The 60948-nt window shown below is 46.2% G+C and overlaps 7 protein-coding genes across 15 annotated transcripts in view; 4 read left to right on the plus strand and 3 right to left on the minus strand.

Annotated features, from left to right (window-relative positions):
- The window catches only part of LOC105353778 (zinc finger protein 436), a 101214-nt gene extending 80443 nt beyond the window's left edge, over window positions 1-20771 (minus strand). For 2 of the 3 annotated variants that reach the window (XM_023966223.1, XM_023966224.1), the window contains exons 1-3: window positions 20489-20771; window positions 20334-20414; window positions 18296-18509 (exon numbers count right to left, since the gene is read on the minus strand). In XM_023966223.1, the coding sequence (XP_023821991.1) occupies window positions 18296-18509; window positions 20334-20414; window positions 20489-20708 (515 nt within the window). In that variant the 5' untranslated portion in view covers window positions 20709-20771. Of the gene's footprint in view, window positions 1-17154; window positions 17370-17475; window positions 17721-18089; window positions 18191-18295; window positions 18510-20333; window positions 20415-20488 lie in introns of all 3 variants that reach the window. The other variant, XM_023966225.1, reaches the window with a different exon arrangement.
- Window positions 20772-24477: 3706 nt separating this feature from the next.
- Window positions 24478-28736, plus strand: LOC101158559 (zinc finger BED domain-containing protein 4). 2 transcript variants are annotated; one of them, XM_023966229.1, is made up of 5 exons: window positions 24478-24948; window positions 26156-26214; window positions 26306-26411; window positions 26866-28044; window positions 28197-28736. In XM_023966229.1, the coding sequence occupies exons 1-5, from the start codon at window positions 24729-24731 to the stop codon at window positions 28520-28522; spliced, it is 1890 nt and encodes a 629-aa protein (XP_023821997.1). In that variant the 5' UTR covers window positions 24478-24728; the 3' UTR covers window positions 28523-28736. The 2 variants fall into 2 exon arrangements, with proteins under 2 accessions (XP_023821997.1, XP_023821998.1); XM_023966230.1 differs by having other exon boundaries at window positions 24492-25073.
- Window positions 28737-29710: 974 nt separating this feature from the next.
- On the plus strand, window positions 29711-35253 carry LOC101158801 (zinc finger protein 37). Its single transcript, XM_004079577.4, has 10 exons — window positions 29711-30150; window positions 30287-30373; window positions 30436-30586; window positions 30676-30806; window positions 31087-31322; window positions 31391-31461; window positions 31531-31655; window positions 31878-32122; window positions 32384-32478; window positions 33231-35253. The coding sequence occupies exons 1-10, from the start codon at window positions 29790-29792 to the stop codon at window positions 34414-34416; spliced, it is 2688 nt and encodes an 895-aa protein (XP_004079625.2). The 5' UTR covers window positions 29711-29789; the 3' UTR covers window positions 34417-35253.
- A 3082-nt stretch (window positions 35254-38335) lies between these two features.
- LOC110017114 (transcription factor 7-like) lies at window positions 38336-39140 on the plus strand. The gene is made up of 2 exons (XM_023966240.1): window positions 38336-38636; window positions 38713-39140. Exons 1-2 carry the CDS (start codon window positions 38547-38549, stop codon window positions 38848-38850), a joined length of 228 nt encoding a protein of 75 aa, XP_023822008.1. The 5' UTR covers window positions 38336-38546; the 3' UTR covers window positions 38851-39140.
- A 1532-nt stretch (window positions 39141-40672) lies between these two features.
- Window positions 40673-47718, minus strand: LOC101170793 (phosphatidylcholine:ceramide cholinephosphotransferase 2). 4 transcript variants are annotated; one of them, XM_011487160.3, is made up of 7 exons: window positions 47574-47718; window positions 43447-44137; window positions 42750-42867; window positions 42617-42674; window positions 42377-42472; window positions 41727-41893; window positions 40673-41430 (listed from the first exon to the last, which is right to left on the minus strand). In XM_011487160.3, the coding sequence occupies exons 2-7, from the start codon at window positions 43971-43973 to the stop codon at window positions 41257-41259; spliced, it is 1140 nt and encodes a 379-aa protein (XP_011485462.1). In that variant the 5' UTR covers window positions 43974-44137; window positions 47574-47718; the 3' UTR covers window positions 40673-41256. The 4 variants fall into 4 exon arrangements, with proteins under 4 accessions (XP_011485462.1, XP_011485463.1, XP_004079591.1 ...); XM_011487161.3 differs by having other exon boundaries at window positions 43447-44140; XM_004079543.4 differs by having other exon boundaries at window positions 47472-47718.
- A 2417-nt stretch (window positions 47719-50135) lies between these two features.
- LOC101171033 (aminoacyl tRNA synthase complex-interacting multifunctional protein 1) lies at window positions 50136-53459 on the plus strand. 2 transcript variants are annotated; one of them, XR_002875316.1, is made up of 8 exons: window positions 50136-50303; window positions 51271-51365; window positions 51533-51652; window positions 51737-51922; window positions 51991-52190; window positions 52553-52718; window positions 52825-53129; window positions 53325-53459. XR_002875316.1 is itself a non-coding variant. In XM_011487163.3 (7 exons), exons 1-7 carry the CDS (start codon window positions 50269-50271, stop codon window positions 52989-52991), a joined length of 969 nt encoding a protein of 322 aa, XP_011485465.2. In that variant the 5' UTR covers window positions 50136-50268; the 3' UTR covers window positions 52992-53459. The 2 variants fall into 2 exon arrangements, 1 of the variants encoding a protein (XP_011485465.2); XM_011487163.3 differs by having other exon boundaries at window positions 52825-53459.
- A 1327-nt stretch (window positions 53460-54786) lies between these two features.
- gimd1 (GIMAP family P-loop NTPase domain containing 1) lies at window positions 54787-56752 on the minus strand. 2 transcript variants are annotated; one of them, XM_004079545.4, is made up of 4 exons: window positions 56309-56752; window positions 55896-56118; window positions 55559-55818; window positions 54787-55481 (listed from the first exon to the last, which is right to left on the minus strand). In XM_004079545.4, the coding sequence occupies exons 2-4, from the start codon at window positions 56059-56061 to the stop codon at window positions 55200-55202; spliced, it is 708 nt and encodes a 235-aa protein (XP_004079593.1). In that variant the 5' UTR covers window positions 56062-56118; window positions 56309-56752; the 3' UTR covers window positions 54787-55199. The 2 variants fall into 2 exon arrangements, with proteins under 2 accessions (XP_004079593.1, XP_023822007.1); XM_023966239.1 differs by lacking the exon at window positions 56309-56752 and adding an exon at window positions 56129-56282 and having other exon boundaries at window positions 55896-56061.
- Between the last annotated feature and the right edge of the window lie 4196 nt (window positions 56753-60948).

Below are 60948 nucleotides of genomic sequence, written 5' to 3' on the forward strand. Positions count from 1 at the left end.
TGTTCCCTTCTCTACTTCTGTGCCGGTCCCAAGCCCGGTTGCTTTGAGAGGGTTGCGTCAGGAAGGGCATCCGGCGTAAAACATTGCCGAACTTACCATGCGACTTGTTCGCTGTGGCGACCCCTGATGGGAGAAGCCAAAAGTGGAAGAAGAAGAGACCAGATAAATTTTAGAATCTGTTTTTATAATATGTCTTAGTAGGAACTTTACCAGACTGTTTTCTTTTGGGTTTATAATGTTTTGCTAATATTATAAGTAGAGTTATTATGTTCTAACTGAACCACAGATTGGGTCATTACAGACAAACAATATCCACTGTGTGGATGAAGCAACATTTATGTCTGCAGGTCACTGAACTACAATCCAATGCTTTCTCCATCTGCCTGGCAAAAAAAGACCATTCTTACCATCCTGTGGGGAAAAACGACAAAAATATTATTTTATCAGGTTACATCTATGTACAATTTTGAATATGCACTATTTTATTCTATTGTTAATGCATTTATAGGGTAATAAAAAGATTGTGTTCCACTGACTTTTTCTCCTCTATGTGGACATAAAGGGACTAAATACTTCACCAACTGTTTGTGACCTTCTATTCAATCAGACTAATTGAAATCATATTTTGAGTTAAATTTAGATCTTCACATTTTATGTTTTGTGTGAATGAATGTAAACTATGTATACTTCTGGCAAAACAAAGCAATTTGTCAGAGAAAATGTTAAGCACAATTACGTAAATAAAATCAATTATAAATGGATAAGTTCTTCTGTTTGGAAAGACAGAGACGCTCGTCGGCCCTGGGTTCCGTCAATCAACCTGTTTTTTTTTCTTTTAGGGAAATAAAGGGGGGGGGGTGGGTGAGACAGAATTAAGGCGTTTAAGGAATGTAGATCCACTAATACATAAAGAATAGAATAAAAAGACAACTTTAGATTTTCTATTCCCCCTTAGTGGGGTTGAACATACTGTCTTTTACCTCTTTAGACCCGGGCTAACATTTGAGTTCAATCAATCAATCAATTTATTATTTGTATATTGTAGAGTTAGACCTCTACACACAGTGATGGGGCATCAGAATGACCCACTTGGTAATAGAAGCCAAGGGGTGATGTTCATGTATGTGGACACCAGGGGCCTCCAGCCGTCCTGTTGGACCTCTGCGGGCTTTTGGGCACGGCGTTACAGAGGAGCACTCGGAGGAACCACGCGTGTCACCCGGTGCATCTGGCGCTCCGGTCCCCCCCGATGCACTACAGCATTACGGCGTCTGCCACCGTTTGCCGCTCACGTGCCTTTTAGGCATTAGTAATGCCAACACTGTGCCCTCCAAACAACACTTTTCTCCTCTTTTCCACCTCGCCAACGATAACTTCTACTTCACATTGAGTGAAGTTACGTTTTTTTGATTTCCTCTCGGTGTTTGCCATGGTTTCCCAATCAATGAATATTAATTTGTGGGCGTTTCGCGGACTATTTATGGGCAACTATGGGCGTGTCATGAAGCCGCAAAAAGCTGCGCTGCATTTAGAATTGGTTGTGATTTATTAAGGGAAAGATGCGTAGGATGTGCGTGCGCACGGTTTTATAAATCCGAATATTTTTGTGCGTACGCACGTCCTATGTTTCATCCATGCGCCACTTCTGACGCAAATCCTACGCAAAGTTTTATAAATGAGGCCCCAGGTCTGAAGAGGTTAAACATGACTGATGCTGATCTGCTGCTGACAATCCAAAAGTAAAAACAGAAATGTTCTGTCCAACACTAACTCATTTTCTATGGAAGTATTTCTGTTGCACAATTCAAATTAAAAGTCAGTACCAGAAATGCTTTTTTATTTTCTACCTAATCACAGCTCATTCTGTGACATACAGTAATTAAAGCGAAATTGCAATCCCCTCTTTGCATTTCGCTTTAATCATGTCACAGAATGAGCAACTGTGTATGGAAGCATTTCTATTGCATTATTAAAAATAAAAGTCAATACGTCACAATATTTCACTATGTCACAGAATGAGCGATGTTAACGTAGAGAATGAAAGAGCTTTGTGAAGGATTCATTTATTTATTTTATTTTTGAGTCATTTGATGCAGTTACATTGTAAAAATGAAAAAGTATTTCTGTTAATCCATTTTAATTGACAAATTAGATATTTCTAATTGAATTTTGCTACACATTTTCTGGAGAACTTTTCGAAAATGGAATGTCAAATACCATTTATCATTATAATGAAGTGACAGTAGCCGCGGTTACATGGGCAAAATATCTTGATGGTATTAATGGTCGGATTAAAATCCAACCGTGTTCATGGGCCCAGGAAACCTTTTTCTGATTATAACAAACGTCCACATGGTCACACTTTAGGTCGGAAAAAATCATTGGCACATGCGCCGTAGTGTTGAAATACAGGAAAAGGAAATGAGTCCCACAGTAAACAAACAGCTGCCACATACATTTATGCAACAGCTCTGTAATGTAATCTTCCAAATGTGCTTTTATTAATGTTATGAATATTATGAAGCGCCTGTTCGCTCATCGTTTTATTTAATCCGTGTGGTCAGTGCTTTTTTTGTGGAAGAATGGAGCTGGAAGAAGCCAGTGTTAGCAGTATGCTAACACGTGCTAACAACATTAGCATTGTTTGATGAACATGAAATCGATGCGGGAAACGCTGCAATCTGCATCTTGGCTGCACGTAAATATGTGGGAATAACATCAGCCTTTATTTTGTCGCGACGCGACTGGAAACACAAATCCACGTGATTGTTTGAACAGTTTCTAAGGACTGAGCCACATTTCTGCTTTGAAAAGCTCACACACTGCCCCAAAGCCGCTGTGTGAGCTGGAAGTCCATGAGAGCTGGAAGTCCATGAGACACATGGTTCTCCTGAGTCCGGCAGCCGCTAATCCTGTGCGGCAGGACGGATCGTAGTTTCCTGTAACGCCTACTTAAAATTTGACAAAATTCATTACATACATTCCACTGTGCAGATACTTACTTTTCTGAAGAGATTTTCACAGCTATTCATGCACAGCTGAGACCGACGTCACTGATGGCCTTCCAGAACAGAATTGCCCTGGACATGCTGCTGACTGAGAAAGGCGGAGTGTGCAGCACGTTTGGAGACATGTTTTGTAGTCACATCCTTGCTTTTCCAGCTCTGTTTGTGTAGTTGGAGCACAGCAGTGAGCCAGCATCTCAACCTATTCAATATGGCGCCCAAATTTGCATATACAACAAGCTAGCTCAGCGACTCTAGCCTATGTCACTTATTGGTTGCTGCATTCGTTCTTTGTGGAGTCCTAACGTGGATCATGGATGTGGTGGTCTGTACACTGGGACAGCCTGAAACAGCCCACCTGGACGCTGCCATGGAAGACAGTGAAGAAGATGAACACGACACACCAACTGGAACACCTGCTCACTGCCTAATCCTAACTAACTAACTAACTAACTAACCCTAACCACTCCAGAAATTAAGCTTAAATCAACATATACTTTTGAGTGTACATCTTAACAGGAATCTGAAAATGATTAATAGACAAAAAATTAGTAATGAAGATGTCTAGTTATGTGAGAATACAGATGTTAGAATGATAAACAGGAGGGAAATGTTGAAGAAATGTGAACACTTAAGCCTCATTTCCACTGAGCGGTACTCATTCTTTTCCACTTGGCTTTTGGTTGCTTTTTGAAGCCAATAATGTTGATTGAGAGAAGATTGTGGGTGGCGAAGAGAAATACAGACATTTTCTTGGAGCTTTCTATTGTCCGCCAACTAACAGGGTTCAACAGTAGCTTGGATGTAACTGGTCTGTTAAGTATTTCTATGGACCTACAACCAACGAGGGTCCAAAAATGTTTTGGTTTGGTCCAGCTTCATGGGTCCATTTTATAATGGAAACACTAAAAGTACTGAAGTGGTCTGAAGGGACCGTACTTGGAAACAAGGCTTTATAGCCAATACCATTACAAGTTCTATTTAAAATGGTGCTAAGATGAAATTACATTTAAAGGAGTTCTGCTTTGGTTTTGGTTTTATTTTAATGAAACTCTAAAGTTTAGAAATAAAAGAAAACAGGAAGCAAATGTTAACTTTTTATTTTTAACTCATTTAAAAAAAAGGTACAATAGAAAAATGTATTTGAAAGAAATGAGTAGAAAAAGCTCCAGTAGACGTTCTGATGGTGAGTGGAACCTCCATCAGCTTCAGTTTTCTGGACTCTTGAAGGTGAAGAGTTTCTGAACCAGTCCAGGATCGTTTGTAAGTAAACAGTGGAGCTGTTCAGGTGTTCAAATGAAAGACCTTACAAATGTGCATCATCTACAGCATCTCCCTGATCATAATCCTAAAAATGTAAAGGTACAACTTCTTCATTTGCTGTTCAGATGAGCTAGTGTTCTTTTTTTCATTTATCACTTATATAAAAAAAAGTCAATAAAAACAGAATATACAACAATGCTGCATGTGATGGATGGTTGCCAAAAACGCACAAGGGGCTTAACATGTGGCAACCCCCATAAAGAGTCTATAAGCTAACAAAATACAATTCAGTAAAAACAATCCATATAAAATCAATGCATATGGAAGTGGGATAACTTGATAGACACTCAGGACACTGGCCTGACAAAAAGGTTGAGATGAATGTTGATGTCCTACATTAGACATTATTCTCAGAGCTCTTTTTTGTAGACGCAGAATTGGTTCAAGTTTAGTTTGATGTGTACTAGCCCAAGCAATATTACAGTAACTAACATAATTGCAACCTTTGTATTCATCAAATGACGGGTTTTACCCAGGATACCCACAATTCTGGCAATTTATGTACTAATAAAACCAACATGGGATTTCCAGGACAAGGATTCATCCACTAGTGCACTAAGGAAACGAACACAACTAACATTCTTAATTGGAATATTATCAATTTGTATTTCAAAAGAGAAACCCATGGCCTTTGATTTTAGACCATACAATATAAAGTGTGGTTTTTTATAGTGAGTGACAATTTGTTAGCTTTAAACCAAGTAGATTTCTTGTCAAGTTCATCATTTACAACGTTTTTAAAAGTATCTAAATCCTTATGGGAATAAAATACACTGGTTTCATCTGCAAATAATGTTTTAGAAAGTTTAATTGATGTGTTGGGTAGATCATTGACATATTAAAAATATCAGAGGATCCTAGATGGAAGATTGAGGTAAACCACATTGTAGAGGAAGGAGTGAGGACTCTAGTCCAGTTAAATAACCTGTAAACCAAAGTAAAGAGTTGATTGTGATGCCAAGAAGTTCAAGTTTATCCAAAAGAATAGTATTGTTAACAGTGTCAAATGAGTATGACACATCAAAAAAGTACCAACTGTGTTCTCTTTTCTATTTTTTGCTTTATAGATTTCAGTAATTATGGGATGGATAGAAACAGAGCCATCTCTGCTTTCCATGCTGGACTCTTGTCTGCAGCTTCTGAATCTGCTGTTTCAATGTTCTGAAGTCTGTTTGGTTTGTCCTGATAAAGGTCCTTTAGGGTCCGGTTGGGTTCTGGCTCGGGTTCTCTCCAGGATGGAGCTTCATCATGTGTGTTTTCAGACAGTGGCTCTGGGTGAAGGCCTTGTCGCACAGTGAGCACTTGTAGGGTCTGTCTCCATTGTGGGTCCTCATGTGGATCTTCAGGTGTTCCAGCCTTGAAGCGGTCTTCCCGCACAGTGTGCAGGTAAAGCGTTTGATGCCCAAGTGGGTATTGATGTGGCTAGTGAGTGTTGACTTCAGCTTGAAGCAGCGTCCACAGTGGGAGCAGGAGAACGGTCTCTCTCCAGTGTGAACTCGTTGGTGGTACTTCAGTTTTGCTTTCCTCGCGAAGCTTTTACCACAGTCCTGGCAGGCGAAAGGCCTCTCGCTGCTGTGGGTCGCCATGTGAACTTTGAGCGTTTCGTTGCAGTGGAAGGTTTTGCAGCAAATATGGCAGAGGAACGACCGTTCTCTGTCCATGTGAATCTTCTTGTGACTCCTTAGACTTTTGGGAATTTTAAAGCGCTTCCCACAAACGTCACAGGCAAAGTTGCGTTTTTCAGAGTGACTCATCAGGTGCCAAGACAAAGCTCGGGTGCTGGAGAGGGTCTTACCGCAGATGTGGCACTGGTTCCCGTGGTTCCTTCTGTGAGCCTTCAGAAGACTTTTCAGACCAAAGGTCTTATCACAGATATCGCACTTGAACGGCCGTTCCTCTATGTGGCTCCAGCTGTGCACGATCAGTGCATTCTTAGTTCCAAACTTTTTCCCACAAATGTCACACCGGATTTCCAACTTTCTGGAGTGCTGGTCTAAATGTCTTTTGAAAATATGGATAGTAACAAAGGTTTTCCCACATTCCTCACACTTGAGGACTTTATTGTAGGTTCTCAGATGTTCCTTCAACTCGTCCGGAGATTCAAAAGTGTCTCCACAGACGCCACAAACTGTTTGAGGTTCGTCCATGTGAGTCCACGTGTGTTTGATCAAACTGCCCAGGGATTTGTACAAGAACCCACAAACTTTACAGGCCCTTTTTTCCCACCGTCCTCCAAGACTTTTACCTGTTTTATCTGCTGTTTTCTTCACCTCTTTTAGCTGCTTGGACTCCAGTTTCCATTCTGGATCCTCAGCAGAGGCATTATCTTGATCCACATCGTCCACCTCAGAGTCCCTTTGAGGTTTCGGTGAGTCTTTGGACCCAGCTTCCTCCCTGAAACCATGTGGACCCGAACTGCAGAGGAGCAAAAATCTCACATTACTTAGTGAACACAGTAAAGTCTGATGTCTGAACATTTCTGCTTTCATCAGGTAAATCAATACGTTTGTCACTTCAGATGACCTATCAGTGATGTCCAGTAAAACATGATAGGGGTGGGTTAGGGTAGATTGCTTTCTCCTATTTCCTCTCAAGCAAATATTGATTCATTCATTGTTGTCAAAAGACAAAATACAATATCCTTAACCCTTCTTTAAGATTTGAACTGTTGGAATAGTGGAAAAAAACATATTCTTATGCAAACCATTACATCAACATAAGCACAAAACAATTATAACATCATATCTTTTCAGGTGCACTCTCCCATCCCTCCTGAACCCATTTTAGTCTCTTGTTTAAATTTGCCCTGATGAATCTCCCTGGTTGCATTTGTCTAATATGCTGTTTTTAAATATTTTTCTTGAACGTAACTGTGTCAGTGATCTGTTTCAATGTTATTAAATAGTAAATTTAGTGGACTTCCGGAAACGACCGGTAACTAGAAAGTCACAAAAACACTGAACTATCCGTCAAAAGGACGATTTAAATCGCTCCAAACATCAAGATAGATCTGTGAAAATGTCCGCCACTGGCAATAGAGGTAAAGAAAGGCCGAAGCCATCCACACAATGTAAATTGACGGACTTCGGGCCGCAAACTACGGAAAAGCTAACCGCTAATGCTAGCACAACAGCTAACGCCGCGCGCGAGAAGGAATCTGCTGCGGTGACCAGAGGAATGGCGGCCGCTGCTGGAGGAAATCAACCGGGTGAGGATGTTCAAACAAGCATGAATGCTGAAGTAATGAAGCTGATGAAAAATAACAAGTATTTGGAGGAGAAAATAATGAATAATCTCCGACTTGTTAATCTACCCGAAGGTGCAGAAGGCTCCAACGCATGAGTGTTTTTGGAAAGCTGGCTGCCTGAAGTACTGGATATCGCTCCACTTTGGCAGCCCCTAACCATAGAACGAGCACATCGGGTTGGACCGAAAAGGAGTTCGGACGCGCCACCAAGAACGCTGACCATGAGATTTCCAAGTGTCCAAAGCAGCAAGATCCAAAAAAGTAAATTCTATATTAGAACCAGCGTGTGAGATTCTATAACGATGTGGCAGCAGAAGTACACAAACAGCGTAAGCAGTTAGACGCCGCAGGCCAGCATCTGTGCCAGCTTGGACTGAGACATGGCATCTCATCCCCAGCTACACTGGTGCTGACGTACAAAGACGTTGTGCAGAAATTCCCCAACGCAGAGGAGGCCCAGAGTTTTATATCCATGATCCAAGAAGGCAAAGGAGTAAATGAAAGAACTACATGGAAATCTTGCTTCACAAGGTAAAAACAGAGTAAGACTTTAACACACAGGATATGTTCATTTTTATGTTGTTTAATTTTATGACCCTCTCTTAACAAAAGTGTAAAGGAAACAGCAGGTTACAGTAATAATAAATACAGTTTGGTCTTAAATATTAGAAAGTGAATTTGGGTCTGAAGTTTATGTTGTTTGCAAGTACAGTGAAAAATATTACTACGCAGGCTGTTCCTTTATGTTAAACAATTTTTAACATTATTTTAATACATGTAAGAGATAAACCTACTTGCCTTTTGTTACTATGAACACTGAAAAGGTATACATTTACTTTATTTATATGTAACTTTTTACTTTATTTTATTTTTTGAAGACGTACGTCACACCAAACAGTAGACGGAGCATCTGATTGCATTTCTAAAGGATACAACTTCCCCCTAAAGCTAGCAGAGTAGAATAGCAGCGGTAGGCCGGTCGACCCCTGATCGTAAGATTGCAGGTTCACTTCCAGCCTTGCACCCCCATGTGTCGAAGTGTCCTTGGGCAAGACACTGAACCCCACCTTGCCTCTGGTGGGAGGTTGGCGCCAGTGTTTCGGCAGCGGAGCCACCACCAGTGTATGAATGTGTGTGTGAATGTGTGTGTGCATGGGTGAATGGGACTGTGACTGTAAAGGCCTGTTCACACCGGGACGAATTTCGCCGGCGATTTTCGCCGACGTTTAACGGCTCGTGACTAAACAAAGGGCACCAATGAGAGTGTGCACACCGACGCGAAAAAACGCCACGCGACAAAGCGTCAAAAAAAAAAAAACGCCTCGGGTTCGTTTTTTTTTTTTTTGACGCCTCGCGTCGAAATCTATTCGACCAATGAGAATGGCGCTTTTGCACACGTGTCTGGAGCTTCTGAAGTCACAGTAAAACACCACTTGGGGGCGCTCAAACACAAAACTGCCTTGCTGAGCACACATACCAGCGAAGAAGATAGACGCCAATTAGCGTCTACACACTGCCGCGAAGAAATAATGACGGACATTCTAAAATATCCCTGAACCAATCACCAGTTGGAGCTACTGGTGCTTGAAATATTCATGTTTTCTTTGTATTATTCTGACAAGCGTGTAAATACTTGCTCTCTTCTTCTGAGTGAAAAGCGACTTTAAGAAGCGTAAAGTTGCGCAGCGCCACCTTGTGTACAGGAGTATTTCTGTTTACATTAAGCGCCATCTAATGTCAGGGAAGGAAATTGCATGTTCACTCGGCTCATCGTCAGCGAAAATCGCCTGGGTGTGAACACAAAAAACGTGGCGAAAAACGCTGGCGAATATTCGTCCTGGTGTGTACGGGCCTTAAAGCTCTTTGGGCCTTCGTAAGAAGGTAGAAAGCGCTATATAAGTATACGCCATTTATCATTTACGTTTGTAATGGAATGCGGCCGGAAGCAGCATGCATCAGGGGGTCGCCCAGTTAGCTGGGAAAAATGGGGAAGGGGTTTAGTGTGTTAAGTTGTTCATCTCGTTGGAGATATTGTTTGTGTGTTTGTTTTACCTCTCAGACCCGTTTATACATGTAGGAAATGTTATCCAACATTGTTTAAGTGACACAAAACTTTGAAGTTAAATGCTCATCTTGGAACTGCAGGGGCTTGAACAAAACAAAAAAAAATGAAACAGGTTATGAATAAGATAAAAGATGTTGGGTCTAAAATTGTTTTCCTCCAGGAGACTCACACTCTGGAAGAGGATAATGTCAAAATAAGCAGAGGATGGCAGGGGTCTTTATATTCAGTGTCTCATATTGAATTTGTAGGGAATAAAATAGATGAATATTTTACTATGAACACTACTCAAACTTCAGCCAGAGTAAGATGGGAGGCATTTAAAGCTGTTTAAAGAGGGCATATAATTTCCTATACTTCATCAAAATCAAGAGAATTGTGCAAAAAAAAGAATATAATTAGAAGACAGAATAAGAACAACTGAGGAGAAAGTGTATCCAAATAAAGATTTTCAATTCAATTCAATTTTATTTGTATAGCCCAAATTCACAACAACAGTCGTCTCAAAGATCAGCAAGCTGAAAAAGAATTAGAAATTTTGAGAGCTGAGTATAATAAGGAGTCAACAGATCGTGCAGCCTCAGATATCTTGAGGTTAAATCAAACTTTCTATGAACAAGGAGACAAGCCTGGAAAGATCTTAGCCTGGCAAATTAAACAGTTTGAGGCCCAAAAAAACATAACTTCAATAATTAACAAAAATGGCACAACTGTAGAGGACCCAAAGGAAATAAGTACCGAATTAAAAAACTTCTTCTGCAATCTTTATGACAATGTAAATCATGAAGCTCAAAAAGCATTTCTTGACAGACTCATCTATACCTGTTATCCCAGAGGATTTCAAACTGCAGTTAGAAGAGAATATAATTGTAGAAGAAATGAAAAAAGCCGGAAAAAATACACGTTCTGGAAAGACCTGACGGGTTTCCAATAGACTTCTATAAAAAATTTCAACATAAAATCCTAAAGCCAATGTTAGACATGCTTCAAGAATCATTTCATTACGGAGCCCTTCCTAAACCTATGACCTGTGCCCTAATCATTCTACTACCCAAGCCAGGAAAGCCAAGTGATAAATGTGAAAACATGAGACCTACAAGTTTACTAAACTCTGACCTTGAAATACTATGTAACATGTTGGCTATGCGTCTGCAGAATACTCTCCCTCATGTTGTTCATAGGGATCAGAATGGTTTCGTTTTAGGTCGCCAGGGCTTGCACAATGTTCACAGAGTGTTAAATATCGTCAATGGGGTAAAAGACACTGTGGATCAGGCCCTGCTTTCTTTGGATGCAGAGTAAGGCCTTTGATAAGGTCGAATGGCCTTTTCTTCTCAGCGTTCTAGCAAAATTTGGCTTTGGTGAAACATTTCGCAAATGAGTTCAGTTACTTTACACAAATCCAACTGCTGAAATTTTAACAAGCAAAAATGTCTCTGCTCCTATTGATATTAAACGTGGGTGTGGGCTGGGATGCCCTTTGGCAGTATGTGCTCATCCAACCATCTCTGGTATCACGATTAATCACGTAGAACATAGATTGTCATTGAACGCAGATGATATTATTTTATATCTCTCCAACTTAGACTCATCTATACCTGCTCTTCTGCAATTATTTGAAGAGTTTGGTCACATGTCCGGCTACACCATAAATAAATCTAAATCATCCATTTTACTGCTGAATGAGAATAAAAAAGAAAAGCCACCAGCAGCAATTAATAATTTCAACTCAACCCAAACAAGGAAACAATTTAAGTTATGTTGAATCTCATTTAAATTAAACTGTTGCAGTGAAATGCAAATTATGTTTATATTTGTTTTGCTATTTCTTCACGTGTCGCAAGTTATATTGTCATTGCAATATTGATGACTAGTATCTCAAATCGCAAGTTTTCCTCATATTGAGCAGCCCTAGATGGAACCTGGACGGTTTCGCGAGGAGTTATGTGAACACTGGCTACTTAGGTCGGTAAAGATCCTCATTCATCCAGGTAAGACTTGTCTTTAAGTTGAGTCATGGCAACTGGACTTAAAATCTATCAAAGAACATTTTAAAGAAAGACGATTTTAAGTCCAGTTGCCATGACTTAACTTCAGGATCCGTATACCCATCAAGCAAGATTAGAAAACTTTTTAGGCCAACATGTCGTCTGAAGCAAAATCACAGGACTTTAGTCTTTAACATAGAAGTTGCATTAATTCAATCAGAATGAAGTGTTGGAACTTTGAAGACTTTCACCCCACAAAGATGGAAGAAAATGTACAGAATTCACAGATGACTTGAAACAATAACTGAGACTTCGGCTCATACAATCATCATTAACGGTTAATCAGACAGTGAAAGCTCAGTGATCGATGGAAAGCCCGCACACAAGCAGAAGTCTGTTTGGTTTGTCCTGATAAAGGTCCTTTAGGGTCCGGTTGGGTTCTGGCTCGGGTTCTCTCCAGGATGGAGCTTCATCATGTGTGTTTTCAGACAGTGGCTCTGGGTGAAGGCCTTGTCGCACAGTGAGCACTTGTAGGGTCTGTCTCCACTATGGGTCCTCATGTGGACCTTCAGGTGTTCCAGCCGTGAAACGGCCTTCCCGCACTGTGTGCAGGTAAAGCGTTTGATGCCTAAGTGACTTCTTATGTGGCTGTCTAGAGCCATCTTTTGTTTAAAGCGCCGTCCACAGAGGGAGCAGGCATATGGTCTCTCTCCGGTGTGAACTCGTTGGTGCTTCTTTAGCTCTGCTTTTGCCACAAAGCCTTTACCACAGTCCTGGCAGGCGTGGGGCCTCTCGCTGCTGTGGGTCGTCATGTGAACTTTGAGCGTTCCGTTGCAGTAGAAGGTTTTGCAGCAGATATGGCAGAGGAACGACCGTTCTCTGTCCATGTGAATCTTCTTGTGGCTGTTCAGAGTATTGGGGTTTTTAAAACGCTTCCCACAAATGTCACAGGCAAAGCGCCGCTTTTCAGAGTGACTCATCAGGTGCCAAGACAAAGCTCGGGTGCTAGAGAAGCTCTTCCTGCAGATGTGGCACTGGTTCTCATCGTGGCTCCTCCTGTGAGCCTTCAGAAGACTTTTCAGACCAAAGGCCTTATCACAAAGATCGCACTTGTATGGCCGTTCCTCTGTGTGGCTCCAGCGGTGCAAGCTCAGTCCATTCTTGGTTACAAACTTTTTCCCACAAACGTCACACTGGATGTCCACCTTTCTGGAGTGCAGGTCTAAATGTCTTTTGAAATTGCGGATGCTAACAAACGTTTTCCCACATTCCTCACACTTGTGGACTTTATCGTAGGTTCTCAGATGTTCCTTCAACTCGTCCGGAGATTCAAAAGTGTCTCCACAGACGCCACAAACTCTTTGAGGTTCGTCCATGTGAGTCCACGTGTGTTTGATCAAACTGCCCAGGGATTTGTAGCAGCACCCACAAACTTTACAGACCCTTTTTTTCCGCCGTTCTCCTGGACTTTTATCTGCTGTTTTCTTCACCTCTATTTGCTGCTTGGACTCCAGTTTCCATTCTGGATCCTCAGCAGAGGCATCATCTTGATCCACATCGTCTAGCTCAGAGTCCCTTTGAGGTTCCGGTGACTCTTTGGACCCGGCTTCCTCCCTGAAACCATGAGGACCCGAGCTGCAGAGGAGCAAAAATCTCACATTACTTGGTGAACATAGTAAAGGGGATTCTGATGTCTGAACATTTGTTCTTTCATCAGGTAAATCAATAAATGCTCACTTCCAGAGACTTGAAAGGACAGGAGGAAGCAAATGGTTTGATATCGGAAAGGTTTGTAATGGCCATTTGAGATCACGTGATGAATCCACTGTTAATGATCAGTGAGCTGACGAATGTTCGCATAACAGACGATTTCCCACCATCTTGCCAATCAAAGATCATACTTACCCAACAATTACCATCAAAAGTAAACTGAGATGTTGAGGGCCATTAAAACCTAAACCGTTTTCGTGGATACAAACTCCCACCACAGAGGTGAGAAAAGGATTTAGTTTTGGAACCAGACTATAAAAGTCTTCAGTCTGCTTTAAGGTTTGGCTAAATGTTTCTTTAGTCACAGTTCGCTCAGACCGTAACAGCTCATCTCACTAAACATGTTGGTGCTCACACAGTGACACTGACTCATGGCGCTTCCATAAGAATCTAATGAAACCAGTTCGGGTTATCTCACTTATGGTGCCACAATAAGGTCGGGAAGCGTTTCGTTGTTCCGCATGCCACAACCTGGACAAGCAGTATTACTGCCCAGAGTGCTCCAATTACCACAGGCACCACTGTCACCTTCACTTTTCAGGCTTTCTCCAGTTCTTCTCTGAGTCCCTGGTATTTCTCCAGTTTCTCATGTTCCTTCTTCCTGATGTTCCCATCGCTTGGCACTGCCACATCCACCACAACAGCTTTCCTCTGTTCTTTATCCACCACTACAATGTCTGGTTGGTTCTCCATTACCATCCTATCAGTCTGGATCTGGAAGTCCCACAGGATCTTTGCCCTCTCATTCTCTACCACCTTCGGAGGTGTTTCCCATTTTGACCTTGGGGTTTCCAGTTCATATTCTACACACATGTTCCTGTATATTATTCCAGCCACTTGATTGTGGCGCTCCATGTATGCTTTACCTGCCAGCATCTTACATCCAGCAGTTATGTGCTGGATTGTTTCAGGCGCCTCTTTGCACAGCCTACAGCTTGGGTCTTGTCTGGTGTGGTAGATCAACACCTTGGGTCTTGTCTGGTGTGGTAGATCAACACCTTGGTTCTTGTCTGGTGTGGTAGATCTACACCTTGGGTCTTGTCTGGTGTGGTAGATCTGAGCCTCTATGGCTCTGGTGCTCAGGGTTTGTTCCTGACCTGCCAGGATGAGTTCATCAGTGCTGTCCTGTAGGCCAGCCCTTTCTAGCCATTGGTAGGACTTCTTGATATCAGCCACTTCAATTATGGTCCGCTGGTACATCCCATGCAGGGGTTTGTCCTACCATGATCTTTCCTCCAGCACTGTATCCTCTGCTCTCCATTGCCTGAGACATTCACTGAACACACTGTCAGTTGGGGCCTTGAGCTTGATGTACTCATGCATCTTGAATGTTTCATCCTGGATAGTGGCTTCTACGCTCACTACTCCTCGGCCTCCTTCCTTGCGGCTAGCATACAGTCTCAAGGCCTGTTCACACCGGGACGAATTTCGCCCACGAATTTCACCCGCGATTTTCGCCGACGTTTAACGCCTCGTGACTAAACAAAGGGCACCAATGTGAGTGTGCACACCGACGCGAAAAAACGCCACGCGTCAAAGCGTCACTTTTTAAAAAACGCCTCGGGTTCGTTTTTTTTTTGACGCGTCGCGTCGAAATCTATTCAACCAATGAGAATAGATGTGCTTTTGCACACGTGTCTGGAGCTTCTGAAGTTACAGTAAAACGCAACTTGGGGGCACTCAAACACAAAACTGCCTTGCTGAGCACACATACCAGCGAAGAAGATAGACGCCGAGTAGCGTCTACACTGCCGCGAAGAAATAATGACGGACATTCTAAAATATCCCCGAACCAAGCATATGTTATATTATATTATAATATTCATGTTTTCTTTGTATGATTCTGACAAGCGCGTAAATACTTGCTCTCTTCTTCTGAGGGAAAAGCGAGTTTAAGAAGCGTAAAGTTGCGCAGCGCCACCTTGTGTACAGGAGTATTTCTGTTTACATTAAGCTCCATCTAATGTCAGGGAAGGAAATTGCATGTTCGCTCGGCTCATCGTCAGTGAAAATCGCCTGGGTGTAAACACAAAAAACGTGGCGAAAAACGCTGGCGAATATTCATCCCGGTGTGTACGGGCCTTCAGGGTGCTGGATTTGGGATGGAACCCTCCATCCATGGTGAGAATCTTTCGTGTTTTAACATCCATGATCTGTATCTCTTCCTTTGGCCATCTTATTATTCCTGCAGGGTATCTGATAACTGGCAGTGCGTAGCTGTTTATTGCCCGGGTCTTATTTTTGCCATTGAGCTGGCTTCTCAGCCAGCTCAATGGCTGAGAAGCCATTGAGCTTCTCAATACCTCCAACTTACTCGTTGGAGGTATTTAGCTGTTGCAGCTTACCTTGTTGCCTGCTCCAGGTTGCCACGTGCCTGCGGAATTCCAAGGTACTTGGAGCCGTCTTCGATGTCTGCTATTGTTCCTTCTGGGAGTGAGACCCCTTCTGTGTGGACTACCTTGCCTCTCTTTGTCACCATCCGGCTGCATTTCTGGAGCCCGAATGACATCCCAATGTCAGTACTGTAGATCCTGGTGGTGTGGATCAGGGAGTCAATGTCACGCTCGCTCTTAGCATATAGCTTGATGTCATCCATGTAGAGGAGGTGACTGATGTTGGCCCCATTTCTGAGTCGGTATCCATAGCCAGTCTTGTTGATTATTTGGCTGAGGGGGTTCAGACCTATGCAGGACAGCAGTGGGGACGGAGCATCACCTTGGCATATCCCACATTTGATGGACACTTGTGCAAGTGGCTTCCCATTGGCTTCAAGGGTGGTTTTCCAAAGCTTCATTGAGTTTCCTATGAAGGCTCTTAGAGTCCTGTTGATGATGTACAGCTCCAAGCATTCAGTGATCCATGTGTGGCATTGAGTCATAGGCCTTCTTGTAATCAATCCAGGCTGTGCACAGGTTGGTGTGTCGTGACCTGCAGTCTTGAGCGACTGTTCTGTTCACCAGGAGTTGGTGTTTGGCTCCTCTGGAGTCTCTACCAATGCCCTTCGGTGTGTTACTCATGAATTGATCCATGTGCCTATTTATCTTGGTTGCAATGATGCCTGACATGAGCTTCCACGTTGTGGAGAGACAGGTTATTGGCCGGTAGTTGGATGGGACTGCACCCTTTGAGGGATCCTTCTGGATCAGGATCGTTCGCCCTTCTGTTTGCCATTCGGGGTGAATCACATCTCTTAGCAGCTGGTTCATTTGTGCTGCCAGGCGCTCATGGAGTACAATGAGTTTCTTTAGTCAGTAGGCAAGTATCATGTCAGGACCTGTAGTGTCCTTTCAGAATCAACATTACTATACTACAATTACACCTACAAAGGTGGACCATTGATTCCAAACAAGACATGTCAATTTGCACACACAAAGAACTGATTTTCCTAACAAATAAAGTCCAGCACATGTTGCAAACATGAATACACCCCTGTCATAGTCTTAGGAGAAAAGCCAAAGACTACAAAATTCTACTTAACAGGTATTCAAGCACAGGTGAGTGTCATGATTCCTTTGAGAGGTATCCAGCACACAGGAGACCATGAAAGGGCATTTCTTAACAAAGAAGTTGTCTCCCAGGTCTAAGCAGTTGGATAGAATGTTCTCTCTGGGAAACCAAAGCTGATAGGAGGAACTTTATATTGGTTTTGGATTCAGTATAAAAACAAACCTGGTGTCTGGATGCTGGCCAGGTTTGAACGTTTATGGAGCAGAACCAGAAAACTGGGTTTGGTATTCAACACAATTATTTTTCAATTACCTTGAACTCGGTCCAGCTACATCCTCTTCTTCTGGTACAGCATCAGTAGATGAAGGTGTGTCCTCTACTGTTGATACGTGGGAATCTTCCATCTCCTCATTGTCCTCCTCCGGCTTCTCCTCTTTCTCCTCCTCAGATTTCTCCTTGATCTCCTCAGATGCTCCTTTGAGTTTCTCTTCAGACGTTTCCTCTGACTTCTTCTCAGCTTCTGGCCTCTGCAAGTGTTGAACGTTTCACAAACAGCATGTAAGGCTTTTAAGCAGCTGTTAAGCTAAAAATTATTCCTGCTTTTCCACCACGTCTCGCTCAACCAGTACCTACCTTCAGCTTGATGAAGAGGACGGTTGCCTGCCGCGCGTTGGACTTCATGCTCCTGATGATCTCCCTGGGAGCCATGGTCTTCAGTTGCAGTTTTATCAGCCTCTTACTTTGGTTGAGTGTGTGGATCTCAAAGTCTTTGTCACTCTCAGCCAGTGGCGGGAAGGAGGACCTGAGAAGATCCACGAAGTCTGACTCTTGAAGACTTTGAGGAAAGCTGAGGTCCCGGACAATAGTGTCCTTAAAAACTAGGAGAGAAACCAGATTCATAGAGAAGATCCTCAAACGGTTCATCATTAGGTGATGAGCTGGTCTGTTTGGATCCTGGAAAAGCTAAAGCCAGTGTGATAAATCAAATCCATGGCAACCAGTTCACTGCCGTACAGCACCGGCGGAGAACAAAGGCAGACGTATTAGTTTCCCCATTAGCATAGCTATCGCTACAAATGCTGTCAGTTTGGGAACTAATCCTTGGAACCTACGTCTTTGTGTACGTTTCCAAAGTGAATCCGGTAAGGGACTAAAACAGATCAGGATTTTCTGATGATTGCAGTTCTAAAGTCACCAGATTACCAACAGTTCTGGGTATTTTAGGGTTAAAGACACAGAGAACTTACCAGAACTGTGTAACACATCCACGTTTGGGTCCTTTATGAACCGAATCCTGAGGTTCAGGTGGGTCGGACTGCTGCTGGGCCGGACTGGGCGCCGCTGCGGTCTGTGACACACGGACCCAAAAACAAAACATGTCTTCAAGTCCATTCAGCTCAAAGGAGGACGGTTCTCTTCTTCTAAACCGTTAAAGCAGCCGTAGGTTTGTCACCTCCTTGGGAGTTCAAAATCCGGATCCTTGGACTTTTCCCTGGAACTCGCTGAAGGCTGGACCTGTTCTGCCAGCTGCTCTTCTTCATCACTAGCTTCATCATCAAAAGCACCAGCACCATCATCATCATCCTCGTCGTCATTCTTCTTAGGAAAGTGGAGCCTCACAGAGTCTTCCACGCCTAAAAACACTGTTTTCTTCTTTTTGGTTCCCACTGAGATACATTTACAGAAAAGACAGATCTTCACAAATTTGATTTATTCCTTGATGCTTCTGTGTTATGGAAGCTATTCTGTAGCATAATTAAAAATAAAAGTCAAAACTAGAAATGTTTTTTCATTTTCAAAATGAAGCTGCATTTTTTTTACATCAAATTAAAATGAAACAGCAATCCACCAAAATGCTTTTTCTTTATTCTGTCACTTAATTGAAATGATAAAGAAACTGGTATTTGACATTTCATTTTCAAAACGTTCTCTGGTAAATGTTTAGCATAATGTATTTAGAAATGTGTAATTTGACAATGAAAATGGACTAACAGAAATGCTTTTTCATTTTCTAAATGTAACTGCATCAAATAAGCAGCTTCACTTCTAAAATGAAAAAGCATTTCTGGTTTTGACTTTTATTTTTAATTATGCTACAGAATCGCTTCCATACTGTGTGGGTGGGTTCATTCCAGAAACTAAAGCTAACTTGCTTCTAAGTTTAGTGCTAACATGACTTAAACGTTATCAAAGCAAATCCACCTCCACTCAACAATCCATTCTTTCCTTCATCTGAGGATCTTTCTCTCTCCTTGCTGTGCCTCCAGACAGACACGCCTATCAGGATTTAGTTCTCCTCCGATTGTCCAGAGGATCAAAAAGAAACAGAGAAAGATCAAAGGAGCAACAGAGGAGAAACTCAAAATTGAGGAACAAATGAGGATGAGAGGAGAAAGGATGAAGATCAGAGGAGGCTCATTGAAGATGAAGATGGGGCACAGACAAGGCAGGAACAGATGAGCATCCAACAAAGATCATAGCAGGAAAACCTGATGACGAGGAGGACAATATGAGGAGAAATATGATATGGTGGAATAAAGATACGATGAGGAAGAGACGAGAGTCCGAGGATGAACTGGAGGGGAATAAACACGGATCTGAGGAAAAACAAGAACAGAAATATGAGGAACAGAAGGAGAACCGGAGCAGCAGACAAAGCAGAACCAATGGATGATCAGAAGAGACAGATAAAGAGACAAGAGGAGAAACAGATGAGGATCAGAGGAGAATAAAAGCACCACGAGAAAGTGAGCCACATCTGTGGAGGTGCGGTCTCGCTAGCCGTCAGACTTTGCGCATGCGCGTTTACATCCTAGTTTACGGTAAACGCGCCCAGCGAGCTGAATATAAAGCGCTAATATCAGCCATCATGTCACGGTTACCCATTATCAATAACATGGACTGTACTCAGAAATCAATGAGAGTTACTGAGCCCTATACTGTTATTTGATGTACAAATGTATTCATTTAGACTGCATGTCTGTTCATTCTATAATAAACTACCAGAAATAACATGTTTGTCTGAAATATAATCAGACAGATTCTAAAAGTGAGATTTAACACTGAAAGAGTGTTTTGTGTTGTTGAAGATGACATGGAATCAAACAGGAATGAAGAAACTCCAGGTAAAGGGAACATCTGGTCGTGTCAACTCTTTCTAAAGTTGCTTCATTTAAGGTGACGCAAAAATTTCACTGGAATATTGTTGGTAATGATGTTCATGACCATCACAGCAAGTGTGAAGAAAATTGACTCTTGTCAGTGTTAAACTTCGCACTTCCACAGAACAGATGTGGACCACTTGACTGCGGTCCTAAAGGGGGGTTCAGGGGGCAAATGAAGGAGGGCCAGAGGAGGGGGGCCGCTGAGGGGCAGGTTACTATATCCAGACTTGTTTCTGGGGCTCATTTTGCGTTGAGAGGAATGTTGTGTCACATAACCCTCGCGAAAGTTAAATGTGTTTGTTGCGCACGTGCTCGACTCCAACTGACCACGCGGCGGGGGGAGCAGCTCCTCCTTCGGCGGTTCCTGCACGGCCAGCTCCTCGTAGCCACGCGGTTCGGGCTCCAACACTTTTCCCGGGACAAAGACAGAATTTAACCCAGGATAGAAGCTGACGAACGTCCGCTGCACTGCCAGAACTTACGCGGCCTGCGGAGGCGAACCCGGGGCTGCAGCAGCTCCAGCTGCCGCTCCTGCCGCGCGATCCTCCGCCTGAAGCCCGACGCCTCCTCCTCGTAGTCGGCCACCGTCCTCTCCACCACCGCCAGGATGTCGCGGGTGGCGATGCTGAGCTTCTCGGTGATGATCCCTCGGAGGATGTCGGCCTTGGAGAAGCTCTCGCTGTCGGTGGTGCAGAAAAACATCCTTGAGACTTTATTATTTCCACCTTTGGATTTTCGTCACGAACTTTCGCGGTGGTCTCTTGCTCGTGACGGTGTAACCTTTATTGTGATCCGTGTAGAAACAGATCTTTAAAAACCCGATTCACAAAATGTTGGATCTGTGTAAAAATACATTTAATTGATGATATTTAATGCAACGCTTTTAATATATCTATCATTATTTACCCAACCTATATAAATATTACTTCAACATGTATTTCGACCGTTTTGATAAGGTAACAGTTCAATGGAATATTATGTAAAAGTCAAATAAGCTGTATTAACATTTACATTAAAAACTTAAGGTAGTTTTAAAATAAATAAAGTACTTTGAACATGTTTTAACAAAAGGGAATTCGGACATGGCCTCTGTCGGTGCGGCAGTGTTTCCTGCCGGACGGCTTTGGCGGACGGACTGCGCGAGGCACTGATCAAAGTTCCCTCGCTGGTCGATACGATGGAGACCGGCGGGTTGAAAATCAGGAAACTTAAATGAAACATACTTGTTGAATTCATGATTTAGATGTAGTTTGGAGTTATTTCAGACTGAACTCGTTTCTTTTTTTTCTTTCTGAAGGTTCTGGTAAAAACTTCCACATTTTTCTGTTTTTGTCTTGATCTGAATAAAAACCCTGAATGAATAAATGCTGTGGGCTTCATGAATGGACATTAATGGACACATTCTTGTGTTTTAGTGTCACATCAAACATCATCAGTGTCATTTCTGGACAGCTGTTTTCCCGCTGCAGACAGAAGAATTTTCCCGTCATGGAATAAAATAATAATAAAGTCTTAAACAGGCTGGATCCCACTGGATTTCTCTCCTTCAGACACACTTATTCTGTTTTACCAGTTTATTTAGAAAGCTTTAGTTTATTTATTTGTTTTGTGTTTTAAATAAAAGAAAAACTGAATTGAAAAAAGAAAAAAGTATTGACCCGGTTTAACCCCCCCCCCCCCCCCCCCCCCCCCGTGTCGTGACGTTCACACAAACTGGACTGCGGTGGAAGACAGAGGAGCACGACTAAATTTAGAAACCTGATCTATGGTCTATATCAGAATATCAACAGCTGTGTTATCCTTCCTAATGGCACCACCCCAAGTTTCAAAGTTGCTGTAGGAATCCCTCAAGGTTGTCCCATCTCTCCATATCTGTTCTTATTAGCTACTGAAATGTTGGCCATTTATATTAAGAATTGTAGTGAAATCAAAAAGTTCAATGTCTTGGGCACAGAGATGATTATTAGCCAGCTAGCAGACGACACAACACTATTTTTAAAAGATGAGCGTCAAATTAAAGCAGCTATTGAAAAAGTCAAACACTTTTCCAAAGCATCAGGGTTAAACTTAAACTTAAAGAAATGTGAACTGTTGGCTATTCATGACACACCCTTAAAAGAAATCAATCAGATTCCCATTAAATCAGAAATTAAATACTTGGGCATCTATATCAACAAAGATCAAAAAATAAGCCAATCAAGGAATGTGGGTGAAAAACTTGATGAATGTAAGACCAGGTTGAATATGTGGCTCCAAAAAGACACATGGCTGCTGCATCTGTCTGACAAAGATGGGGGGTTTGTCTAGATGTATTTATCCATCTTCCTCTAATGCCATCCCAAACAAAATGATCAAATCCATCAACCAAATGACGTTTAACTTTATTTGGAGAAACAAGCCTCATTACATGAAAAAAAAATACATGGTCAAAGAATTTAAGGATGGGGGTCTCAAAGTTATTGATTTTGACTGCAGCCTTAACGGAACCCTGAAAATAAACTGGTTGAAATCGTGGATCAAACACAACCAATCCTTCTGGTTTTGTGTCCCAAATTATTTATTTAACAAATTAGGCGGGTTAAAGTTGATGCTTATTAGTGATTTTGACATTAATAAGCTCCCTATAGCATTATCAGAGTTCCACAAACAAATTCTGCTGTACTGGAAAATCTTGTATGTGCATAATTTCTCGCCACACTCAAATATCATTTGGAACAACAGATACATCCTCCACAGAAACAAATCTTTGTTTTTTGATGAATGGTTTGACAGAGGTGTCTGGTCGGTGTCTGATCTGATGGATACGGAGGGAAATTTATTAGATTATGAGCAATTTTGTTTAAAACATAACTTTAATCCTCCTATTTCAGAATTCTTAAAAGTACGCAATTCTCTTCCTCGAGAATTTGTATTTCTAACAAGAAACACAATGACACATTTAAGGATAAAACCACAGTTAGCCACATTGTCAATTGAAGGGCGCCCTCTAATGGACAGAAAATGTAATAACTCATTTATCAGAAATTGGTTCATTGAAAGGTTTTTTCCTGGTCGACAGAACAAAAATAATATACTGCAGAAATTTGAACGAAATGTTGTTACTAAATTAAGAACCGATTTCATGAAACTTCCTATTCCCCCAAAAGTTAAAGAAACACACTTCAAAATTATGAATGATATTTATCCTTCCAAAGAACTACTTAGATTACGTTTCAACATTGATGACAACAGCTGTTCCTTCTGCCAAAATGCTGTTGAAGACATCGACCACATATTTTTCCTGTGTAATGTTGTACAAGTGTTTTGGTTGGATGTTTACAAATGGTTAAAAATAAATTACCATTCATCATGGACTTGTTTTCCAAAGAAGTCATAATCTTAAAATCCATAAAGTTAATCGACTCACCTAAAGCCATAACAGTTTATGACACCCTGAGTGATATTCCTGATGTCTAAGACAGTTTATTTATATTTTGTATCACCCTGCACTTTGTAACACTATCCAACTCTGAAATTGTTGTTTTCTTATGTTATACTTTTCCCTAATTTCTCTATGATTATGAATATAAATAGGTTTATGTTTGCATACTGATAAGAATTTTCTTTTTTGCTTCCTTTCAAATTGTAGTATTCTCTTTTGTATTCGCCATATTTTGTAAGTTTTATGTAAATGTTGTGGTATTGTTTTGTATTGTGTTCTATAAATAAAAAATAAAAAAAGACAGAGGAGCACGCGTGTTCCAGAGCTGGTGGTGGAGGTGGTGGAGGAGGACAGGTGGAGCTCGGATTTCAGATGTTTGGTCATGGAGAGGACGGAACCGAGGAGGAGATCCTGATGGAGGAGTGAAGGGAGGAGGAGGAGAATCTCTGAAGAAAGATGGATGAGGAGAACCAAGGCAGCGAGCGGATTGGAGGAGACTCTGACGGACATGTGGGGGGAGGAAACAGGAAGTGATGGAGAAGTTTGCTGAAACCATGGAAGTGTGAGTGGAGAGGAGAGTTTCCAGGAAAGAGGAGCAGGAGGAGAACAGGCATTGGTGACGTCCAGATCAGTGATGTTTGGATCATAACAGGTTCAGTTCTGTTGTGTGTCAGGCAGATGTTTGAGGTGATGGATGTGAATCTGCTGTGAAAGTCATTTTACCGTCTTTATTAAGAAAAATAAAACCTACCAGCCGCACAATCATAGTATATTTTATAAAACTTTACAGAAATATTTTAAATTCAATAAAATATTGTGAATAAAAACGCACTGATAACATTTGTGGAACGTTGAGATTAAAGAACATAGAACTGTTCCAACTAACCCGTCCTAAAGGTTTCAGGTCCTGTCGGGTTTTGTTTTGGTCAGAAACTGATATTTTTCACATTATTATCATTTTCACATTACATCTGATTTTCTCAGCAGCAATGACGTCATCTGCCCCGCCCCCGTGTCCCCTCCACAGACAGACAAAGGAGCCGCTCTGAACCAATTGAAAGCTTTGAAGCATCCAGCGCGCCGAATCCTCCAACCACCGCGGCGCTTCCAAACCCTTCGAACCAATGAAGCAGTGAAGCAGCGGTGACGCCGCAGGCTTCGGCTGCCATCGGCGGCGTTCGGGATGAAGCCCACACGGCTCCGGCTCTCGTTTCGAATCCCTCCGCTTCGGGAGGGTTTGCGGGCTCCGAGGCCTCCGCTCCACCTCCGCGGCCCCGCTGCTCCTCCGCGCCGCTCATGACATGGAGCCGGGCTCTCCCCGGGGACTCACGCACCTCAGCAAATGCGGGATTCTGCGGGATTTCATCGCGGAGGAGCTGAACCTGGCCGCGCGAGACATCATCGAGGAGATGGAGAGGACCATGGCGGACTACGAGGTGAAGACGTCCGAGCTGAAGCAGGAGATCGAGGAGCAGAGGAGGCAGCTGGAGTACCTGCAGCCCGAGGGCTCCTCGGAGAACAGTGGGTTCTGGTCCGGTTCTGGTCTAAAGAGGGACTTTGACAGCTTTTGGCGCGATCAACAGAGAAGCGGCAGACAGCAGCCGCCATGTTGGCGCTGATGCGGCCATTACCCATCATGCCTCTCGGTGACGTTAGCTCCCAGTCTGCAGCTGTTTATTTACTTTTTATCAGAACTTCAAAAGATGACATAAATATTCACATGAATAGAACACAAATAAATAAAATAAAGAAAATAATAAAACACAACCAAATAAAATAACATTAGAATTGTAGTGTAATACAAATGTCACATTGTTTTAGTTACAGCATGTTATCTTTATTAAAAATGTACAGTTTTCTTTTGTTTTTCATAAATGTAGAATATAAAACAATATAAAAATATCTGTTTATGAAATGTATTAAAAATGTTTTGATTTTTAAAAATCTGTTCTTATGAATGAAAAAAATCCTAGATATTAACAGAGTATTAATAATTAAAGACCAAACCAAATTATTTGACACCATAAACTACTCCAAATATACAACGTGTTTTTGTAATCCAGGTTGTAGTTGAATCCTTTCTGTTCTGATAAAACTGACCCGGAGGTGCTGTGTTACACTTCCTGTAACGACCACTAGTGGCTGGTTTCAAAAGGGACCCATTTCCCATGACCCCTTGCATTAAAAAGCTCATAAAAATGTAAAATAAAATTGTTTTAATTGACTACATTGATTATATTACAGCATAATTTATGCATAATTTTACACGTTTTAATGTTAGCATTTCTGTTTATCTCTGTCGTAAAATATTTAACTATTAATAATTGTTGAAGTAAAATACAAATACTACTTATATATATATATATATATATATATATATATATATATATATATATATATATATATATATATATATATATATATATATATATATTAATATTGGTCCATACACACACACACACACACATAATACACACTTGATAATATGGTAATGCATAAGTAACATGATAACATGTAATAAGAAACATAGTTACATACATTAGATAAACAGACGGATAGATAGATCATGGTGTCATCGACATACGTAGATAAATAGGTTTACTTGCCTTTACTACCTACCATGAAAGTTAAACTGATGTTTTCACTCTGATGACAGAAAGCGCTCCTCGTTCCTCTGATGACGGTGGTTCGTTCATTTCCTGGTTGTCTTTTTTCTCCCCCCCTCCAGCCAGGAAGAGGCCCCGTTCTCAGATGTGGGAGCACTTTGAGCTGATTGGTCCAAACAGGGTTTGTGTGTTTCTTCTCCTGCCCTTCATTCAGAGCTGGTCCTCCTTGTGGAGACGAGGAACTAACCTGTGGGGGTCTCCTCTTCACACAGCTGCAGTGTCTGCTGTGTCCCCAGCAGTTGTCCTACAACAACAACACGTCGTCCATGATGAGGCACTTCAAGGCCAAGCATGACGGCATTCTAGAAACAGACTACGGTGAGCCGCAGGGGACACGCAGAGACCCCAGAACCGATGTTCTGTCTCTGAATGTTTTGATCTTCTCATCGTTGTGGTGATTGGTCGTTTCTGGACACCCCCCCGGTACGGCCCGGGACTGTCATACTACAGTGTCCTGGATTTTAACGACACACGGACACTACTTTATCTTTTCTTTTGGACCTTAACACCTGATAATTATAACCATTTTATAAAGACTATGAATCCACAGAGCTCTGAAGATGAAAACGATTCATAAAAAAATACATTTACATACATTTTTCAAATGACAAATCCTTCAAACGCAATGCATTGTGGTCTAAATTCACGAATGTCACTGTTTTTTTGCAGAGGCCTGTGGGAATTTTCCAGGGCTTTGCTGGAAGACATTTGTGGAAAACGATGCTTTTGCTGAGTGTTGTCATTCCACCTTAAGGCTGTTGTGTGTTGGCAGACAAGAAGCACGATCTGGACCAGGCCCTGGTCAACCTGGTGGTGAAGGACTCCCAGCCCTGCTCCATCGTGGAGGATCGGGGCTTCAGGGACTTTGTGAAGAAGCTGGACCCGTCCTACGCGCTGCCGAGCAAACAGGCTCTGAAGAAGATGGTGGACGACCGCTACCAGGAGGAGAAGGCCGACGCCCAGGCGCAGCTGCGGGAGGCGGAGGCCGTCAGCCTGACGGTGGACCTGTGGACGTCCGCGGACACGCGCCTGGCGGTGGCGTGTCACTACGTGCTGGAAAACTCCAAGTTGGCCACGGTGCTGCTGGGGGTTCTGCCGTTCCCCCAGAACCACGGTCCCACGGACGTGGCGGACGCTCAGAGGACCCTGATGGCGGAGTGGGGCCTTGAGGGGAAGGTAAAGTGCCTCGTGAGCGACACCACGCCGGCCATGGTGGCCGCCGCGGACGATTTGGCCCTACCGCACGTTGAGTGCATCGCCCACGCCCTGAACGGCGTGGTCCGGAGGGCTCTGGACAAAACCGCAGGTCTGAAAGGTCTGCGCAGGCGGGCGGGCGAGGTGGTGGCGCTCTTCAGGTCCAGCGCCGCCGCCAAGGAGAAGCTGAGGAGCAAGCAGCAGAAGCTGGCGCTCCCGGTGACCAAGCTGGTGCGGGAGGAGAGCTCGCGCTGGACCAGCACCTTCCTGATGCTGCAGAGCCTGCTGGACGCGCGGCGGGCCGTGGGCTCCGCCCTGACGGCGCTCGGGGCCAAGGTGGAGCCTCTGTCCTGCGACGAGAGCGAGACCTCGGCGGCCTGCCTGCAGGTGCTGAAGCCGTTCTACACGGCGACTGTGGAGATGTCGGAGCAGAAGCGGGTGTTGGGGTCCATGGGGATCCCACTGGTCAAGATGCTGCTCCTCGCCACCGAGGAGGTGGCGGAGGAGTCGGACAACGTGACGGCGGAGCTGCTGGGCCAGAACCTGTCCGCGGGCCTCAGGAGGGAGTTCGACGGCCTGGAGGAGAACCCCGTCCTGTCGCTGGCCACGCTGCTCGACCCCCGGTTCAAAACCATCGGCTTCCGCTGCCAAGAGAAGGCCCAGCAGGCCGTGCAAACGCTGACCGCCGAGTGTGCCGCGCTGGTGAGGCCCGCGGCGGACAGACCCACTGAGCGTCCGGCTCAGCAGACCTCCACAGGTGAGGACCGGAAGGTCACGTAGATGAGACGATGAAACCAACAGGTCCAGACACGGTTTCTGCCACAGTCCTGCTCCAGGTTCACTCTAGAACCTGGAACCCATCAGGTTTAGATCTTCTCTGATTTCAGGTTTCCACCTTCTGTCCTCCAGCTTTCAACCTCTGGAAGAGTCTGGACGACCAGGCCTCCATGGTGAGAACCCACAGCAACGCCACCGCGGACGCCACGTTGGAGGTCCAGCGCTACATGACGGATCCTCCCCTGGAGCGGTCGCAGGATCCTCTGGTCTACTGGAAGGAGCACAAAAACATTTACCCGCACCTGTTCTCCCTGGCCAAGAAGCACCTGTGCATCCCGGCGTCCTCCGTGCCCTTCGAGCGCGTCTTCTCCAAAGCCGGAGACGTTTTCAGCCGGAAGCGGAACCGGCTCAGTCCAAAGGCGGCGGAGAAAATCCTGCTTCTCAACAAGAACATCTGAGACGTCACGTCCTCGGCCGGCAGCTCGTCTTCTGACAGCCGCTGCACCTGACGGAGGAACCGGAACCAGAACCAGCAGAGGCTCCGACAGCTGAACCTGTGAGACCATCAGGTCTGCAGAGGAAGCGACTCAAAAGGAAAACGGTTGGAAGGTGAAAACCTTTTAATGGTCAATGAAATCCGTCTAAAGGATAATAAATACATTTGAAAATCTAGAGACGTTCTTGACGTGTTCCTCGACAAAATCAATAAAAAGCAGAATCTTGGACTCAAATGGCGGGAACCTTTCTGTGATAAAACCTTTTGTTGCAGCTGCAGCGTTTCTCTACAGACTGTGCAGACGTCTGCTGGTGTCCTCAGGTGTCTCCTGTAGATTCAGGCTCCATGATCTGAAATCTAAGCTGACGATGCACACAGTACCAGAAGTCCAAAGTCTAGAAACGAGTTGCTGTCTGAAAGCAGAGTTAAAGTTCTGAGCAGGAGTCCAAGTCAAGAGTCAAGCTTTACTGAGACCTGTTCAGGTCTACACAACAGTCCTAGTCTCTGACTCAGAGTTCAGGCTAAGTCCTCGGTCTCTGAACAAAGTCATGACTTTTCTGAACTCAGGTACAAGTCCAGATGTAGGTTTTGGGCCATAAGATCCAGACAGGTCCAAAACCTACTGCAGTTCAAGTGTCCAAGTCATGTTCTCAAGTTCTAGAAAGACTCATTCAAAATGATTTCTCATCGGTCCAAACCCCCCAAGTTCTGCAGTGTTCAAGTCCCAGTTCTAAAATGAAGTAGAGTCAGAATAAAGTCCAGACTCTGAATTAAAGTCCAAAGTCTGTGAACTACAGCCAGGTATGGGGTCCTAGACGGACAGGAGGTCCAGCCCAGTTAAGGGGTCAGTCTGAAAATGATCAGGTTGAAGGTTCTGCTGATTTGGTTCCAGATTCTGGTTAATGATCCGGTTCCAAACCAGAGGTACCAGCAGAAGCTGACTCAGGGAGGGGGGCGGATCATTATATGTATGGGGGAGGTTGCACAGTGATTTGTGAATGGGGGGGCTGTGTTGCTTCACAGCAGGATGGCTCCAGGTTTGATTCCTTCACGTGTGGTCCTTCGGGGGGGGTGGGGGGGGGGCGCTCCACACCCCACAGTGAGTTTAAATTTGCCTTCAAAGAGGTTAAAAAAAACAATAATTAAGCCTCTCTCCAATATGCTTTAATAAACAAACAACATTCGGGTTATTTTTTGTTTTTAATACACTTTATGCTAAATAAAAAGTGATGGGAACGTTTGATGTAGCAACGCCTCTCCGTTTCCACACGGACAGTTTTCGCTGCTGCACGCAGAGCTGCAGAGTTTCTGCTGTTCGCAGCTTCAGCCAAACCGCGGAAATGTTCTACTGGAAGCGCAGCAGCGGCGGCGGCTCGGAGCCGCTCGACAGCCTCGGGAACATGTCGAAGAGCGACATCCTGAGAGGAATCATCTCCGAGAAGCTGAGCACGGCGGCCCGCGACATCCTGGCGGTGGTGGAGAGGACGGTGGCCGACTACGAGGAGGAGGCGTCGGGCTTCAGGCGGAGGATCGCGCGGCAGGAGCGGCAGCTGGAGCTGCTGCAGCCAGAGGTCAAACTGCGCAGGCGCGGTCAGTGAGCGCTCCCCATTTACGGCTTTGATCTGTTTTCACACAAAGGGGCGTGGCCAGAGCGTTGGTCCAGACCACGCCCCTTGGTGATGTCACCGGGGGAAGACGCTAACATTTTTCACTTTGGGGGGGTTAGGTGCTGCTCCAGAACAGGATCTGTGCGGTTCTGAGGGGGTTCTGGTGGGGGAGGAGCCAGAGGAGGCGGTGCTGACCCGGCAGACAGGTATGGCGCCGGCCTGGGAGGTGATCCCCGCTGCAGACGACTCAGACCTTCGTGGTTCGCAGATGTGGACGACACGGCGAGTCTGGACATCTGGTACATTGAAGATGACGCCAACGAAGACGATGAAGAGGAGCGGGTTCTGGTTCAACCTACAGCCAGCGCCAGGATGAAGCGGGAGGACCTGAAGGACCCGGATTATGAAGTACCATCCAGGTTCTGGTCGTTCCTGAAAGGACCTGTTTGACGACGTCTCTGTTGGGTTTCAGCCAATCAGAGCTCCTCCTCTGGTTTGTTGGTTTCAGGTCGATTCCTCCCAGACTGGGGACTCCTAAACGGAGACCCGGCAGACCTCGGACCAGCGACCAGCAGGACCATCTGGACCTGAGGGTCCGGCTGCTGGAGGACTGTGGAACCGAGGTTCTGTCCAACAGGGGTACGCAGAAGGAGACGGTTGTCTGCCTCAGAACCAACCTCCATTCAGACCCACAACACACAAACACACACACTGATCTGAAAACACACACATCTATACGCACTTGTGGTCAAAGGAAGTTGTAAAACGGAGGATGGAGGATTCGAAACCTCTAGTTGCCGACAGAGGTCAAGCAGTTTGGGATCATTTCTGCTGATAATCGATCAGATCTTTGATTTTATTGGAGGAAATCAAACCTTTTACTTAAACTTTGACCACAGCTCAGACTTCTCTGCTCCAGTTTTCAGGAAATACCCGGTCAAGGACCTGAGGTGTCCTCGAGGTCTTCAGGAGGCCCCCTTTCTGGACCTGCTCCGGTCCCGGTTCCCCCAGCTGGCCTCCGGGGCCCCGTTTGACCTCTTTGTGACGGACAACAGCCGGAGGCTGCGGGCGCTGCAGGTGCCGGCTCTGACTCCAGAACAGATCCACAGAACCATCCGGTCCGGCGGGAACTCTGCGCTCTACATCCGGCTGAGGGTCGGCGGAACTGCAGGTTCAGAGGATCTGCCGGCGCCGCTGTGTTTCTGACTCTGGCTCTCTTCTAGACTCCGGCGGCTGCTCAGAGCGGCGGTTCTCCCCCACAGAACCAGGAGCCAGAGTCCCATCCCACATCAAGGTACCAGAACAGCTAAGGGTCCTGAGCCGGACTTTCTGGGTTCTTCACCGCTCCTCTTCATCCCTGTAGGTTCCTGTCGGTTCCGTCTGGGAAGAGGAGGCGGGGCAGGCCACGCATTGGCGAGGAGCCCACCCACCACGTCCTGAGGATCTGCGTGCTGGAGGACCCGCAGCCCGACGAGTCTCCAGATTCTGGTGAGCTGAGATGAGGTCATGTGACCCGCGGTCTTCAAAGCCTGGACTGAGCGAACATGGAGCCCGCTAGCCTTCACGCGGCGTCCGCTAGCGTTCATTCAGCGTCCGCTGGCGTTCATGCGACGTCCTCTGGCGTTCATGCGGCGTCCTCTGGCGTTCATGCGGCGTCCTCTGGCGTTCATGCGGCGTCCTCTGGCGTTCATGCGGCGTCCTCTGGTCCAGTGCTGCACAGGTCGCCCATCCAGGAGCTGAAGTGTCCTCGCGGACTCCAGGAGGCGGAGTTTCTGGACCTCCTGCGTTCCTCCTTCCCCCGGCTGAGGCAGGACGACAGGAAGCTCGGCGTCTTCAAGTCCGACCGCAGCAAGAGGCTGCAGAGGCTCCGCGTCGGCGCCCTGACGCCTGAGGAGATCTACCGGAGCATGAAGTCCACCGGCATCAAGAAGACCCTCCTCTACATCAAGATGAAGGTGAGCGCCGCAACGCCAGTTTCTGCTGACTCACAGGTTCCTGCTCAGTCCGCCATGGTGGAGTGGGCATGGCCTGTGTTACGGTGGCTTTAGTGGAGTCTTAGTGTTCAGTCAGTGTGGTTTGGTGGTCTCCTGTGGTCCGGTTTACCAGAATCACAGGTGAACCGGTAAGTCTTGTTTGTGGACACGTGACGGTTCTGCCGTCAGTCGGCGGTTTTGGGTTCATATCTGTCCGTTTCCTTTCAAACTCTAAACCTGCAGACGAGTGATGAAGAGGAGAGTGAAGAGGAGACCAAAGATGAGCCTCTCGGCAGCGACAGCCTGCAGAATCCGACCGTCACCGACGGCCATTCAAGGTGAGTGGAGGAGTTGACGGCATGGAACCTGAACGCATCTGCGCCCGAGACAAAGACAAAAGAGGCGAACCGTCGAGTATCAAACCCGAAGAACAGCAGAACATTTGAGCGCGAGCTGAAGCTGTGTCAATAAAGTTTTTCTAAAGCTGGAGAATCCTCTGATGTTTAAAAGATCAAAGCAAATGTGGGTCTTTGATCTTTGATCTTTGATCTCAAAGCTTCGGCTGTCGAGACCCGTAGCTACCCGCGGCGAGAAAATTCAGCCAGAGCGTCAACGCCAGGTCACTTTCATGACTTTGGTTCTGGACGGTTCTTTTGAACTGGAAACAAGCCTCACACAAACAGAAATCCAGCAGAAATGGATCGAAGCGGTTCTGAACGGAACAGATCAAAGCCTTTGATGTCTGCGCTAACCCTTCAACACGACGCTTTAGCTCCGGAGTTAGCATTGTTTGAGTTAGCGTCGTTCTTTTACTGTTAACGAGAGTAATGTGATTCCAACGGACTCTGAGAGCTGAGAAAAGTAGCTTTGCTCTAATAAGAAACACTTTACGGTACCAAAGTACTTAAGTAAGTAGTCTAAGCGTTAGTGCTAATAATCACGTAAACTCTGCTCCAAAGCTACTCTTCCAAATCCGCTGGAATTCCGTTTATTTTTCGTAAACCGTGAAAGATTTGCGGTAGTCCAAAGCGTTTGTTTTCCTTCTGTAAAAACTGTAACCCATGTTAAGTCATGTTCTGCTGCTCTGCAGCGCCCCCTCAGGTGGAGCTGGGACCAGCGCTGAATCCCCAAGTACCAGCTCCGCGCCTCACACAGACGGAGACTTCGGTGGTGCCATGGACCAGGACCTGGACTGGAAACCCGGACCTGAACTCGTCAGGCGTCCTCCGCTGTCTGGCTCAAAGAAGGCGGACCGCAGTAGAACCCCCTGCAAGGTGTGCGGGGTCTGGTACCGCATACTGGGCAGCTTGATCAAACACGCCTGGAGCCACGCGGACGAGCAGCCGGGCGTTTGCGGCGTTTGTGGGGAAAACCGGGAAACTCCGGAGGAGCTGAAAGATCACCTGAAGACGCACCAGACGACCCACGACTGCTCGCACTGCGGGAAGTCCTTCCTGACCCTCGCCGGCCTCAACAACCACACCTCCCTGCACACCGGCAACCGGCCCTTCAGGTGCAGCGACTGCAGCAAATCCTTTGTAAACCTGTCCTCCCTGAGCATTCACCGCTGGATCCACGTGGTGGACAAGCCCTACAAGTGCGACGTCTGCCCCAAGTCGTTCGGCCTGAAGGCGCAGCTCACGGCGCACAAGAAGGCGCACGCCGGCAAGGACCAGTACCACTGCAACATCTGCAACAAGCAGGTCTACGACCGCAGGTCGCTGACCCGACACAAGATGACGCACTCCGGCGAGCGCCGTTTCAGCTGCCAGGTCTGCGGGAAGCGCTTCAAACTCCCCGGGACCCTAAAGGCCCACGAGAAGACCCACACGGTCCGGGACCGGCCGTTCCTCTGCCACATGTGCTGCAAGACCTTCCTGTCCAGCTGCAGCCTGGTGGCCCACATGAAGACGCACAGCGGCGAGAGGCCGTTCGTCTGCGCCGTGTGCAGCAGGGGCTTCCTGACCAACGAGGCGCTCAAGAAGCACCTGAGAGTCCACACCGGCGAGGCGCCGTACGACTGCAAGCACTGCGGCCGCTTCTTCAAGCTCAAGAGCACCCTGAACAGCCACATCCGGAGCCACCTGGGGATCAAGCGCTTCACGTGCGGCGTGTGCGGGAAGGCGTGCTCGCGGCAGGAGCACCTGACGGTCCACATGAGGACCCACAACGGGGAGAGGCCCTACAAGTGCTCGCAGTGCGACAAGGCCTTCACGCAGAGCCACTGCCTGAAGAGCCACATGAGGAGCCACCACGGCGGGGAGGACGCCCAATGAAGGGTTCGAACACCCGCAGTCCAGGACTGTCCTGCACCGCCTCCGGGTCTGAACCCCTGAACCACATCTGAACCCAAAGGCTGGACTCTGGAGCTGATGTTGGGTCACCTGCTCCAGCTTTCCCACGCCCCCTATGTCCTCAGACATTGTCCTGCAGGGAGCCCCCGATCATGAAACTACTACCAGCTGAACCGAAACGCCCCCAGAATCATGGGGTGGAGCTTAGAACCAGAAAAAGATCTGTTTTAAGGAGGAAGCTGGTTTGTGTTAAAGGTGATGCTCCAGAATTCAGATTCATGGTTGATCTTTGGACCAGCCGCCTGTTTCCTCTTACAGCAAACCTGCTGCTGTGGTTCAGCGAATGACCTTCCAGCTAGAATTCAAACATTCTAGCCCAGAAACCGCCACAGTTCCAGACTATTCAGCCACCTGGAGACTCATGGGAAACTGGAAAACCGTTGATTCTGATCGGGGAGAGGTTATGGGAAACACTTTCAGAAAAAATTCATGTTTGGGTTTTAAAAAAAACATCAAAGGATGACGCAAACGGTTTGGTTCAAACACAGGAAGGTCTCCTGAACAGAAGAGACTTTTATTTTGTAAAGCCAATGATGCACATGCTCTGTTTTAACTCTGCTTTTATTCTGAAACTGTCATGTTTTTTGTCTATTTTATAACTTTCACTTTTTATTTTATATTTTAATATTAGTGTATTGTGATTCAGCAAAGACTGATGGGAAAAAAACTAAATGTGATTAAAAAAACACTTTTTAGTTCAACAGTTTTATTCTCAGTTTTCGTCTTTTTCATGGAAAACTAAAGAATTTGAAAAAACAATCGACGGATTTTGAGGTTTTTTTTTTCTTTCTAAACTTTACTTTTAAGTTTTTAAAGATTTTTGCTTTTCTGTAGAACCAAATAGGGATTTTCAAGATAAAATATTGAACACAGCTTTCACAAAAACCATATAAAAAGGTCACGAGGACGAAGGTTTTACGTTTAGTAGAGGCCAAACGTCTTTGGGACGGAACCATTCCGGATGAACTGGGATCTTCCACTGGTTTATCGCAGTTCCCCGATAAACCAGCAGGTGGAGGCGTTTGTCCTCTGTGGTCGTAAAGCGGTTTGTGTCACGGAGGAGAAGGTGAATCCGGTGGAGCGTTTCCCTGATCTTCAGGTGAGTCTTCATTTTTGTGCTGGCTCCCTTGCCCAACAGCGGCTGGGATAGGCTCCAGCAACCCCATAAGGAATGAAGGGGGTCTGGAAGTTTCTGTGTCATGGCTGCATCAGCGACTGCTGTCCTGGTTGTTGTGTTTTTTTAACAGATCTACAACCAAGGAATTGAACCAGCAAACGCTGAAATGTGGAGCATCGGTTACAACAGAAGCTTCCAGAAGGTTCCGTTCTGTGTTGAAATGACAGAAAAACGCCGTTTCTCATGAGAGTAAGACGCCGTGACAGGTCCGGGGGGGGCCTCACCCCCAACCCCAACACCACAGCGGGGGAGGAGGGGCGCCAGGAGGAGGTCACGGGAGGTCAAGGCAATGTGGAAAAAGGAGGCGCTTTTGACAGAGCGTCTCTGTTTAGACCCGTTTGGTTCTTATTTAGGGTCAACCGGTAAAAACCTAAAATCTTTTTTTAAATAATTTTTTTAAATTAAATTAAAAAAAACTTTTTTCTGATGACAGATTCCCTTTGGAAGCTTTTCAAACATTTTGCATGGCTTCAACTAGATTTACGCTCAGATCATTTTCCACAGTGCAGACGTGGATGACAGGAAACAGGTTCTGAAGTTCTGCTTCATCACGTCTGCAGGAATGGTTCTGATGAGGATGAGGATGATGAAGCAGGACGGCTCTCCAGTTTTATCCTCACAACACTGACGTCACATGAAACCTTCTGGTGTCTTCAGACCCCAAAGCAGAGCAGCTCAGAGAGGATGAGGAGGGGGATGAAGACGTTGGTCGGCGTGACGGTCGGGTTCTACTGCTGAGTTCCTCTTCGTCAGGATGCAGCAAACGTCGGCTGAAGCCGTGAGTAGTTCAAATGCAGCTAAACTTTTCAGGAATTCAGAGGTTTTCTTTCAGAATGAAACTGCAGGCGATCGAGTTGCTTTGGGGACGATTTGGATTAAATTAAAGTCAACATTTGGGTTTTTTATGAGACGACCGGGTCTGAATTCACTTTTTTGTTGATAAAACTTATACTAATGTCTAAAATCCACAGATTTAATTGTATGGGTTTCATATTTTGTTAATCAGAATCAGGTTTTAAGTTTTTTAAAAATAAAGTTACTTCCATTTTTTCCACTTCCTTCCCCACTGAAGGAGGCGGGAACGACAAGGGGACCGGGTCAGAACCTGTCAGGACTTCACTCCGGTCGGTATGGGAATATTTCTAGGTTCTCGGAGAGAAAAGATTCACAAAAGTTTACATTTTCTCGCCACGTTTTAGGCGAACGGCAAACGTCTGGCTGGTCTTCACATCTGCAGTGTCCCAGTGTGTCCAGCAGGGGGCAGCGTGGGACACCGCACACCTGTGCTGCTGCTGTGAGTGTTCACCTGTGTGGGTCCATCTGAGGACTCGTTCAAACGCCTCCGGATGGAAAAACCCCATTTTCCGGCTGTAAATGGTCTCCGTTAGTCAGGATCGGGGGTGTGTGGGGGTGTGGGCAGTAGCAGCAGATGAAGGTCGGTCTTTCAGAGTCATCCTCACTTCCAGCAAACATGTTCCCTTTCCAACAGGATCAGCGTTAAGCCGCTCAGTCCAAGCTGCTGCGGCTTCAGGCTGCAGACGTGTCCGATGCGTTCACTGTCCTGCCGCCATCTTTCCCTCCAGCTGTGGGTAAACTGACGGCTGCGAGACGCTTTCACGTCCTGAAAGCGTCTAGGCCCAACAGTTCCTGGGCAGCAGTCCCTCTGTCCGGGTTTGAGTCTGTTTAGACTCAAGAACCGGGTCAAAAAAAAAGGAGGTAAAAATCGTTGCAGTCGTGCTGATGTCGTAGAATTTGTTTAGCGTTGACTATTGCTAACAATTTAACCCTTGTGCTATCCTATGGGTCCATATGACCCCCCCCTTCCATTGAGGTGTTCTCCCTACCATAACAAAGGTGGATAAAGGTGGAAAGATTTCATGTAATCCATGGACACCAGTGAAGATCACAAATCATTGAAGAAAAAAGGTTCAGAGCACTGTCTAGTGGGTCTAGATGACCCAACTCCCAATGTTAAAGTGTCTAGGATAGAACAAGGGTTACAAAATTGACACAACTGCAGTGAGTCTTTTTCAATGAGTAGCTACACAACTAAAAACATTTGGGAGGATCATAGAAACTCCAACGTAAAGCAGAGCCAGCAGCCAGCTGGCTTTAGTTTAAAGCTAAACATCGGCTGTATAGAGACCTGGAGTGAGCGAGTGTGACGGTTCATTCCGGCTACAAATGAAGTCAATTTAGTCGCCATTTTTTTCGCGATACGGACGCCGCCATGTTGGAACCAGACATCAATAATATGCACCGACTGGTCTATGTCATCGTTTCCCCGTATTATAAACTTATTTAAATTCTATTCTAGTTTGTCCTGACGTCTTACTGCCCTCTGCTGGCCTCAGTCTGATCATTTCAGACTCAACAGTGTTCCTTCAATTTATCACCGTTCACGGTTTGCGGTGTTGCAGTTTTAATCATTTGCATTTTTGCAGTCTCTCTCTCTGTCTCTCTTTTTACATATATTTCCATCACAATCAGTTTTTTCTTTGTTTCGTCTTGTTTTGACTAGACTTATGTTTTTTTTTTTTTTAAAAACACAACCCTTGCAACAAACACCTGGGCTGTTTTTCAAGTTAAGAGAACAGATTTTAAATATAATCTCTCTCTGCAGACATCCCTCCATCCTCTGGTGCCCCTCCTCCTCTACTGCGACAGACACTTCCCACCCTCCTCCCAGCCAATCAGTGCGTCTGCCTCCCAACAGACCCCGCCCACCTTCGGGTCACAACCACACAGTGTCTCCAGGTGACTTTCCAAGTCCACATAGGGTGTTGCGCTCTGATTTGGCGTTCTAACCGGTCTCTCCGTGTGTCCCCGCGCCCCCAGCTGCAGGCAGTCGGTGAAGAAACCTCTGAACGCCTTCATGCTCTACATGAAGGAGATGAGGCAGAAAGTTCAGCAGGAAGGAGGCAAGAAGGAGAGCGCCGCTATCAACCGCATCCTGGGACGCAGGGTAAGCCCCACCCATCTTTTGACACAGGCCACACCCATTATGCTCTCAGGAGTTCACTCCTCCCCCTCCTCCTCAGTGGCACACTCTGCCTCACTCTGAGCAGTCCAAGTACTACGAGCTGGCCCAGAAGGAGAGGCTGCTGCACCTGCAGCTCCACCCCGGATGGTCCGCCAGAGACAACTACGTAGGTCCCACCAACGCACCACCAGCGTGAGCAAAGCCCAAACTTTGACTACCACTGTCTTTGCAGGGTAAGAGGAAGAGGAGGCGGAGTCAGCAACCACCAGGAAGCTCCCTGGGTTAAAGTACGCTCAGGTGACCGTGACACCTGTGGAGAAGGTTTCCAAACTTCAAACACGGATTTGTCAACTTGATAAATGTCAACCAATGTTGTCCTGTACAGGTGCCGTGCGTTTTTGGGTTGTCTGGGTCTGTGGAGGGCCGTAGAGAGGAGTGGCCACATCTTGACCCTTGTGCTATCCTATGGGTCAAGATGACCCCACCCTTCCAGTGACGTGTTCTCCCTACCATGACAAAGGTGGATAAAGGTGGAAAGATTTCGTGGAATCCATGGACACCAGTGAAGATCACGAATCATTGAAGAAAAAAGGTTCAGTGCACTGTCTAGTGGGTCTAGATGACCCCACTCCCAATGTTAAAGTGCCTAGGATACCACAAGGGTTAAGTGGAGTAAAGGTGTGTCTAATGCTGCGTTTACACCCACCTTGTAAAACGCGTGTTCAGGCGACCACTTCCAATGAAAAGTCTAGTAGAAACGCGGCCACGTCTTTCACGGCGCCGTTGCTGCCCTAAGCGTCACGGCGAAACAGGAAGTAAGAGGAAGACTTTCATGTATCAGAATAACAGCTGTGAAAGATTTTTCCAAATTAATAAAGTTGCACTTCAACATTTCTCTCCAGGTCTCTTCCAACTGGTATCGGGTAGCAACCGTCCACCGTGACCACCACGTGCTGATCGTGCGTTGGAGAACGGGTTCAAGAGTCTGTGTTAAGCACGTTTTAGAACGCCTGACAAATGACCCACGTGTACGTAGCGTCACATTTCCCTTCAGGCTTGAATGATCACTTAAAGGGACGTGATGAAGATGGGATGTACGATTTTTGTGCATGTGGTGAGTGTATCATGAAGTATTTGTGAGGCTAATGGACGTTCTACGGACTTAAGATGGTCAGGTGCTGCTGCTATCCGCCACACACAGCCGGACATAAACGTTAATGATTCATTTCTCCTACGATCAAATACAAACGGTTGGCACTTCTGTGACTGGCAAAGGACGCCATCCATACGTCGCTACTCTGATTGGTCAAAGTGGTTGAAGTTATAACGAGTGATGAGTGGCTAGCGTTTTGTACGCAGAGCCCAAACACTGACTTAAGAACGTGCATAGCGACGCGTGAACAAAAGCAGAAGATGAAAGGTGGATTCACAGACTTTCCTCAGAGGTGGTCACTCCATCGCGCGTTACAGAGACGGTGTGAACGCAGCACAACAGTCAGGCTGCACATTCAGGAGCTCTTTGAACAGTCTGCAGGATTTGGGGGTTGAAAAAGAGAAAAATCTGTAAGACACGCCTGCGTCTCGCCTACTTCCCCTTACGTGTTGTAGAAGTGTTCTCTACCACCTGTCGCTGCAGCACGACTGTAGAAACAACGCGCATGAACATTTTAACTCTACGGGTTCACTGAACGCTCTACCACCTAGACTTCCTGCGGGTCACCTGTGGACCCCTACAGGTGTGTCTATTTTTCAGCTGCTACAGTCCGTATCAGTTGAGACCAAAGCTTTGGCCTCTTGAGAAAAGCGTAAAAGCATCAGTGCTTCTGTGTGGAATAAACCATCTGTCTGCATTTATGAAGAACATGGATCTATTTGGAAGCTTTTACCTCCACAGTTTTCCAATCTGAGGTCAGTTCCTGTCTGAGAACTATCCAGACTGCACAGGAAACAGAACCCTACAGGAGAACTGCACAAAGACCAGCCGTCGCCATCTTTAAATGCTTGTCTTGAACATCCCATAATTACATTTTGGTCTTTTATTATTAGAACTGTTTCAGGAACTTCAAGTTTACCAGTTTCTCTTTAGCACTTGGGTGTGTCGACATTCAAACAACAAAAACTATTTACAGAAAACCTGCTAGCTTCCCTGACGATGGCTAACCATCGGAGACGCTACCAGCTAGCGTCTCCGATGGCTAACCATCCGAGCCACGAGCTGGTAGAGCTAGCATAAACCATAAACACAAAGGGGACAGTTTTAGGATCCGTTGGAAAAGACATAAAAAGTTAATTGTTCGGTACTGCTAGCATGTTGCTTAGCTAGGAGTTGGCACCAAGAGGTTGTCGGTTTCACTTTCACATGGAGAGTCCACGCCCATCTCGCCATCCTGGCTTTAAAACAAGCAACAAACAGAAGCTTGACGGCGCCAGCGGCTCAGTCTGGACGTCGCGGTGGACCGATGTAAACATCTTACAACGTCTCTTCTGCGTTGAGTCTTTTTTCTTCAGCAGAAGCTGCTGCTAATAAATAAACAGTCTGAGGTGATCCTGCAGGACTGGACACCGTCCCAGGTGCCGTCCTCACTGGCCCCGGACGCCGTCCTCACTCGTCCCGGGAGCCCTCCACCATCCTGTACCTCTGTCTGCAGGACGACAGGAGCGCCAGCGGTGACAGAAAAACCAGGGGAACCGTGGTCTGGACGTTCCCCTCCAGGAAGTTGAACACCGGGTTCCACCAAGTTCTGGACAGGTAGTTGTTTGGAACGCCGCGGAGCTCCTGACCAAAGACAGAAACTTTACAAATCAAACATTTTCTCCCCTGGAGTCCAGAGAAGTGGAGACTTATTCCCTGAAGACAGACTCGGTTTGACTCTAAGAGCTTTTGTTCCTTTAAGTCGTGTGAATCGATGACAGAAAGCTGCACATTTCACAACATTTGAACCCTTCAACTTTCTGTTCCGACCACAAAAGGAGCCAAAAAAAGTCCCCAAAACTCTAAACCAGCAGACAAACGGCTTAACAAACGAGGTCGACGTCTTTGTCGCTCGGCGACTGAGGCTGCGGTCGGCTTACGTGTGTGTTGGCCATGGTGTGGTACCACCAGAAGATCCTGGTGGTGGCGATGTACGCGATCAGCACGTCGATGCTGTAGTGCTCATGAGCAACCAGGATGCAGACAACTCCAGAGGCGCAGAGCAGCCAGCAGAACCAGTGGTACCACCACATCCACCGGGGGGAGTCTGCGGGAACACAAACCAACTCAGGATGGGGGCGTGTCTGTGTGTGTCTGTGTGTGTTGTTCTTTTGTCCATGTATTTGTGTTTGTATACGTGTTGCAGTGGTGTGCACATTTGTTCACATCTTTTTGTGTGTCTTTGTAAACATTTTATGCACTTGTTGGGTGTGTGCCTGTTTCTACGTGTGTTGTTATTGTTGTTGTTATTTCTAATTGTTTTTCCCCATCAGTTTAAGGGTGGGAGGTGTGAAAGGAGTGGGGGGGCTAGGTACGGGGATGGGGGCACTATTTATTTATTTATCTATTTATTCATTAATCATCATGATTTTTTTAAATATTTTGTTGTGCTTTAATGTACAGCACTTTGTGTTATATTTTTATATGAAAAGTGCTTTATAAATAAAGTTTGATTTGATTTGTGTGTTTATACACATTACATTTTTGTGCGTTTGTACACGTGTGGTGTTGCGATTGTGTGTTTACTCACACTCCTTGATGAACAGGTACGCCAGTGTCAGCATGACCGTGTGACCGCTGTACAGGAAGTCTCCACACATCAGGTGAGAACTTGTGATCGACAAACCTGAACACAATAAAAGGACAGGAAACTGCCACGTCTTTCCACAATAAAAGCATCTCAACGTATAATTTATGCTTTAAAGCTCTTATTCTGTTCTAAAAGACTTTGATGGGAGTTTTCAGCCAATCAGAGGAGTCGGTCAGTTACCTCCTCCTGACAGCAGCCGCAGAATCCTCCAGATTTTCCCCACAGAGTCGTTATAAAGCTGTAAACAAACAAACAAACGTTTGTTTGCTGACGGAACAGGAAGTCGCGGCGAGCAGAAGGAGCAGAACGGTACCTTTGGAGCGCAGACCATGTGCTTCCCCGGCACCGGCAGCGTGGTGATGTACATGGTGATGCAGCGGTACATGTAGAGCGTCCCGATGAGGAAGAAGCAGCGCCGGCCCACGATGGCTCTACGTAAACAACAACAACAACACATCAACACATCAACAAACGACGGCGACACGGAATTCAAATGTACTTTTTCTTTCTGGACGTTTGTAGCAGAACTGTAACGGTTCTGTAAAGTTCTTTATGACATGTAGACTCAACTTTATTTGTTGTGGTTTAAAAATAAAAATAGAATAAAAACATTAAAAGCCAAACATGAAACGTTTGGTGTTTTGGTTACGAATAAAAAATAAACAAACAAAGACTGTGAATGCAGGTTCTGGTTGAGGTAAACCCTATAGACACCAGATCCACACTTTTAGTCATCAGAACTGGAATCAAAGTTTGTTTTAACCCTTTAACATCTGAGCTGTCAGCGGCGACGGGAAATAAGCCGCGCTCTTTGAATAACTATTTACATAATTAACGTTATTTCAAACTGAGAAAAAGCCTCTTTGCACTGCAACACGTTACGATACGTTACGATGTTTCCGTAAATACCGTAGATCAGAAAAGTCTTTAGGTTCAGGGCTAAAGTTCTGTTGTTTATGGGTCAACGGTTAAAAGAGACCCGTCCCGGCTTGGGTCCAGAAGTGCCGTACTTGTGTTTGAGGAGTATCCACTGGACCAGCCAGAACCCCACCAGGATCAGGCCGTTGGTCTCGGTGACGGTGAACGCCCAGGGGACCCGGTCCACGTAGTCAAAGAACTTGTCGGGCAGCGGCGGGCTCACGGACTTGTCTGGGACCCTCTCGTGGACGATGGTGATGACCACGGTGGTGAAGATGAGGTTGAAGATGGCGTAGAGGAAGGCCACGCCCGTTTTCCACCACTCGTTGGGGAGGTGGTTGGCGCGCTCCTCGGGCATGGAGATCTTGGTGTAGTCGCAGCGGCGCTGCAGCCGGCTCAGCGACTGCACCAGGGGGTTCTGCTTCAGCAGTCCGCTCAGGCGACCGCCGCCCCTGCCTTTGCCGTCGTGGTCGTCTGGGGGGGGCGTGCTGAGGCGGCTCGGGCCGCCGTTGGCGACCCTCTGAGGAGGGGGGGCAGCAGGAGAGCCGGAGGAGGTTGTGTTGAGTTCCACGGGGAGGATGACGTCACCGTCGTTCTGGACCCGTTCTGAAGCTGCCATGGAACCGCCACCAGCCAATCGCAGTCTGAGTAATGACTCAGCTGACCAGCCAGCTGTTCTTTAGTCCCGCCCCCTCGGCCCGGCTGATGGAAGGAGGAGGAAGACCAAAGAGGAGGAGGAGCAGTGCAGGCCGACTGAAGATCGGTGAGGTCACAGGAGGGCGTCTGCTGAAGAAACAACAGTTCATGTTCATGACGAGGTCATGTGACAACAGTGGGAGGAGCTTGAATCAGCCTTCCTTCTATGAGTTACCGTTTACCGTCAGCTGATGGTCAGACATGATGATCCACCTTCTGTGACTAAAACCCATCCAGAAAACAATCCAATCTGAGGACTTTACTCCTGCAGCTGATTAAAACCCAACAGAGAAATGGATTCAGAGCTTTTGCTGATAAAATGACGCCTGATTCCTCCGTCAGCCCGGAGCCAACCGGTTCATTTGTGCCTACTCCTAATCAGAATTTCCTTAAAAATGACTGCAGAAATGGAATTTAGTCTGGTTTTTGCTCCAGTTTGGTGCAGCCAAACCCTGGAAACACAGACGAAGCTTCAACCCTGAAACACCTTAGCTGACGTGACGGGACGTCCCGACAGGTAAACATTTAAAGATGAACCAGCAGCTGTGGAGGTCAAGGTCAAAGCTTCAGAGAAACCCTGAAAAGAGACGCCAGACGCCTTCAGAGCTCAGACACCGGATGTCCGTCCACACGGCTCCAGCTGGGACACACACACAACCACACACACTCACACCCAATCACAGCAGGAGGTCGGCGGTAAACTGTTTGACTTTAAGTAACCTGAAGAAGCTCCGCCTCCAAGCGGACAAAGTTCCAGAGATGAGATACAGGAGACAAACGAGTCCGACAACAAAACCAGTCAAACATTCACACGCATGTTTGTTGAGACGTTTGCACACCTGTTATCTGCAGTATTGAACAACACACACACACACACACACTAACACACACTAACACACATATCAGGTGAGAACATGGAGGAATTTCATTCCTAAGAAGCTTCAAACGTAGCTAAACTGAACGGATGACGAGGAAACGTGGCAGTAGGTCTGGTCAGAGGGGCTCCTGGGGGCCAAACTCTCAAATGGAAACTTAAGTCAAACTGAAAACACAAACTCCTCCTGGTGTCACGGAACCAGAACAAGAAGAACCGCACTGCAGGAGGTCCCGTGTCGATGTTCCTCTGAGTACAAAGACGGGAACCGCCTGCTGTGTTTATAACCAAAGAGCCCCTCCTTAACCTCCTCTGTGGGGCAGGCCCCGTCCACGATGAAGTCTGGGGGACCTCATCGGAACCAAACCCTCCAACTCCTCATCAGGAGGTCCAGCAGACCAGACCTGATCGGATCAGTTCTGGTCCAGCAGACCGGACCTGAACGGATCAGGTGGAGTCTCATTCATGCTTCCAGGCTCCTGAAGTGAAAGTAAAGTCCAGACGTCTCTGGAATTTTCCTTATTGAGTAAATATTGTTCCTGTATCGACTAATGTTTACAGAAGCCACGCCCACATTGTGGCTACATTTGACACATCAGCTCCACGCGCCGTTTCACCGGAGGAGTGACAGAATGTGACTCCTCGCAGTCACACGCCGTCATGGTCCTTTTCCCACAGGAAACCTGCAGCTCCTACAGCCGTTGACGGTCCAACCAAAGGGGCGGGTCCAGACCTCCAGGAAACCCGGAAAAGGCTAACAGGCAGCGATTTTCTAACTACAAATGCATTCCTCTACCAAGGTCATAGGTCATGTTTACGATGAGGAGTTTCTCATGTCTGCATCCGTCTAAACTTTGCACAAACTTTAATGGCTGAAGGGAAAAATAGGTTTCCAAACAAGTCCATGAACCTTTAGTCATGTCCTCTTGTTGAAAAAATGACCGTCTACATTTAACCCTTCAACACCGCCGGTGACACGCTGGACCACCGTAACACTACAACCATTTACACAATTAACGTCATTCCAACGGATTCTGAGGTGGAGACCAGAGTCATCATGCAGACATGAACACTTCCATCAGTCAAGTGAGGCATTTCACTGCAGAAGGGCTTTTCTCCGTGTCAGAATCTGTTATTTGTGTTGATTGTTGTAAAGTGTTGCACATCAACACAAAACTGCTTTTCTCAGCATTTAGAATCTTCTGGAACTACCTTCCGTGTGTAAAAAGGTTAAAGAGTTACAGTACTTCAAAGGATGTCAACGCTGAAGTGAAAGCTCCAGCGTCACAGGTTTAAACCCCGGACATCTTCTTACAAGTTCAAGGATGTAAGAATTGAACGCATCCTCGTCCCCACGGTAAGTCTCTGACCTGGACCCCGCCGCTCTGACCTGCTCCCCACGGTAAGCCTCTGACCTGGACCCCACCGCGGGTCTCTGACCTGGTCCCCGCCGCGGGTCTTTGACCTCGTCCCCTTCGAGGGTCTCAGAGGTTTGACAGAAACTGGAGATGTTTTTTATCCCGATGACACCAATGTCTCGTTGGGGTCTTTAGGGCATTGTGCAAAGGCGACTCTAGTCTGTTCTCGCTTCCATGGAACGCAAGGTTTGCTTGACGTTGGACTTTGTTGGGACTTGAAGTCCTGCAGACGCTCACGCCCTTGTCCGCTCGTGCTTTCACTCAGACGTCCACATGTGCGAGTAGAAAACAAAACACCACGGTGGCGGTCAGTCACCACCAACTCGCCCACAGGATTATGGAAACTAGGCTTTTGTTTTCACAAAACTGAAACCAGTTCCAGCAGAAGTGTTTGGACTTCCTCAGAACCGGGACGACATTCAGTCGTCTGGAGGGTGAAGGAAGTGGCGTTTCTCAAACACAGCTCTCCTGTTTGCCCGGTCTGCGCCTCCGGCTCCCGTTGGAGGACTCTGGCTGTGGAAAACCGTTTATGGAGAGGTTTAATTGGTTCATGGAGCTTTTACTGCAGCCTGACGCCCTGCTCGCCCTCCAGCAGGGGCCAGCTTCCTGTTTACGGAGGAGCAGCAGAAATCAGGCCCAATCGGATTAAGGAGCATGAGGATTCAATTTCACAAATTCCCACTGATTCATGGACACAACAGGTCCGTCCAGAGCTGCTGCTCCGCCGCTTTCCAGCAGCTAGACCCCAACACAGGAGGTTTCCGGTAAATCCTGCTGAGGGTCCTGATCCACAGGTGATAAAAGACCCTGTAGAGACTCTGATCAACCAGAAACTTTCATCTCTGAGGAACAAACTCTCTCGATTTTGAAGGAAAACCGAACAAAATACTTCAATAAAGAGGTTTTTAATGTAAAAATTACAAAAGGACCAGAATCCCCTTAAAACCTGCAGGTAAACACGTTTACTTTCCCTACTTAGTACTTTTCATCCAGACAGGATCATCTGATCTTAATCGATATAATCGATGGACTTGGAGGCCGCAGAGAAAGTCACCGTTTGTGTTTCCACCTTTTCGTTTCCTTCACGTCCTTCATTTTGACTCTCCGAGGACGTCATCAGGAAACTCACCTGGCTGTGACGGTGTTCATCGGTTTCCCACCGTTTTCTCCCCAAAAACCGACCGGAACCGCAGAAAGCAGCGCAGGAACCAACCGACTGACACCGACTTACCGTTTTAAGGCGGAATGTTGAGTTTTTCCAGCCGCCGCGCTTCGCTTCGCCTCCGTCTGACTCCTCTTCTCCGCAGACGGAGGTCTTCTCCGTGAACGAGCCCAACTTCTGCGGCCACGCCTCCTCTCCGCGTCTTTCTTTACATCCCATATATGGTGTTGCTGCTTCCGGACATATTCCCGGACTTGGAACCACCTGATGGATGACGTATAGACACACTTTCGGGCGGGAACTGAGTCAAAATGGCTATTTTTGATATATATTTCTGCTATGTTTATAACTTACTGAGATTGAATCAGGTTGGAATGAAAACATTGGTTGTTGTTCTATTTAATTCCTTGATGTTGTGCTTTGTGATTTAAATCGTTAAAACTTCAACATTCACAAAACTTTATGCACCGAAACATAATATTAAAAAAAACCCGCTAAAAACTCTGTTTTTTTTTAATTAAACCGAGCAAAGCTAAACTTGTTGACACATTCTTTAAATCTGGCAAAGAACAACAATAAATAAAAAATTACTTATTAATAAATAAAAATTGATGGCAGTAAAGCCCGATTGAGTAAACACAATGGTAGATGTTTTGGAGATAAATGCAGATGGAGACGGAGGAACAGTGACAGTGTTGGAAGTACCAGAGAGGAGGTCTAGAGGAGGTTCGTGGATGAACAGGACGACATGAGGGTGGATGGTGTGAGGAATCCTTCCTGTTTCCAGTGGTGATGGACAGGCTGACAGATGAGGTTAGACAGGAACCAACGTGGACTTGGATGTTTGCAGACGATACTGTGATTTGTAGTGAGAGCAGGGAACAGGTGGAGGAGAAGCTAGAGAGGTGGAGGTTTGTCCTGGACAGGAGAGGAATGAAGGTCAGATGCAGGAAGACAGAGAACATGTGTTTGAATGAGAGGAACCAAGAGGAAGAGTGAGGCTACATGGAGGAGAGATAAAGAGGAGGAGGATTCGAAGGATCTAGGGTCAACAGTCCAGAGGAATGGAGAAAGTGATGGAGGAAGCTCATTTGCTTCGGTGACCTCTGAAGGGAAAAGCCCAAAGGAAAAACAGATTCAGTGACCTCTACTGTTTTTGAACCATAAGGTGAAGCCTAAATCCTTAAATTTGTTCAAAAGTAAAAAATGTGCCTTATAATCCAGTGGGCCTCAAGTATAAATTCTGTTGGGCTATGTTGGGTGGCACGTGGCTCACAGGGCAGTAACTGAAGGGTTGGTGGTTCGATCCCTGCTCTCCCCAGCCAGCTGTCGTCCCCCAAGCGTGGGTGTCCTGCAGCTCCCCCAGGGGATGGGTCAAATGCAGAGAACAATTTCCCCATTATGGGATAAATACAACTTTTTTATTTGAGGATTCCATGGTCAGGACCATCAGTACTGTCCTTCAGCTGTTTGTGGATCAGTTCAACAGAGATTGTTTAACTTACTTTTTACCTTACAGGTAATTTCTTCTACCTAAAACTTTTTTTTTAACTAAAAAGCCACAATGGAGGAGTGAATCCGCCCCACGTGTCCCTGAAGCCTCTGGCTGCAGACCCCTGGACTGGGTAGTTGTTGGGGAAGGGTGTAATGCCGGGTGTAATGCACCAGAGGGCGCTGATTGTAGACAAAATAACACCTTCCATCATCTGAATCGCTGCTGCACAAAGTTTGAATCCGTCAACACGTTTGTGCAAGTCAATGCTTATTTGATGCAGCGGACAAAATGTTTGTTTTTAGTTCAGCGGTTGTGTTGTGAGAAGACGTCGTGAACATCGAAATGATTTCAAACTGCTTAACTGAGACAAAAAAGGGATTAAATGTTTGTTAAATGGTTTGTATTTTTTAACAGCTTCAGACGACAGGATGTCAAAAACACCCAATCAGAATCAGACCAACAACACTTCTTCATCCTGGAACAATCATGTTTCAGAGGTTAAAGGTAAGCTAATCGGAATGTTATTGGTTTATACTTTAACTGTGCAATCATCTTTTGTATATTTTTATATATCAAAAACATTTTTAACAAATAAAATTGAAAAGCAAAAACAGAAAGTTAGCTAATCGTAGCACCTCTAGAGTTTAACAGTTTCCATTTATGACCTTTAAGTTCTGGACTGGTTCTGGTTTTTCTTCTTCACTTGGTTGACGCTTGCGGGTTTCGGTTTCTTGTGGCTCTCTGGCGCTCCCTGCAGGCTCAAGTGTGAAGGTTTTTTGCATTATTCCGTCATCCCGCAGCAGGACTCTGTCCGATGAACCAACTTTCCTCTCCAGAATGTTCTGGTGTTCAGACGAGTTCACGCTCCTCTGAACAATCTCATGAGATCCGGGTGCTGTGACCCACATCAACAACGTCCACCACCGTGCTTGGCATTAAGGAAGCTTTTCGTGCTCAGACCTTTTTTCATCTCCACCTGTTCAAAGTGACGGAAACGATGGAGTCAAACCAAACGTCACGCAGTCGTGTTCCTTCAGGCTGAAGCCAGAAGCTTTTTAAAGGACTTGAACGCCTCCCAAGTCCAGCCTTCCTTAGATTCCAGCATCCAGAAACCTTTCCTGTCTCCTGCTTCTTCTGTGGTTTAAGGAGGAGCACCGTGACCTTTGACCTGCAGCCCCCGGCAGAGGGAGATGGATGCAGACAGCTGACAGCGCGAGGATCTGAGCCGGGCGCGCTCCGTGACCTTCCTGTGTGCGACTGACCGACAACATGGACGGCAACACGGACGACCTGTTCCACCCCAGGTACGGCTTTGATCGTGTGCAGACGCTCCGCTCCTCCTGTTCTTTGGGAAGCCGGGAGGTCACGAACGGCGTCCAGACGAAGGTTTAGCCGCAGGTCAAAGGTTAAAACCCAAAAGTTATTTTCCCCTCTAAGGTGGATGAACCTAAACAGACAAAGTTTCATTTGTTAAATCAGCTTCTAACAGTTTTTTTCAGGGTTCAGTTCCATCAAACACTGAAAATCTGGATCAGGTTTTTGCTTCAGGGAAACTTTTCTAAAACTTTTGGACATTTTCTTTAATTGTCTTCTCATGACTGTGAGAGTCAGACTCACGGCGTTTGGGACACGCAAACGCTGCGGCACGGCGTCTTATTTTTAGCAGCAGGAATGACTGCAGCTGTTGTGAGTCTGAGCACGTCAACAACTGTTGTGTGTGTGTGTGCGCGTACATGTGTGTTTGTCAGGTACTGTGGAGACCGTGTTAAACTGTCTGAGGACAGCGTGTCCAATATTGATGCAGTAGTTTGTTATTTCATTTGTTAGCTCAGATAAAAGAAAACAAAGAAAAGACTCAAACTTTCTCTGCTGTCACCGACTCCTTCAAACGTCGTGGAGGATGAAGAGGAAACGGAGAAACGATTGATTCAGAGTAAATTATTAAAACCAATAGACATCAATCATTTTAATTTAAAAAAATGAATGAAAGGTTAAAGTTTTTGGTAAGGAAAGAAAAGTCTCAGAGGCTCCGCGTTTCCCTCCATGTGGGAGAAAGTGGGCGTGTCTTTTAGCACACCTCACTTCCTGTTTTTTTAAATTTAAAACAGACGTTTGTCTTTGTCTGCATTAAACGATGGTTTAAATTTGGTGGAACAGTCGCAGGAGGAACCGGACTCGCTCTCCAGACTGTAGTGTCTTTAAATCATCAGACGGCTGTCGCTCAGCTGATTCCTCGTTCTCGCTGTTCTCCTCTCTCCTGTCCGTTTGCAGTCTGGAGGAGACCATCCTGAAACTGGATCCGGAGGACGGCAAGCAGGTCATGGAGTACTTCAAAGCCCACGCGCTGCTGATTCGAGAAAAAAATCGTAAGAAAAGACGCAACTCACACGTCCACAGAGGTAGCGACGCTAGTCAATCACGAACGCACCACACATGCACAACAGAAAAACGGAACACAAAAAGCTTTGAGCAGCTCCACAAACGTGACCAGGACAGCCCCCTAGTGGCTGGAGGTGACACTGCATGTCTCCAGTGCTGCAGGCCTCCATCAGAGAGCAGAAGAAGCTGCTGGTGGAAAACGCCAAACTGAAGAACGACATCGCACAGCTGCGATCTCAGCTGCAGGACAAGCAGGACAAGAAGCGCCGCGCCGGTACGGTTTCCTGTTCACGACATTTCACAACACTTTGTTTAGTTAAATGTGAATTTGTTTATGTTGTTATTTCTGTATTTCCAGGCAAAGCTTTGCTGTCACAAGCCCCGCCCCCAAATAACAATGACCACACCCCAGCCCTGTCTAACGACCAGCCTGCTTCCAAAACTGGAGCCACAGCCGCTCAACCTGTCAATCATCTTCCTCCCTCCCCTTCCTCCCATGAGGGGGGGGACAGACGGGGGAGAAGAAGAAGAGGAGAGCGGAGAGGTGAGGAAGGACGATCAAATAACCGTGACGTTACAGATCAGCTGATGTTCTCCATGGTTCGGTTTCAGCCCCTCCCACGTCTGACCCCTTCTGTCTGGGGGCGGAGCCCCGCATGGACGCCTCACGCCTGGACCTACGGGTGGGACGGCTCCTCAGTGTTAGGCCCCACCCACTGAGCGACGGCCTGAGCGTCCAGGAAGTGGACGTGGGAGAAAACGGCCCCCGAACGGTGGTCAGCAAGCAGGGGGGGGGGACGCACCTGGATGAGGTGACCACGCTTCCTCACCTGGAAAACATCTGATCTGAAAACGGTCAAGAGTTTTGTACTTTTATGAAACTTGCTGGGTAAATTTTAAATGTGAAGATTTCTTTTGTCTGAAATGAAAAACGAAAAAGAGAAATACTTATGAATGAAACGCTGTCAATCAAACGTTTGATGTTTTATTTAGGAAAAAATAGGTTTTACTCGTCAAACTAGGAGATAGAAGCGAACATGTCTTAATTTCCTAAATCTGTGGGACATTTTCAGTCAAACAACATAACTGTAATGTGGATTTGAACCTTTTACTAGAAACATTTTATTAAAGATACATTTTTGATTAAACTCTAACATCAGTCAAACTCTTCCAGCGCTCCCTGGTGGTGGTTTTGTGCAACGTCAAAGCCTCCAAGTTAAGGGGTGTGGTCTCCCAGGCACGCCTCCTCTGTTGCTCCGCCTCCGATGACTGCGTGGAGATGCTGGCCCCCCCTGTAGGCTCCGCCCCAGGCGACAGAGTCACTTTCCTCAGCTACCCTGGTAACCATGGCAACATCCCTGCTGTAATTTGCACAGACTTGAGCTGAGACTCCGCCCCCTTCTTCCCCCCCCCCCCCCCCCCCCCCCCCTGTCTCTGTGGGTTCAGGCGACCCGGACCGGGAGCTGCAGTCCAAACAGCGGGTCTGGGAGGTGCTGAAGACCGACCTGCAGGTGGACTGCAGGGGCGTGGCCAACTACAAGGGCTGCGCGTTCGAGGTGAAGGGGAAGGGGCTGTGCCGCGCCCCCTCCCTGGTCAACTGTGCCATCAGATAGATCCTCCTGAGGCGCTTCTGCTGCAGAACCCGGATGAGGAAGACACCGCTGAACGTTTAAAAAGAAAACGTCCTAAAGACGAATGAATGAAGCTTCAGTCTGCCCTCAGTTTGTGTCTCAAGTTTCTAAAAGTTTCAGGTCAAACTTTTCAAACAAATCTGTCAAAGACGTTCATTAAAGAGTCTATTAAACGTGACATTCTCTGTTCCTAACAGCAGATTACAACAACCTACGGTCCACTTTCTGACTCTAGCAGTTCAAACAGAAATGTCTTCTTTATCAACTTCTCTGTTTAACAGTTGACTGACTCTGACTCTGTTCTTCTGCCGCCAGCCCCGACCCTCGCCTGGATTTTGACCTTCCTGCCTCTCCTCTCATGATCTGATGCCTGTTACTGACCCCTCCATGCCTGACCCTGATTCACCTTTGTAGACTTTTAACTGAGCTAATAAACCTGCTGAATTTGGATCCAGACGTCTGTCTGTTCTGTGACACACAAACAAACAAAACAGAAAGTCAGTTAGAAGCTCTCCTAAACAAACACGTCAGAACTCGAGTTCCTGTCTGGCTCAGAGACAGGATTCTAACTCCTGGATTCTGAGCAATGGGAGGGAGAAAGACCATGAGTGAAGCATGGCGAGTTATGACTAGCAGCGTTAAGAGTGATGATGCTTTCACGTCAGCTGCGTCGGCAAGCTGGTGGAAACACGCACACACCAGAATTCTGGGCTGCTGCGTCTGGAACGCACGTGATTGAGCGTCGCTATGCTAGTGTTTATGTCCGGCCGTGGGCTCAACGTACAAATCAGGTGTTCATTGGTAACACACTGAACGTTCAACCGGTTTAACCATAGGCGTGTTTGAGATGAACGCAGCAATGAGCAAACCGCCAGATGAGCAAACCGCCTGATGAGCAGTGCATGCTGGTTAGTTTTTACTCTGATGTCACATGTCAATCATCATAAAATGATTGGGAGAGAGAGACGGGAGCAAGGCGCCCACCCAGGCGAACGCAGTTAGAAATTAGGTCCCACAATGACTGTAAGCTGCCTAAATGACTACAAAACAATGCATTGTGGGAAACGGCTTAGGACAGTTCTTAAATTTAAAGTGATGCTGGACAGAAACAGCTGGTGCTTAATGAAGGAAATCAGTATTTTATAACTCTTTCTGCAAAAAGTGAACGAGTGATGATAAAATAAACAAGATTTCTATTATTGTAAATAGAATCAACATCACAAAGATTACTACAACATTAGAAGATTTTTTGAAGCTTTTATTCTGAAATGAGCTTCCTCCGTAGGGTGGCTGGGTGCTCCCTTAGAGATAGGGTGAGAAGCTCGGTCACCCGCGGGGAGCTCGGAGTAGAACCGCTTCTCCTCCACATCGAAAGGAGCCAGCTGAGGTGGCTCGGGCATCTAGTCCGGATGCCTCCTGGACGCCTCCCTGGAGAGGTGTTCCGGGCATGTCCCACTGGGCGGAGGCCCCGGGGAAGACCCAGGACACGCTGGAGAGACTACGTCTCTCGGCTGGCCTGGGAACGCCTCGGGGTCCCCCCAGAAGAGCTGGAGGAAGTGGCTGGGGTGAGGGAAGTCTGGGCATCTCTGCTTAGACTGCTGCCCCCGCAACCCGGTCCCGGATAAGGGAGGAAAATGGATGGATGGATTCTTTTGTTTTCTTCTGATAATCATTTTGGTTTCAATGCTTTAATCAGACACACATTTGCATTTATGCAACAAAGGAACTCATGAGGCATCAATGATCATCATTGCCTTCACAATTTAACTTCAATTTCACTTTTATTCATTTCTTTGGGACGGTGAACATTGAAAACATCACAACAAAGAGCCAGAATCACCCAGCGGCTGTTTTTAATCTGTTTTAACCGGACAGATGTTAAAGTTTCTACCTGAAAAGATAAAAAGAACAACAATCAAATACGACAATTGAACATTGTTGTATTTGATTGTTGTGTTACTCGCAGCGCGACTGTTGAAGATGTTCCTGCTTCACTTTCATCTGGAACCCGTGTTCAGACGTCTCAGTGAGCAAAGACTCACATTTGCGTTCGTCAGACATCTTCAGGGTTTTACTCAGACAAACATCGGTTCACGTCTTCGGCCATCGTACGCGTAAAGCAGAGCGAAGCGAGGATTTTCTGTGTCCAAAGAGACAAAAGCGTGATGATGGAGAGTTCCTCTGAACATGCTAGGCGTTCCCCGCGGCGTCTGTCCGGACGCTCAGCGCTCGGTGATGGTTGGTGGCTGAGAGCCTCAGGACTTGGTCTCTGAGGGGTCGACCTACGATTATGGGCCAATCGCATCTGTTGTCCAGGAAACAGACTCCGCCCCTAACCTCCTTTGCCAAGGCTGTCATCCAGTCAGCAGTCTGATCGAGGTAGTCTGTCTGGCTAAGCCCCGCCTCTCTCAGGTGGTCAGCGTGTGTGAAGACGATTAAAGTGTGTTGACGCCAGTCTGGACCCAGGAGGTTCTGAAAGTCAAGAGAGAACGCAGAAGTCAGGAGAGGAACCGTCTCCAGAGGACAACGGGGACACGGTCTCTGCGTACCTGTGCTAGCTTCTGCACGTGTGCGCCGCACGGGCGGTCAGCGCGCGCCACGATCACCAGGACATGGACTCCTTCAGGGCAGGACTCCTGCAAGCCCAGCGGGCCGGCCGTCAGAGGGGGCGTGTCCATCACTCTCAGGGTTAGATCCGTCTCTGCGCCCTGTCTCCTGAAGTACTTTGGAAAATTCCGACTCAGAAGCCGAGACTCGGTCGTCATGGAAACGTCGTGAACGTTCGAGCCGGTCTGGAACTCATTTCCACCTGCAGGAAGAGAAACGGAGTCCTTCATCAACACTCAGACCGTCTACCAGAGTTTGAGTCCACGAAGAACAACTGACCAATCAGAGCGTTCCCCACAGAGCTCCTCCCACTCTGCTTGTCTCCTAGCAACAGCACGTTGAGGACGAGTGCGCTCTGGGATCCGTCTGCTCTGCGGGAACCCAGCATCCTCAGGATGTTGGTGAGGCTGTCGGCATGGAGACGGCCTTCCACGCCAGGATCCATCTGAGCGGAGAAGGTCGCCGTTTCACAACTGATCAAAGGTTTTCACTGGAAAAAAATCTGAAAATACCGGATGTGAAGAGTCAGACGTTGGTTCAGAGATCTCTGAAAGGAACAGCTTATTCACCTAAATGTCTAAAGTTCAGTAAAGTCTTACAGACTTTGAAGGATCAGAAACAAACACGGCGTTAACGTCTGAAGTTTAACCACAAACAAACGCCTTCCTGACGGGAACCAAAGTGTCTCCTACCTGCACCGCTGCAGCCGGCGGACACCCCGGTCCTGGATCGATGGCTGTGGAATCTGCATGCGGCTGCAGGAGGACCTGCTGGTTAACGTGTAACCAGTCGCTTTTATTGGCTCATAAAACGTCCTGCAGTAAAACAGACGAGTTTCTGATGAAATCATCAAAATCGGGTTTTCTGACAGCTTCTGTGACCGTCGGAGGGGAAGGCGTCTGACCCCTGAAGCCCCACCCACCCATGTGTTCTTCTGTGGACCCCGCCTGTTCCCGCGGCAGAACCGCAGACAGAACAGACGTGGTTTGGGTTTCTGTCAGAATCCAACAGCTGCTGCAGTCGTTGGACTTTCACTCGGCCATAAACTCTCAGGTTAAACAAAGGCCGGCGGAGCAGATCCGCTTTATGGTTAACGGCGTGGACGTCCACAGCGGCGCCGTTTAAGCAGGCGAAGAACAAAAATGGTGGAAAAGATCTGAAACTAGGAGAACTGATGAGTTTCTGCATGGACTGTCTGAGGATGACTCATCAGTATTGATCAGAGATGTGGATCATTACTGATCTGAGTCACACAGTGAGACCAATGATTGACAGGTCAAACCCAGTCTGTTTACTGGATACATAAACATTGAGACAATAGGTGTTTAATTATTTAAACCTCTATTTAGATCAGAATCAACAAAACTGACAAATATTTAGAAAGAAAGAAATCAGATTTATTAGTTGAGGCAAAAGTTTTTCGGTTAACTTCCTGGTTGACTTCAGCAGAAAACAGAACCTCAACTTCACTGCTGTTTCGGATCGTTTCATCCTGAAAATGTTCTCCATCTTTTTTCCATCCTCAGAGTTTTTCTGACTGCACTTCCAGAAGATGAAGACGCAGCAACACCTGAGTAGAAATGGAACCACTAGAAGAGACTCACAGACTAAACGGACAACAGTTTCCCCAGGGTGGGGGTGGGTTCTGGGGTCAGTACAGCAGGACATTAACAGACAGATGGGGGGGCGGGGGGGGGGGGGGGGGGGGGCGGAAGGATCAATAAATACAGTCAGGGCCACATGGTTACAGGTGTGTCACTTCACCTGTGGAGACCAATCAGAAACACACCAGAACAGACCAGAAGACTGCAATGACGTCACCTGACCAGCAGAGAGAGACAGAGGGACCAAACCACGGCACAGGCGCTCAGATAATGTAATCTGTGATTCCAACTGCTCACATGTGCTTCTGCGTGTTCCACAAATCACAGGTGGGCTACAACTGCACTCTGAATTCTGACACATTCCTTATGAGAAACTTGTGTCTAAACTGATCTGTGTCCGAAAATGGAACTAGGGGGAGGGGGATTCAACCAATCAGAGTGCAGGATTCAGAGGATTTGGTAAATTTAGAAAGATCTTCACAGATTCAGACTTCCTGCTTCAATAACTCTTCTGATAAACATTTAAATGTGTCATCAAATCTCTCAATCATTTTGTATTAACACAGAGAGTGAACCACAAATGCATTTACCAAAAAAAAAAGTCTTTTTTTTCCTGATGTTCATGGATCTATTTGTTACGGAGCCCGTGTCCTGACATTAAGATATAAAAATATATCTTGTTCCCACAAATTAATATCTTGTTCCCACAGGTTATTATGTCGTTCGCACAAATTACTATTCCGTTCCCACAAGATACTATTGCGTTCCCTCAAAATACTATTCCGTTCCCTCGAAATGATTAACTCGTTCGAACGCAATAATTATGTCGTTCGAACGCAATAATTAATCCGTTCGAACGCAATAATTATTCACGTCATAAGTCATTCACGCGGATATGCTCTCTGTACGCCGGCAAAACTAAGCCGCTTTCAGGGGTAACTTCCGTGTCTCTGTGACCCATATTCGTTCAAAAAAGGAACATGAAAAACAAAAATGATCACTTTATTACCGTCTCAATGAATATAAGAAAAATATCAAAAGATTTATGATAACTAGGCTGCTTTGCATTCCCAGCGTGCTTTGCTGCAAATCACTGGCCAATCATTGGTCTTGTTGTTAGACCTTGGTCACAGGGACACGGTGATTGGCCAATGATTTGCAGCTAAGCATGCTGGGAAACGTGACGTAGTGCTATTGTTGTTATGCTACGAGCTAAAGGTAAGTGCTTTAGGCAAAGCAGCCAGCTTAATATGATATTTTTCAGATTTTCATCGTGAAAATAACAGATCGACCATTCTTGCTTTTATTTTTACCCCTATTGAATGCTCACAGAGACACGGAAGTAGCGGCAGGAAGCGGCTTTTGCAGCAAGATGACTGAGGGCGTACATCACCATGTGAATAAACGTGAATACGATGGATGCTTTTGTGCTTTTTAAAATAAATAAATCTGTTCTCTAAACATCCTCCGTGTCTTCAATGCAATGTAATGAGACACACACAGACAGAAATGTGAAGGTATCTGCTGTAAATCTATGACGTAAATGAATAACAGGATCAATGATCGGCTAGTCAGTTAGCATGTAGCCTAATAGCCTTCGAATGTAAAGCGACTGACTGCTAAAGTTAATAAAAGACAAGTCCTGAATATTATTATTCCTATTCGACCCTAAACTACAATATCAGCTGTCTGACAACAGACCAGCCGAAATGCTGGCATACAACAAAGAGCTCTGCGGCGGAGCTAGTAGTAGCCTAGCAGGAGCTATCGTATGACAAAGCAGCCTAGTTATCATAAATCTTTTGATATTTTTCTTATATTCATTGAGACTGTAATAAAGTGATCATTTTTGTTTTTAATGTTCCTTTTTTGAACGAATATGGGTCACAGAGACACGGAAGTTACCGCTGAAAGCGGCTTTTGCCGGCGTACAGAGAGCATATCCGCGTGAATGACTTATGACGTGAATACTTATTGCGTTCGAACGGATTAATTATTGCGTTCGAACGATATAATTATTGCATTCGCACGAGTTAATCATTTCGAGGGAACGGAATAGTATTTTGAGGGAACGCAATAGTATCTTGAGGGAACGGAATAGTATTTCGTGCGAACGACATAATAACCTGTGGGAACAAGATATATTTTTATATCTTAATGTCAGGACACGGGCTCCATAATTTGTCTGACAGTCGATGCATCAAAAAGGGGCGGAGCAGGGAGTTTGTGGCTCCACCCAGCATATTTTCTACAACACAAAAAAAACGTTTTCGTCTTTTCTGGATTCACAACGATTTGAATACAGAAAAACTCAGAAATGCAGATTTTAATCTTGAATTTCTTGATGAATGTCCTCCATCATCAGAAACATGTCAATATTATAAACAGTCTTTGAGTCTGACCTGCTGCTGCTGAGACAAAACCACCAGCAGACGCCACTTCCTGTGTCTGACGGCTGAAGGGAACCTGTGACCCGAGTCAAAGTGGATAAAGGCCACAGATGCAATCGGGCCTGGAAAACACAGGCGTGACATTAAGGAAGGAGGAAATGCAGGCGGGACGTGGAAGCAGAGCAGATAGCTGACCCACGCTGAACAGGAAGCTGGGAAACGCCGCTGAAGGTCAATGGAAAGGACCCCGCCAAAATAAATGTCATCTATGGACCATCTGTTCCCAACGCAGGAACCATTGGAGCCGACACGGGTCAACCACACACCAGGAAGGAGCTGCTGTCAGTGATCCTTCAAAAAGATCTCTGTCTGCTGAAGGTCGGTTCTGGAGGAAACGTTCCAAAACGAGTACGGAGGCCATGAAGGGTCATGAGCAGTTCCTCAGTCCACACCACCACTAGTGCAGGACAGCTCAGTCCTGGAGATCTGAAGATCCACGTCCTCGATGGTTCTCCACCTGGATCCGCTGGTTCCTGGAGGAACTTTGGTGAATGTTTGAAGCTCTTGGAAGATTATTCATCTGAGCCTGCTTAGAGGAGGGAAAAACGGTTGATGAAGTTACAGAAACCATAAGAGTTGCTCTTCTCTGTGGTTGTCTTCTGGTTATTCTAACATCTAAAGCTGAAGTGGTTGAATGGAACCGCATGTCTGCTCAATGCCTCCAGGTTCAGAGGATCCTGGACTCCAGGAAGTGGACATCCCTGATGGATGCAGGCTGGATGACCTCAGTCTTTGGTCGCGTCTTCATCAGAGCTCAGAGATGAATAATCCAGAGAAGCTGCAGCATTTGGTCAAAGGATCTGCATCACAGAGGACTCAGAAACAGATTCTTCTGCAGACATGTTCCTGCAGATCCACGTCCAGCAACCAGGAGAACCGTCTGGTAGAACCATGTTCCACATCTTCTGATAGAACAGCAGCTTTACCCGTTGATCTGACCCACCAGGAGGAGCTAAAGCTTCTGAGAGACGCTGAAGAGATGGGGGAGACCTGGAGGATGGAGCTCATTCATCTGGAACGAGGAAAGCAGATCAGGAGACTTGAAGGTGGAGGGAGAAGATCAGGACTTTGCTCAGAAAGAACAGTTATCCTCTGAGAGGAGAAGAGGAGGACAGGGAAGTGCAGGACAAGGAGAAGGAGGACTTAAGATCTTTGGTGGAACAACGTTGGTTGTTCAGAGACTCTGATGCAGAGACAGGAGGCAGAGATGAAGATGCTGAGGGTCTATGTGGGACCAGGATGGATCAGGGATCAGTCAGAGGATCAGATCATGGTGGA

This window comes from Oryzias latipes, chromosome 18 (genome assembly GCF_002234675.1).
Source record: "Oryzias latipes chromosome 18, ASM223467v1".
Lineage (NCBI taxonomy): Eukaryota > Metazoa > Chordata > Actinopteri > Beloniformes > Adrianichthyidae > Oryzias > Oryzias latipes.

Bases quoted from the DNA above. Each gene is read 5' to 3' on its own strand.
- LOC101158559 (XM_023966229.1), top strand. From the start codon at position 24,729: ATGGAGCCGGGCTCTCCCCGGGGACTCACGCACCTCAGCAAATGCGGG. The intron at 26,215-26,305 runs GTTTGTGTGTTT...CTCTTCACACAG, and splicing joins AGCTGATTGGTCCAAACAGG to CTGCAGTGTCTGCTGTGTCC. The intron at 26,412-26,865 runs GTGAGCCGCAGG...GTGTGTTGGCAG, and splicing joins CATTCTAGAAACAGACTACG to ACAAGAAGCACGATCTGGAC.
- LOC101158801 (XM_004079577.4), top strand. From the start codon at position 29,790: ATGGGAACGTTTGATGTAGCAACGCCTCTCCGTTTCCACACGGACAGT. The intron at 30,151-30,286 runs GTCAGTGAGCGC...TGGGGGGGTTAG, and splicing joins GGTCAAACTGCGCAGGCGCG to GTGCTGCTCCAGAACAGGAT. The intron at 30,807-31,086 runs GTACGCAGAAGG...TCTCTGCTCCAG, and splicing joins CGAGGTTCTGTCCAACAGGG to TTTTCAGGAAATACCCGGTC.
- LOC110017114 (XM_023966240.1), top strand. From the start codon at position 38,547: ATGCTCTACATGAAGGAGATGAGGCAGAAAGTTCAGCAGGAAGGAGGC. The intron at 38,637-38,712 runs GTAAGCCCCACC...CCTCCTCCTCAG, and splicing joins ACCGCATCCTGGGACGCAGG to TGGCACACTCTGCCTCACTC.
- LOC101170793 (XM_011487160.3), bottom strand. From the start codon at position 43,973: ATGGCAGCTTCAGAACGGGTCCAGAACGACGGTGACGTCATCCTCCCC. The intron at 41,894-42,376 runs GTGAGTAAACAC...GTGTTCCCGCAG, and splicing joins GTACCTGTTCATCAAGGAGT to ACTCCCCCCGGTGGATGTGG. The intron at 41,431-41,726 runs GTAAGCCGACCG...GTCTTTGGTCAG, and splicing joins ACACCATGGCCAACACACAC to GAGCTCCGCGGCGTTCCAAA.
- LOC101171033 (XM_011487163.3), top strand. From the start codon at position 50,269: ATGGACGGCAACACGGACGACCTGTTCCACCCCAG. The intron at 50,304-51,270 runs GTACGGCTTTGA...GTCCGTTTGCAG, and splicing joins GACGACCTGTTCCACCCCAG to TCTGGAGGAGACCATCCTGA. The intron at 52,191-52,552 runs GTGACCACGCTT...AAACTCTTCCAG, and splicing joins GGGGGACGCACCTGGATGAG to CGCTCCCTGGTGGTGGTTTT.
- gimd1 (XM_004079545.4), bottom strand. From the start codon at position 56,061: ATGGATCCTGGCGTGGAAGGCCGTCTCCATGCCGACAGCCTCACCAAC. The intron at 55,819-55,895 runs GTCAGTTGTTCT...CTCTTCCTGCAG, and splicing joins TGTGGGGAACGCTCTGATTG to GTGGAAATGAGTTCCAGACC. The intron at 55,482-55,558 runs GTACGCAGAGAC...CTTGACTTTCAG, and splicing joins ACGTGCAGAAGCTAGCACAG to AACCTCCTGGGTCCAGACTG.